Source organism: Ischnura elegans, chromosome 7 (genome assembly GCF_921293095.1).
Source record: "Ischnura elegans chromosome 7, ioIscEleg1.1, whole genome shotgun sequence".
Taxonomy (NCBI): domain Eukaryota; kingdom Metazoa; phylum Arthropoda; class Insecta; order Odonata; family Coenagrionidae; genus Ischnura; species Ischnura elegans.
The window spans coordinates 25,019,518-25,091,606 of NC_060252.1; the positions used below are offsets into that span (position 1 = coordinate 25,019,518).

General features: G+C 36.8%; 3 protein-coding genes and 1 long non-coding RNA gene across 4 annotated transcripts; 3 read left to right on the forward strand and 1 right to left on the reverse strand.

The window, feature by feature from the left end:
• Window positions 1–18,192: 18,192 nt before the first annotated feature.
• On the forward strand, window positions 18,193–28,953 carry LOC124162682. The gene is made up of 3 exons (XM_046539281.1): window positions 18,193–18,336; window positions 25,805–25,945; window positions 28,607–28,953. Exons 1-3 carry the CDS (start codon window positions 18,247–18,249, stop codon window positions 28,679–28,681), a joined length of 306 nt encoding a protein of 101 aa, XP_046395237.1. The 5' UTR covers window positions 18,193–18,246; the 3' UTR covers window positions 28,682–28,953.
• A 603-nt stretch (window positions 28,954–29,556) lies between these two features.
• LOC124162681 lies at window positions 29,557–33,532 on the reverse strand. The gene is made up of 3 exons (XM_046539280.1): window positions 32,985–33,532; window positions 31,684–31,770; window positions 29,557–30,577 (listed from the first exon to the last, which is right to left on the reverse strand). The coding sequence occupies exons 1-3, from the start codon at window positions 33,129–33,131 to the stop codon at window positions 30,479–30,481; spliced, it is 333 nt and encodes a 110-aa protein (XP_046395236.1). The 5' UTR covers window positions 33,132–33,532; the 3' UTR covers window positions 29,557–30,478.
• Window positions 33,533–39,060: 5,528 nt separating this feature from the next.
• Window positions 39,061–48,229, forward strand: LOC124162296. Its single transcript, XR_006865532.1, has 3 exons — window positions 39,061–39,157; window positions 45,724–45,875; window positions 47,916–48,229. It is a non-coding gene; the product is annotated as an uncharacterized LOC124162296 (long non-coding RNA).
• A 2,870-nt stretch (window positions 48,230–51,099) lies between these two features.
• On the forward strand, window positions 51,100–58,776 carry LOC124162515. Its single transcript, XM_046539081.1, has 4 exons — window positions 51,100–51,630; window positions 55,042–55,267; window positions 56,957–57,121; window positions 57,821–58,776. The coding sequence occupies exons 2-4, from the start codon at window positions 55,103–55,105 to the stop codon at window positions 57,911–57,913; spliced, it is 423 nt and encodes a 140-aa protein (XP_046395037.1). The 5' UTR covers window positions 51,100–51,630; window positions 55,042–55,102; the 3' UTR covers window positions 57,914–58,776.
• Window positions 58,777–72,089: the final 13,313 nt, after the last annotated feature.

Consider the following 72,089-nt stretch of genomic DNA (forward strand, 5'->3'; position numbering starts at 1 on the left):
TTTGGATTCCAAGAATCAAAAGGTGCCAAACATGCACTGGAGAAACTTTCAGAAACTGTTAGAAATTCAATAGAAAAGAGGATGAGTGTAATTTTATTATTTATTGATTTTAAAAAAGCGTTCGATACAGTAGATCATGATATACTCTTGCATAAACTGAATACTTTAGGTATAAGAGGTACAACGTTGGAATGGTTTGTTAGTTATCTAAAGGATAGGAGAATAAGGATAAAAATAGGACATGACTATATAAGTGAACCTCCTCAAACAGTTACAGGTGTACCTCAAGGATCTATTCTGGGACCATTATTATTTTTAATTTATATTAATGATATATTTAAAATTATTAAACACTGTACTTTACTACTGTATGCCGATGATGCCTTATTAATATCAACTCAAACTAATTTTAAAGATGCAGAGTTGAATTTAAAAAAAGATTTTGAGCATTTTTTATGCTAGTCCCATGATAACAAGTTAATTGTAAACGAAAAAAAATCAAAAGTCATGCATGTGGTGACAAAAACTTCACAGAAAAAAACATTAAAAATTTGTAAACACTCAAATGACTGTTTACAGGTAGGTACAAAAAATTGTAAATGCCCATATCTAGAACAAGTAACAAAATATAAATATTTAGGTATAATAATTGATGATGCTTTTAAATTTAAGACACGTCATTGCATTAAATACAAGATTAAGAAGAATATTATATCAAATGTATTACATTAAGGATATAGTTCCATTTTCTCCTCTGAAATTAATATATTATGGATTAGTTGAGAACTTAATGAGATACGGGCTCACTATATGGGGAAATGTAAATAGTATGTACCATAAACTGCTAATCAAGAAACAAAATAAATTCATGAAAGTTTTATATTATAGAATAGACAAATCATATACAAATATTGAACATGTTTATAAATATTTAGGCATTTTAAGGTTAGAAAAATTATATAGATATATAATTATACAGGACAATTATTTCTGTAATAAATATAAAAAAATGCGTTCCTTTCAAAATAGTGAAAAATTGCGTTCAATAAGAAAATTTTGTGTTCCTTTAAAATATACAGGTTATGGTAATAATACGTTTCAAGTGATTGTACCAAAAGAATTCAACAAAATACCAAACAGTTTAACTACATTAACTACTAGACATGAAGTCAAGACAAAAATAAAAAAATGGTTGTTGGAAGAACGACAGGTAAAATATTTGTGTGATGTATTGCATTAAATGTTTAAAAAAGTTCTAAATTACATATCATAATTGAATATATGTACCAGTATGCTTACATAGGTATACAATTGAAAAAAAAAGTCATGTGTGTATTTTATGTATGTAATAAGGAATAAGTGTATGTTTGATGATCAATGGTTAAAAATTATTGTTAATATGTTGTTGAAATATCTGTTAATTGGTTGTTGGAAAATGAAAAAGAAGGTAAATGAAATCGAGTGACCGTTTTTCTAATGTATGTTATTATCCTTGAAAGCAATATATAAATATAAAAAATGTATATAAATGTATTAGATACTGGTATACTAATGTATATGAATATCAATTGAAGGCTAGTTCGCATGTGTATGTATGCTTGCATTAGTTGGGAAAATGTATCTGTATTATACAAATGCTGTCATATATTTTTGTGATGTATTGGAACCCGCTGACAAGTCTTTGAGACTTAGCGGGGCCTAGATTGTTATATGTTAAAAGACATGATGGTATATGTATATATTGTTATTAATAAACTATATTGTTATTGTTATTAAAAAAAAAAAACAAAAAAAAAACCGGAAAGCCTAGACAATTGGTGGAATTTAAATCCTCGATTTAGCGGACACCCTAACGTTTCAAATAACATTCTGGATTGGGGACATTAATTTTCCTATTCCTGAACGCGTTCTCCAAAAATGACGGTTGAGGACTTTGCCTCTTTAAGCATGCGACTAAATTCAAACGCATGAAACGACGCACGTACTACTACGAGCAGACTGGCGTCTCCGAGGCCGCATAGCGAGCATTTTCACATCAGCAGTCTCCATACGGCTGACTAAAAGGTAAAGGAGCAGCTAAATTAACAATTTAGATTCACTCGCCGAAGAGAACATCTCTTGGGAGATGATGAATGTCTGCCGACACTCAGCATCTCGGAGGCTAAACAGCGACTCGGGTAAAATTCTCGCTCGCAAGGCCATCGGAGAACGCGGCCGTCAATTCACCCTCAGTACCTGTATTTCGCATGCAGTGGAATATTAGCGCAGATATTGAAATAACCACTTGCGATTTTCCACGGATATAAAATTTATATAATATTATACAATATTATTTATGTAGTAACATCGAAACCTAGGCCGGAATAAATTTTATAACCGTGGAAAATTGCAAGTGTTTATTTTGATAAGGAAAAAATCCACTCCATCACGCTCGAATCTTCGGATTTTATTATTAACGCAGACTGCGACTGACAAGCTTTCCTCACGAAAAAATAGAAAATAAAACGAGCGACAAAAATTACCGGCTAAGAATGAGTTTGGATCAAATTTGGCAAATGATCACAAAGAAATGGTCAACATTAAATAAAGCGAGGATAAACGGTAATATGAAAGTGAATGTATAGAAAAGTAGAGAGCAGAAAAAGGAATACAGAAGTTAAGAGAAAAGGGGTTGAAATCACTAACCTATTGATTGATGAGAATATTAGTAAATTAAATGTAGGGAGAACACTGAACTCTACAATTGATGATATTAAATTTCTGCTCGAGGCTTTCGCAGCACTGGATTGCAGTTCTCTCCTTGGTTTTCGTGTTATTTATATCGTAGTTATTTTCAAGATGACGTTTCGGGGCTTATGCTGGCCACATCTTCAGATCAGGTCTGAGTGATACCACTACTATACTGATGATGTTAAGCCGAGCGCATTGATGAATTTGATAGATGGTGATTGGTGCTCATACTACCAAACTATTTTAAATTTGAAAAAAAAAATTGGGATAGCATTAATAAATACATAAAAAATTAACAGCGGCCTGTATCGTCAGACAAGAGCAAGGTTAAGCTGGATGTTCTGAGGCAAGAACTCACTGACGCGTTTAATGAAAAAGTTGGCTGAAAAGAATTGCCAAGGACATATAATTCGTCAAGTATGAATCACAAATTTCGGAAGCTTCAATGACATCAAACGTTGTAAAAAGCAAATGGTACAGTTAAAGGCAAGTAGTAGCCACTGCTTCTCTACGTGCCGTGCCTAACAGATAGCATGTTTCGTTGGAGAAAACGCTGAACCTTATTTCAAAGGATTTGATCCACAGACTTAATTGCCTCTGAGACCCAAAAATGTCAATCGAATGGGTACATAGTATGGTTAAATGTGGATATTAAACGGCTATAATGAGAATTCCGTGACTTTGATAGCCGGCAGTGTAAACTCCAAGGATCCTACGAGGTCAAAATAAGTCATTCAGTAAGATGAGATACAACTTGTGCATTCCAGGCACGCAACTCAATTAAGTTCCATGTGCTATTAAGACATCACGAAAGACTACGATTAACCCCTCCATCACGTAAAATGAATGAATATTACGGCACAAAAGCATTTATTCGTAATGAGCGTCATTTAGACAATCATTTAACAAGTACTTCATCAAGCCTCCAATTTTGGATGTGGACTCCAGTGAGAATTGATTGTTCCATTCACTATAAGCTACCTCCGCGCAACTGATACTGAATAATCAGTAATCTTGTAATAGAATGACCAATGTGCATCAAAAAGGCAGCATGCTTAAACAATCTATGAGCCGCAGGTGACGACGTTAAAAAGCAATTTAAATCGCCTTCGCGTGTCTATACTCCGCGTATAAGAGGTGTGCATCGGATAGCATTGCCTGAAATGCTTATCAATGGATCACTATGTGCTATTTCCGAAGAGGAAATCTGAAAAGTTAAAAAAAAGATTAACTTTCACACGCAGATTAACTAAGAAGCAACTTATACTTTATACATTTTCATTCATGACGCCACTCTAATATACTCTGTAGCGTAATTAATATCACAGCGAATGACTAAATATTTCAAATGCGTTTGACAATGTAATTACTCTGCAACATTATCAATTTATAAGGATTGCTTTTATCAAATTCAGTTATTTCAAAATATATTAGCCATCTGTTAACTCGCACCTGTTCAAAACCAAACTTGAATTTCATAGCAGTCTAGGATTTCGGATAGACACCTAATAGAAATTAGGCGAAAACAAAATCCCATAATCTAGGTGCACGAATGGCGTAGATTATGGACACACTGTTCATGAGAAGTTAGTTTAACGGGTGATTTATCTAAAAGCCCTTATTTTTACGCCTCTGCTGAATTAGCATAGATCACAATAGTTAAATTTTAAATTTAATCAAAGCAAACGCTGAATTATTACTTGATCGCGGAAGCCACAACAGTGAAATGGATTCCGTATCACCCTGGTTAGCCCATGCACAGCGACTCATTTCAAGGTCAAGGTCAGCTTCCCGCTAGGTCACTTTCTATTGAACGACATGGTGCTTGAAAGAGAGAACCGGCAAGGAGAATGACCTTACGCAAACGACCGCGGGGGAAGAATAGTATTAAATATAAAAATGAAGTTGAATGACTTCACGTTAAAATCAAGCTAGAAAGGGCATCAAAATATGCACTTGAGGGGAATAAACTTAATATATCAGCTGAAGTCATGTCGACGTAATTCTTCAGCGGTTTGGATGCAAGGCTTTACCTCTCCATAGGGAATTCGGCTCTATTTTTAATTACCTTACCTCACCTATATGGCCAATCGATTCCCGAAAGGTTTTGAGCCTCCCGAGCAGCATCTCGCCGTCCATCTCGGTCCTGCATCAGATCCGGTGTTTGTGCCTTTGCATATATTTCTTCACTTGATCTCCCTACGGCGCCCCAGTGGTCGTCTGCCAAGTGGATGATTTTCTGCCACAATCCTCACTGTGAAGTCCAGCTCCCGACTGTTCACGTAGCCAGCCTATCTTAATATTATGCTTTTAATCTGGGCAATGTCGTCGGGATCTAGGGGAGGTCTCTTAATACTCCCCTGGTCCGTATCCTCCAGGTGCCTAGGTCACACACGTGGCCAAGAATAGTACAAAGAATTTTATTTTGAAGACTATTTGCTAGACTAGAAGTTTATTTTCTGATTTTTTTCTTAAGGATTAGATTTGAGACATTTTTTTTAGAGGACTCTCCGACTCTCTCTCACTTTTGTGTTTTTAAAGAGGATTATATTCTTAAACAGTTTTGGTAAGGCCAAATTACAGCTATTTCCCAGATATTTACAGCTCTTTCAGAATTTTACATGACGGCAATGAAATGGAAATTAAATTATAAGTGATAAATAAATAACCCCATGATTGACAAATAGATGCATTATTATTAAAGCAGAAATAATAAGTATTATTAACACATGTTACGAAAGGGAAACGAGTAAATTAACTCGCTTCTAACGAAAATATTTTCATATGTCACATCAACACTTATAAAGACCATATGCTGTTCGGAAAAAAGGTCATGATCGAAGTCAAAGCCAGAACAAACATCCTGATGCCACAAGTATCGAATTTTTTCCGCCTACGTACGCGTATAGTCCGTCCCTGGTCACATGATCGCAAAACCTTTCAATGATTTACAGCCAAACTGAGGGAATACTGAGTACGTTCGCCACCGGAGTGGGTCGAGGAAATGACCTTTTAAATTCTAAATTTAGGCGGCTCGATCGGATTGTTTTCACTATCGCCGCAGAACTCATTTCTCTCGATGAATTCCGATCAAACGTATGCGCGTACACGGCCCTAGCCTTCCGCATCCAGGGATACCCCGGAAACAGGCTCTCGCCCTGAATGGCCAGACGATGGGTGAGTTGATGGAATGGCTCGCGATATCGGAAGTAGCTCACGCCCATCGACACGCGTACACGCGAGTTGCATCGCGCAGCAGATCTCATTCATTCTCGTTTTTTTTCCGCGCACGGCGACGTCCACGTCTGGAAGTGTATTCGATGCCAATCGTGGACCTCGAGGTCGAAGACGACAAGAAGTGGAAGTGAAGGGTGCTCGGAGCTAATGAGTAAGAGACGTATAACAAAAGACTTAGATCAAGCGACGCAAAAACTGAAGAGAAATTCCCATGGCTCGAGGACATCATACGCGTCACTTATAACACGAGAACCTTCCCCCCCCTCTTCCCAACTCACCCCCTCCACTAGCACTTCTCAAAGGCGTCTATAAGGACAGTAAATATATAGGTATATAAAGAGGGAGAGGTGGAGGACAGAACAGTTTTAGTCGTCAAGCTCTTGCCTTCGATCGTCAGTACGACAGTGAGGATGAATCTCAGGTTGTGCCTGTTGCTTTTCGTGTTGGGCGTGATCCTGGTTTGCGCCCAAGGAGCCCCTACAAGCGACGTGGCGGTAAGTAAACAAATTCTGTCGCGTGTGTGACACTTATCAGCTGAAATAACAGGATATACGTGTATCATTCGAGGAGAATTCGTGGAATATTTACATGGACACAGGGACGCCGACTTACAAAAAATATTGGGGGGGCCCAAACCGGGGATCTTTCCCCGGGAAATTTTATAAGTAGTGAGTTTTAAGTTTTTTTTATCATTTTAGAAGAGTCATATGATCAACATTAGAACCCTGATAACTCGAATCTCGATATCTGGACACTCAAGGGAAAATCGACTAGCCTGACACATTTTTTCCTCAAACCCATTACGACTTTTTGAGGGGGCTCGGGCCCCCTCAGGCCCCATGGAGTCGGCGCCACTGCATGGGCATCATCAAGGGAGGCTAGTCGAAGGCGGACTTCGTGGAAAATGTAGACTTCAACTGCAGATAAAAGTGCTGTTTTTCTTAATGACAAATAGGTATTGTAGTTGGCGAAAGAAAAACTTCGGGATTTTATTACATGCACACTGGTTTTTACGTTAATAACGCATCATCATCAGTGCATATAATTAATAATGAATCATAATAAATCATCAACTCAGAATATTCTCTGAATTAGCCAAATTTCATGCATATTAGACGCTCCAGTATTTTCTTCTTAATTCAGTGGGATTTGAATCCAGGACTCTAAGATCAGCAGACAAGTGCTCTAACCACAAGGCTACCACACTTCCCGATGATGTGTTCTTAACAAAAAAGCCGGTTGGTGCAATGTACACTAGTGAAAAAATGTACGTTATTGTAGAAAAATACTAATTTTTTAGAAAATGGTGTCGACCATTAGGAATTTTTCATTCCTGTGATATAGAAGACCAAAGGTGAGATATCACTAAAATTAAAAAAAAGTAAAAAATTACCCTATGAACGCGTTAGAACTCAAAACGTAATCAATAACAAAAGTATAAAAGTTTTGCCTTAGAACACAGCGTATTATGCACAAAAATCGAGTTAAATTGGACGGAAATTTTAAAATAACGAAAATTTTTCATTAAGTATAAAAACACGGCTGGTTTCGTCGAGTAGTTGACATCACCCGGGGGAAAAGCGACATTTGACGATAAGTGCCACATTATTTCGAAGTGTCGAATTGATTTCTCTGAATTTTTCACAATTATTCAAATATTAGAAGTAAAATTTTACATAATGTGGTTGAAACAGTTGTATTCAAGCTGCGAGTACCTCATTAAAATAGCGACTAAGAAAATAGATTTCCGTGTCTTTCAAATTCAAAACAAGATTATCTGAACACAAAAGTCATATGCTGGCTGACATATACCAGTGGATTATGAGTGAGCTATGTCAGATGTGACGCTTTTCCGGCGATTCAATATTTTCAATACCAACGTAAGGTATTGGGATTTAGGTTTAGTGCATATAGAAAATTATCACCATGGGATGAAAGGAATCTCTTTTGAAAAAAAATTGACTTACACCCTTTCTAAGTTACATATTTCCATCAAAAAATATACCTGCCCGATGATATTTATCTCATGACTTGTCATTAGCTGCGGCTGAATGTAAAAGAGCGATTAACTACCTTAAAAGACATAATAATTACGAAGACATTCGAATCTACACATAAAATATTAAATAAATATTTAGAACTAAAATGGAACAAGTCATATAATAGCAAGAGTGTAGAAAGAATGACGTAATTGCGCTCATACGCACAGTCAATTCTAAGTTAAATGAGCGGAAAATTAAAAGCAGTTTTCTAATATATTAATCCACTGTGGGGTATTTCCATGAGATAAAAACCGGCTCTGTCACATACGACATTCGATAATTTATGCATAGAACGTCATTGCTCAGCCTTGAGATGAAAAAAAACCATGCGAGAAGAATATACTGATCAAGGAAACTTCTCATTTAAATGTTTGGTAATTACTCTACACAATAACGTAGGTGGAAAAGTTATTGGCTGACTTTGGTTCATCCTGAATTTTCTCAAGGGACTTTTGAAGACCTTATCAAGGGGAAGTATTTAGCGGCAAAGTATATTTCTCCTTTGATTTTGAATGACTGCAATTTTAGAAAGAAGAGGGCTCTACAATAAATGAGGAAACATGCAAATTAGTGCGATTGAGAAGTTTTGAATTAATATGCAGTTTATTCTTAGGAAGTAATAACGAAAACTTGCGCTAGATGATATGTATTACAAATTACTTCCTCTTATGCTAAATAACGTTTTCCAATTGATTATAGATATGGATTCAAAATATAATGCCCTAGAAAAACGAAAAATAAATTCAAATTGTTGTTTAAGTCCTTTACCGTTAAAAAGTAGCCATTCACAATATTCAATGCATTACTTGCTTCCGTATATCTATCTCCTTCAATTTTACTATGAAGTTTTAAAAATATTGCTGCGTGAATGCTGACTTGCTTTGCACACAAGTATTGCTCTTTCAATGGCTGTATTAATGGTACCCATGCTTTAATCGTGACTATTTTCGTGCTGTAGTAAGATTAGCATCCTTATGCGGAGTCATGCGACTATGTGTTTCTCATATCATAGAAAAAATGTTCTTAATTGAGCTATATACCTGTTAGACTTTGTGCCCATTGATAAAGTGCCATTTAACTTGGTTAAACAACTGTATCCCGCAAAGCGAATCAACGGATATTTACGAATACTCTTAAAATAAAATAAAATACATATTTGACAAAACATAAATGTTCGCAAGTTCATCACGTTTAAGTCCAATGGTACACATTTTATGCTGATATTCGACACGAAACGTCTTTTAAGGCACTCTAACCCTAAATATCGGCATAATTTCTCTCAGATTTATCATAAACATGCTTAAATATCGTAATCAAAAGCATATCTAAAGCTCAAGCTCACTAGATGCATATCAATGAAAAGTCCTTCGCAACGCCCAGCAGTGCGCAACTGGCCGACTCATTGGAAATGAGAATTGAGGAAAGGTTCCCACGTATCCTTGAGATGCATCTCACGATATTTCCGGGTAATGCAGAAAACTGCGGAATCACATTATCACGCAAACGGAAGGATGTGTGCGTTGCTCAAGAATCTAGGCTTTCGTCCAAAGGAGGGCACATAAGCCAATTTGTTTATTGCTCATGTTTGATCCTTTCACATAATCTATGAGACGGAACAAGCAATGCCTAAAAAATGTGCCTCATGCTATGCTGCTGTCGATCATTCAAAGGCTGAAGAGAGAAATTTAAATCCACGATATAGCCCAGTTCACACAATCTGGTGTAATTTTCGGCAGGAGCCAAATTAAAGGAACTATTACCTTCATTAACGTTCTTATTAATGAGACTTAGAATAATTTTATTTCTCATATCTATCATAGGAAAACTCAATTTACTCCCTATTTTTTTCGGCGATCAAAAATTCTATCATTTTCATGTATTTAAGAATATTAAGTGGTCAAAATCTCTAGAACCATTATAAACCTTAATGTTTCTTTACCTTGGGTTGCACGGTCAAAGTATAACGCTGTGCATAACCATTAAATCCCTGAGACATTAAAAATAACTAACAATACGAGATTCTCGTCGAATTATTATGCAGGCAGAAATCCCTTACGTTAGCTACGCAGAAATCCCTTGTTAGCTGAGCCTCCGCTAAGATGGCTTCCAGTAGTGCAGGTAGCTGTGACGAAGACGATATTGCATCATTTTTGTAGGAAATCATTACATAATATTTAATTATACTGGCAATTCTTGAAAAAATAGTTGGCTCTAAATGTTTGGCAATAGTGTAGGTTGACAGACCAGGGGCATAAAATGTGGTCAGAAACATTCATTTGCTGAGGTTAAAAATTCAATAATTTCTACATTTTTTCATCAAGGATATCATCTGAAGTATTTTCGTGAGGAATTATGGATCAGAAACTACATAATTACATCACACGTTAGCAGACCTTATGGTTATAACTTACTTATTGTTATAATTATTGTTTTTTTTTCTGCCAAAGACTTTGATGCATTAATATTTTGGTTCGCAGTAGTAAATAACATATATCCCTTTTCGGGAGGTGTCCGGAAATGGTACATCCAATGCTGTGGTATAGGAGCAGTAGTATAAGTAAAATTTCCCTCTCTCACCGTAAATGGACAAAGCTTGAAAAAAGAAAAAATACGTGGGGAATGAAAATAATTCTGCTAACTTCAACTGGCTAATTAAACATGCATATCTATAAGATAGTACCGTGGAGTGTAATCACATATAAACACATACAATATCAAGGGAATTCACTACTAAAGTTATCTATTCAAGATCAAACCGCAATGTTTCTTTTTTGACTTAATTCTCTCTAACTCTCTCTCTAATTAAAAAACGAATAGCAACCAGTTTTCTAGAATATAAACATGACCACAAAATGCACAGCTTTCCATAATTTAACCACTAAAATGTATTTTTTTTCATAGGTTAGGGTCAAAGCAAGAGGTGACACCAGGCAGACTGTGGACGATGCCTTGAGCGTAAGTATATATCTCTGAACTAAACGTTAATTGCACAATAGAAAAACCAAATGGTTAATAAATTACTGGTTAAGAAATGTGAGCATTTCCGAATACCGAAATGGTATTTTTCCCGCAAACATCTACGATTTAAAATCCAACGAACAATTTGAGTCGCGGGAGTTGACGTGCGCTTCTAGATATGGGTTAATTGAAAGAAGTAGTCCATTTTCATGCAAGAATTAAATAATCGTTGAACAACTTTCCACTCAAAGAACTGCATGACAAGTGACTACATACGCAGTCACACGCACGGGGTGCAAATATTCTTGTAACAAGAGTGAAAGGTGCCATAAAAATCTTTAAGGCCTAGTTACACAGTGCATTAACACGTAAAAGTTAATGTACGTTTGCATGAATGATTTTAGTGAACCGGAACGGAAAATGTACGAATGTGTTAACCAAATTAGAACATGTTTTATTTTCTGTTCATTCATTCGCACAAGTTGGGTGGTTACACGGTGCATTTTGGCGTTCATTCTCGCGTTCATACATTTATAGATTAACCCGTACGTGTTAATGTACCGTGTATCCAGGCCTTTAGGATCGGCCGGGATTCTAACCCGGCTTTGCTTGGTGTTGTAACTGGTAGCTTACCTAACCGACATATTGAAGATTGGTGTTTGAATCCCGGCTAAGCCAAATGATTTTTCACGGCGAATTCCACCCTTGGTATAGATTTTCCACCCGCTAATTACTAGAAACTATCCCGTTATTCAATTCACTCTGAGGGTGAAATGAATAACGGGGGAAAAATTGCCAATGTTAGAGGAAAAGAAGCAAGAGAACAGACTCAGATCAGGCATGAAGACCGTATGGAAGGGCCCTGCCAGGGTTACCACTTCACAATAAATGAATAAATAAAATAGTTCTTTACACTTCTATGCATAGAAAAACTCATCATTGAGTTACAAAAAACTGCATTAATTAACGTACTGTAAACTTTAAGAATAATGACTGAGTAAAATTAGTGTCATATATTCAATAGATTTCGGAGATGCTGTTTCATCCAAAGATTTAAATATAATCAAAGCCCAATTATATGATGACTTTCAGTTACTTTCCCGTTCTAAAGAAAAAAATAATAATTTCCAACCGTCATGGAAACAGTACGGCAGATTCATTTTATGCCTCAATCAAATGTCAAATATGAATACAGTCATGGGCATATTACCGCAGCTAACGATTTATTTAAAATTTATAAGAAGAGAAATGTCTCGAAAAACTGAGTAATTAAAATACAACGTGAAGAGCTAAGACTGTCATAAGTTTGTCCACTTGTCTTGAAAAATAGATAAAAAAATTACTTCGTGTTTATAGACTTCACGGGAACTAAATAAAACAGTATTGAGGGACGAGAGATCTAACATGCGTAAGGAATTCTGGTCGATATCATTATGCATATACTAATGTCAATTTCTTTTCCAGATTCCAATAGCAGCGCTTGAAGCAGTGCAGAATATGCTGAATAATCTTTTCTCCTCCAGAACAGTCGTGGAAGTGAGGAAGCACTGAAAGGAAATGAAATCATGACTCAGAACAACTTAATCCAAAGATATTTCTGCGGTGGTTAAAGCTGCGGAGACAAAATTAAGCTCTATTATGTTTTGTTTAATTCGCCCACTTATTTGTTATTTCTGTGATGTAAATGGTTTCATTAAAAAAATTATACCTTGAATAAGACTTTATTTGAAACTTCATTGATCGCAATTTCTAGTCGCCACCTTATAATTGGGACATTTTCAGCAGAAAGTTGAGAAAATGTCGCTTTTGGAACAATTCATTGCGCCTCTTTGAACTAAAAAGCATCCATTTTTGAAATAAAAATGTCAACCCATTCTATTTTTTTAATCTCCCATGAAATCTGTCCCCCCGCTTATGATTATGATGACTCACATTCTAAATTCAATCTACCCCAATCTTTTCAAGACTGAAAACATAACTGCAAACTATCACACATCTACATCTACATAATAGCCGGCAAGCCGCTTAAAAGGCATGTGGCAGGGGGTGTTAAGACACCAGCCGTTCTTACATAAAAAAGAAGTGGTTTAAGGAAGCATTTATTAAAGTTGTTTTTGGTTCGGAGGAAAAACAAATTCCCATATCTATCTGTTCGGCATAGCATCTCTCATAATTTATCACTTCTGTCGGACCTGGAAATATAGTGCGGCTCTAATATTATGCTTTCTGTGTCGCTCTTAAAGATATCCATTCTTCCTTTCTATTTAGTTCAGCGGATTCAGTCTTTCTGCACCGGATCCCAGTGGCGAGGGGGGGGGGGGGTTTGGGGGTTAAAACCCCCCTCAGAACTAAGACAAATTTTTAAGTTTTATCCATTTTACTTAATTGGTTTCATATTACTAATGGAATAGCGTATGGATTAATTAAATATCCCTCTGAAAGCCGTAAAACTCACCATTTTGAACCGTTTGTCTTAAAATTCCGCAATTTATCAATCTCGCACATACCGATTATCCTGGTGGGTATTCCATGTCCCCACACACCCAGGTATTAGTTGCACCTAAACCCCCCCAGCCTTAATTCCTAGCTGCGCCCCTGCCGGATCCCATACGCTCGCTGCATATTCAAGGTGCGGTCGGACGAGTGTGAAATAGCACCTTTCTTACACTTTCTCATCCGAAAATCTTTACACAATGCACTTGACGAATCCTAATTTCTTCAGGGCTATGCCGCAAATATTTCTTAAAAGTGTTCCCCACGATAGGTTCGAGATTATCGTAACTCCCAGGTACTTCACTCCGTCTGTTGCCTTTATGTTAATACCATCCAGAGCATAAACATGGTTATAGTTGGACGAACTCTGCAGAAAATGTACCGACATACATTTGCTCAGATTAAGTTCGAGTCCCCACTCTTGGCTCCATTAATGAGGAATAAGACATTTGTGGAACCACGCATTGGAAAAGAACTCGCAACTTATGCCATCAAACTTGACTTATTACTTGTGGAAGTGGAATCCTCAATTATCAGCCCAAATTTGTCCCATTATTAACGATCTCATCATTGAATTTTTTTCATTTTCTTACTAATGCCGTAAGGAATATTTTCCAATAACTAATTTTTCCGGAGAACGCTTTTTCAAAACACTCTCTTCTAATTATCGGATAAATTTCGGATAACTTTCGGATTTCGGATAATTTTTTTCGCCTTACCTTCGGATACATTTCATCAGCTGCTTTATGACCAGCACTCTCTTTATGGTCATTATTTTTTTACTTAAAGAAGTATGCTTTTTCTCTTTTGTATCATAATAACAGTACATCTCACCATTTAACCATTCTTTTGAAAATTTAATGCCTGTTTTTTTCTTATTTGACAAGATTCCAACTCCTTTACAAGTACTCCAACCTAACATTCCATTTTTAATGAACAGCCAGTCATATATTATTTTACAAAGTTAATTTTTTTTGCAAGTAATTCCAACAATCTGTTAAAAAATTTCTGCACTCAATTTGTTATTTTTCTTTAGGGCATTTTATATGAGGGTCAATAATGTGCTAGACGACGGTTGTGAGGTCGATGAAGAGGGTCATATGAGGTTGTCTAGGCAATTAACTGCTTATTTAAGTAATTTACTTTCACTCGAGGGTAAAAAATAATCGGTCTATTCTTTGTTCATTTTATAAAAAAATCACTTTCGCAAATTGTATTCACCATTTTCTCATATACTGAAATACAACTAAACTAAACAACATAATAGAGAGAAATAAAAGCAGACCGCAAGTTTGAGTGAGGTGTGCGCATACAGCAGTACTGTACAGTACAGACTTACAACTACCACTGGGCGTAATTAACTGAGATGGTAGACAGTATGGACATACGAACGAGTCTATCAATCACTAACGGAGAAGAAGAAGCATGTCTAGACATATAGAGATAGGCTTAGTGGCTTCCTCAAACGCAGTTTACAAACGAAAGCCACTTTGAGTTTGCAGCGAGCCACATTTATATGCTTTATTAATAATATTGAAATAATGGTATGCACTTTCCACGGTTATAATCGTGGAAGTATTTATTTCATTACGGAAAAATTCCCTTCCATCACGCTTGAATCTTCGGATTTTATACTTAATTAATGAATTGCGAAATAATCTAGCATAATAATATAGTTCCAGTTTCGCACATGATGTTCTTAATCATGTTTTTCTAATTCCAGGATTCCGTTTGTTTATTTTATCGGAGAGGGAGGGGCCGGAATGCCAATCCGTTTCGTTATGAATGAAAATAGTAGAACTTATGTCGACAGGCTCGATGAAACAAACCGAAAAACAATGGAATTTAGCCGGGTGCAGTGGCAATAATGAGAAATTCTTTAATATCGAATAAATAGGTGGGCGTATCACAAAATAAAACCTAGAACCAATGAAAGTGGCACCCTGGTACAACTATTTTGTATTCTGGGGGTAAATTTCCTTGAAAAACTGACTGACAATCTAGGGAGAATTTAAATTGAAGGGTTGTATACGATACGGATAAAATTGCAATAGTGCAAAAATATCTATTTCATTTCACAGAAATAATATTTATGTATGGCGCCGTTACCATACGATGGGTCGAAAGCGTGTGAGAGGTGCTGGCAGATAACGCGGAAAAGATAGCGAAGGGATGAGTTTAAATTCAAGAATTTGAGATTGACGCTCCAGGAACGAGTCCACGCATTATTTCTTTCTTTTTTGGTGAATTAAATGATGATTTATGGGTTAATAATGATGAAGGGGGACTGGATGAAAGAAAACGCTGAAAAAGATTAATGGGAGAGGAGTGATAGGTGTGACAGAATGGGATGAACAACGAAATTCACCGTTTGGTACGATAAAAAAGGCTAATATTAATTTGAACCTGAAAAAAAACCGAAAAGGATGGTAAGACTCAAAGGATAAATGTGGCATACGGAAAGAGAAATGCAAGAATAATGTACTTTGGGGATATTATAAAATGAAGTATTATTTCGAGGTCATATTTTAGAACGCGTGTGGGCTCCTACAGGTATCCGTTCCCAGATAAACTTATTCAGTCAGAGTATAAATTCGTGCAACAATGGGAAAAATCAATTTGGCAGGGTTTAAACCGTCAAAAAGAAAAAACAACATATTAAAAATACGATTCCGGATCCTCGTATCGGAGGATCACTGGTAAATATTAGGGACCGATAAATTTAATTAAATTGGAATGCACGAAAAATAAGAGCTATTAACGAACAAAAGCAAAAAAATCAGATAAATAAATGATTGAATCAGATCAATCACCGCGTCAAATAAGGATAATTCTGTATCATAATATATGGTTTCTGCAAATATAAAGGATGAACAAAAATTCATGGATTAGCATCAGTCAATTAGGCAATAAATTCTTGTCAGAAAATTTCAATGGAAATTGAATCTCCATATTAGCTTAAAAAAATATTATCAATAACATTTAAAGGATTTATTGCAAAGAAGAGATGAAAAATTAAAGTATTTTTGTGGAGAAATATTGAACTAGATTTCCATTTTCATTATTAAAATGTTGGAAAGATAACATGGAATTTGAGATCCATCGGTAAGTAAGATTTTCTAAGGAAGCTGTAAATTTTCCCGTTTTTCTTCTTATACAATTGAAAGTATATCTGGGAGGAAATATTCACGCTTTTGAATACCTTACAAATGCACTAAAATTTTACGATGAAGAATGGCCATTTAATTTCGCTGAATCTAAAAACGGTGGAATATTGCCTAGAATTGATGCCTCGGCACGGTGGATGAGACTTCATTGAGGTACAGAAAAAGTCTTAACTTCATGGAGATTCCTTGTCTACCAATGAGGCATGATAATGAGGAAAATACTTTTACTCAAGCAGAGGTGTACGAAACTATTGGTCAAGCACCAGCTATTCCCCTTCTTCCACGACTTTTATTCCAGTAAGACCAAGCAAAACATTAAAGTACAATGGAATGCGGATAGTTGGCTGGTCACAATCCAAAGATAAGTAGAATAAGATTTAAAGCAAGATATATGATTAAACTTTATTTAATTAGTAATATAAATTAATTTAGCAATATTATATTCGTACAGCATAGTAATAACGGCATTTGTGCTAACAAAAGACGAAATGGCCACGACATCGAACTATCACACAAATAAACGAATTTCAGCTAAGGAGTTAAAAATGTCTTTCTGTTTGTTATTGGAGGTTGGGGTGCTCCAAAGACATTTCATTCAAGAAGGATTGAGTTAGAGTTGGCCCAATAGGTTTCAATGCGTGAATTAGAATCATGTGAAGCTTATTCTTGGATTCATAGGCTCAGACTCATGAACAGAGTACAGTGAGCAGTCTTCTAACTGGATCACCAGTCAAAAGGGAGATTAAAAAAATAAAAATTGAAAATAAATAAAAAATAGCCATAATATATATAATTGTAATTTTCAATGTGAAAAAATTCTCTTTTGTGTTCAATCTTGTTTCAATGAGTCTTTAAAAGCAATTTTTGCTGTGGGTTTATTTTAAGAACAAAATATAAAAAAAAATGTAATGCTCTGACCATATTACTGCTTATTTAATATTATCTACCATGACTAGTCGGAAAATAATTCCGCACGGGTTGGTTACCCCATTACACTATGATTGAATATTGTAAATAAAAACTCACTATCAATTGCCCACATATATTTTAGAATGAGTTATTTTCGCAAAATACAAAAAAATTGGTTGCACCAAATTGCCATGAAATAAATTTCGTTTGTGGAAATTTTCTAGCAATTTTAATTTGCAATGCATAATAATTCCACCATATTATTAAATCGAATTCCACCATATTATTAGATTGAATAAAATTTAAATAATTTTCTAACGCCTCATTACATCACAACAGCCTAGTTTCTTGCTCTGTCCCGTGCAAGGAAGTAATTTAAGAAATCCTTGGACATAGCCTTTCACCGAGACGACGAAAGCACCCGTTCCTCCAAAAGAGACGATGGGAAGGAAAGATTAGCAAAAGACTTCCTCCTCATTCGCCTCAGCTAGCACGGTGGGCAACTGAGTCGGCAGCATTTGACACTCAAGGTCACCCACGGGCTTCTCAAGTTCGCCCGAGAACAGGTTTCTAGCTTTTTTGTACACCGGTGATTTTTGAACAATAACTCGATCGCATCCCCAGTCCACTTGGGCGAGTCCAAGGGGATATATATAAAGGACAGATCAGGGCTGCATCCATTGACGGACCTTTGGCCAGCTGAAGAAGACATGTTCCTCAAGTTTGCATTGCTTTTGGTGGTGGTAGTGGGCGCTGCGTGGTTTGCCGAATCGGCACCAGTGGAGGACTTAAATGCAGTGGTAAGTGAGATACGGCAGTGATCTGTATTAACCCCTTCCACATCAATTTATTTTCTGAATATCGCGCTCTTACCCTCTATGTATTTTTTCTGTGGTTCTTTTTAAATAGAATGGTAGGTAAGGAAATTTCTTAGTTTGTATTCAGCGTAGAACAGTGAAAAAAGTGATTTTATTTCATATTGTTCATGAACTCTTTCCGTAAGAACATCGAAATCACAGCGGTCGCTACTCGTATAAAATCGTTATATTCCTCCGAATTATTTAGTTTCATCAAATCTCATCGGGTAAACGAAAATTCATGAATTAGCATCAGTTAATTAGGCAATAAATACAGGGTAGAAAATTTCTATGAAAATTAGAAATCTCCAAATTAGCTAGAAATTATTAAATATACAATGTAAACGACTTATCGATAAAAAAGAGAAGAAAAAGTATTTTCATGGAGAAATATTATATTACAATTTCTTATTAGCATCTGAATGAACACTCCGAATCACTCCGTCTTACGTCGATCCGATGGAAAAATTAGCAGTTGATTCCAAAATCATAATTCATGAAATATGAATCCTTTTTGTACATTATGGATGTTTTTACCAATGTTAAACTGTCAAAATATTTACATTTTCTCCTAAATAATGCTAAAATTATGAAGATCTAATGACGAGCTACACTCAACATTTCAGCGTAAGGGGCAAATGCACACACGAATATTACAATATGGGATTCACCAGTTGGTCTCTAGATTTGTTGTCACTCATCGTGCATTAAAATGGGTCTACAAAAGTCGCCACTAGTGTCACTGACGGGCAGAGCGATCCAAAATTCAATTAAAAATAAGCAAAAATTAAAGCTTTTAACCGAAATTTCGTTGAGGCACAAGTGGATGGTAAGAACGTAAAAGAAGACCTCGAACAAAAAATAAGGAACAGTTAAAGAAGTATGTGAAAGAGAAGAAATATATAGGTATAAACATTAGGGATGTGCGACTAGCACTTTTTGATCTCGAGTCGATTATCGAGTCGAGTTTTAAATTACTCGCGAGTATCGAGTCGAATCGAGTATGGTGATTTCTGGACCAGGCGATAAACAATGCATTATCCAGCATATTCTCATTTTTCCAAACCCTTTGTGAAATTTCACATCTGAATCCTTAGCCTGATGTAAAAAGGGAAACTCGACAATGAGGAAGGTTGATGGTAATTGTGTCAAAATTGGGAATAACCGCATTGTCCGACCTTAAAGTTACCTTAAAGATACATATTTTACTTTATTTCAGAAATCTTAACAGTTTTATCTATTCTCACAGCGTTTGAATTAAAAAGTAAGGTAGGGTACAAAAGTATCACTTAAATTAGAACGACGCATCGGCTTTAAAAATGATATGTTCATTACATGAATTTCATGCAAGCACTTCCTGTCGGAAAATGTTGGAACTTACCCGCCTCGATAACCAAAACTACTCGATTCGACATTCGTAATGCAACCCGAAACACTCGAGTCGAGTACCAACTACTCGACTCGGCTCGAATTTTCGAGTACTCACACATCCCAAATAAAAATATTAGCTGATAGGATCATTGAGTGGAGAGCTGCGTCAAACCAATCTTAGGATTGGTGACCAGTAATGATGATGAACCGAAATTTATGTTCATGATGGTTTTATCTATCAATTTATAAGTTTTCAAACATATTACTCGCGATTTCAAATATTACAATGTAAATTTTGACAATAAGTGAATCCCTCGCCACCCATCGGCGCGCAGCGGACATTTCTGAAAACCGATTACAATCCGCCCACAGTGGCATAATAAATGAAGCTTCTGCGAGAAGAACTGGGGTCTCCTCAACGCAGACCCCATGAATGTTCACATCTAATTCGTAATCAAGTGTTTCAAGTTCGGTCTTGATGATGGAAAATCCGCCAGACAATTTGCGAATAAGCCGTGTTTCATTACACACTTCACACGCTAATCTGTGATCGATAAGGCAACAAAGGGGTGACGTGGCGTGTGATCCCGTTCAAAGCGCTAGATCGTAGTGTCCAGGGTCGCTGGACACCAAAAAAAAAAACTTGCCAGGTGATTTTATCTGGAAAAAATTCTAACTGTTAAGAACCCGCAGGTGGTCCAGGATAAGGAAGTGGCCCGCAGACCTTGAATTTGTCGCATTCATACAATTATGTGTTATCCGAAGTGAACTTTTCCCAGAACTATTGAAACCTATTCCTTTGAGTTACTATTGTTGGGCACGGTGCGATGTATATAAAATGGAAGCGTGATAGAAAAGTGGGTAGAAAGTTAGGCCACCCACATAGTTACTAGGTGCATAGGCACATAGGGTTCACATCCCTGGCAATTCCTTCCTTTATTCCCAACATAAAGTTGTCAAGGTGCGAAGTGGCCATGGTAGAGGAGATTAATTAAAAAGGGGCCCTTAAGTGATGACTAAATTGTCTGTATATATCCCTCCTGTAGGAAACATTTTCTGTAGATCCTTTATGTTTGACTTATGGCGAGTCAAGACGTCGCATTCGTATTCTCCCTCTCCAGTCTTCTATTTTCTTAATAAGCCTTGGATCGAGCCGTTATATTGCAAACGCATTGACTCACAACATCGTGATCTGTGATAGAATTCAGATGGATGAGAAAAAATTGAAGATTAAACCCTGCCCTGAAATTATTTAGAGGAAAAAGAGTGATTTCCGAGCAATAAAAATTATGTAAACAAGACTCTGAATGAAATATTTGCAGATGCACCAAATAAGGGTTTCTCCTAATGGGAATTGACCCATTCTAATCATTTCCATTAACCCGCCGAAAATATTCCATACCAGTGAAATCTATCGCAGTGCTTGAAACTTACATGCACGCTTAATTCAAAGTCCCTCCGCCATTCGATGATAAAAATTTTGGATCCTCAAAGTTACTTTGCTCGTGGCGGCAATGTAAGTCTCTCCAACCTTTCTGTATATTTTCTTTTATTATATTTAATTATTGATTCGCATCAGCCTCATCAAGAATAATTGAGGAAAATTATACAAGCTTCAGGCGTCATCGATTCGTGTACTATTTATAATCCCTCAGAGATTTAAAAAGTAATGAGCGTTGCAGCTGAAAATGCTTCTATTCTTACACCGATCTAGAACTGCATCTCCCATTGATATGACTTAAGTCCTCAGATACAGCAATACACCGTCATGCCTCCGTTCACTTCATCCGGTAGCCATGGCTTAACACGCAGAGTGAAAGGAAAGGCTGATCAAAAATATTAAAAGGGCGTACGTTCTTGGGCATAAATGTTTTTTCTCTGCGTAAATTCAATACCATTTGGAGGTCGATTTACTCCCAGAAGGTCAATTTTTTTGGCAGTTTTTTTTTCTCAAGGGAATTTTCCGTATGCATGTCGAACTACTACGGAGGTGACTAGGAGATAAATTGTGATTTTACCCCATTGTAATTTTTCTGGAACGAATTTTCATACATTTATTGACATCTAATAAAAATGAAAGATATGCTACTTTAACTTTTTTATCTTTTTCAAATACTAAATATTAACATTTACAATGTACATTTCTGAAAAAATAACGCAGCTCTCCATTTAAATCTCCCAACAGCTAAACATTTACGCATTTATTTTGATTTGCATCCTTTATAAAAGAAATAATCAAATGTAATTAAAATTAAAGAATTCAGGGGAAAAATTGTGTAAAATGGTTGAATAAACGATTTAATTTTTTGTTTAATACAACTTAATAATCATAGTCATTTTAATGGTCAAAAGTTTTGAAAAACCTGAAGACACGAGGTGGCTGATGATGAAAAGGGTGCATTGTTGGGAATTTATTGTGTACCTTGAGCAAGAGTGACGTTGATTTCACCAGTTTTCTCGGTGTCTTCACCTTTTCTTCCATTGACATCACATATTTTTATGGCACCCAACTTCCTTAAGGTAAAAACACATAGATTTCCGAGAACGTATTCCGTACATGTTATAGCGTTGACAACTCGGAGAATAAAACATAGTTTCGCAACTACGTAGGATAATTTTCATTCCTAATTTTACACGTGATAGTGACGTGACGAAGGGTGGTAATTCACGATGACGGCGACGAATACTCCATGCACATATGAATGAAAATTTCAGCCCAAATGGATGGAATTCGAAATAAATTGTGTTTCACAATGAGCAATAAGTGTCCTATTTCTAAATTAATCGAAGTTTGTATTTTATTTCCTAGGATTGATTACACACTGCGGTCAGAGGATGGTATTGTTTTCCACAGTATGTCCTGTTTCAAAAAGACCATTCTAAGGGGATTTACCAAAGAGGCCAAAGATAACTTACCCATATTGGTAACATCGAATAAAACATCGTCATTTATTCTTTCCCACTCACACGGGGACTTCAAAAGGAAGAGTAATTATGAATATTGATTAAGAACCAGATATCTCACAATTAGCACAATAATATGGAAAGAATAAATAGAGATCAGCACTGCAAAACCTTTTTCGATTTGCACTGGTTGCACTGGTCTGCACAGGTTACTTTCTACTTGAATATAAAAAAGCCTAGAAATTAGATCCTTGATGACTCTTAGTATTAACGTCAAACATCCAATGGAACTTTAGTTTATCTTTCCTTCTGAAGAGACATACACCAATAATTTACCCATTAATTCAGGGCCTCTTTCTCATCAGGACATTCATTTATGTGATTCAGTTTGTAATTTTTCTGAGAATAATATACCTGATTTCCTTCAACGCTACAGACGATGAGCCAACAGGAACACACATACAGAAAAATTTAAAAATATAAGTGCAGGATTTAGTTCTTTCCCGATGAATTGATGAGAAGAATTCATCAAAAAATGTAGGTTGCTGAAAAATATTTTATTGACCAGAGAAGAAATATCGGTAAATGATACAGGTAAAACTGGAAAATCATTTCCAAACGGACTTCACCACAGTGTTGAAATCCACACGAATCGCATCCAAGGATATGTGCTTATCCTTAGGAATAAATAAAGTTATCTTCTTCTATATTAAGGTATCTCGTTAGCATCTGAATGAACACTCCGTCTTACGTCGACCCCATGGAACAATTAACAGTTGATCCCAAGTCGTGGTGTGTTGTATCTGGGGTAATTGACCATCTTTACAATTTTTCAAATCTTTACCTTACTAACTATCCTCCTCAGCTGTCTTCATTGACGAAATACTATATATTTCTTGGCTGCCAAATAAAATTTAACACCCTCTAAATATTACGCATTCGCCATCAAAGATTTCATAGTCTGATCGGATGCCTACGATATCGTTTACATCTACTTAAATTGGAAACCAAGTCACGCAGGAAACTATAATATCATCCATCAATGGTTTATCTCTAATGGTAATCTGCCTATCAGGCAGATTTCTCTTTTGTTCGATATACGTTTGCTTTGAATGACCAACCCTTATTCCCGCAATTAAGCTGAAGAATTCTTCACATTTTCGGATGGAATCAGGTTCATTTCGACACCAAAATTAGGTTCAGTCCACGCGGAGACGAAAGGGTGAAGCGTAAGTTCATTAATCCGAGTCACGAGTTTCAGCCTCCTTTGATTTCGCCACCCGAAGTGTTAGTGATTATATAAAGCATTACGCATCGAATAAGGCACTATGCCTTAAAATTGAGGATTATTCATCATAACTTGAATTAGAATTTAAAACTGATAGATCGAATTTTTTATTAGATTCCGAGGTAAAATACATGTACAAAAAGGCCCCCAGCAAAATACAGCCCAATGCCATTTATTGCCGCTTTTTAAAAATTCTTTAGTGGGGTAAAAAACATTCTTATGGTTAAAAAGTATTGAAATTTTTCTTCCTTATAAATTTATGTATACAACTCAGATTTAAATGTTGCACATTATGATCAGGTAAAGTCAACGAAACACTTATGTAAAGGCATATCTAAGTGATTTACCGGAGCTTTTTGCACCTGATGATGACGAACGACGTTGACACCATGGTCGTATAAACAAGTTCATGTAAAAAAAACAGTCATTGGTATTCCATCACAATGACAAGCTAATTCCTCGAAGTCACACCTTGGACAACGAAATTCGTTGAAAAATTCTCTCTCTTTCATAAATACGCTGAGCTGCATACATAATTTCAACACTGCACATTTGAAATAAACTTCTAAAGAAGAGTGCAAGCAGAAAACCAATTCTTAGTGATCGACTAAAAAGGATGTACACTAGAATGAACATTATATTTGACTTTGGACTAATACATTGAATTAAGTTATTTTCCATGTAGAATCTGAGTTTTTCCCGGCGTATGCTCTGCAGGAATATTTCTCGGGTTTCCCACCGGGTGTCGTATCGGGTTGTAGTTCCCAACGTTTCCATGACTAAGTCCGTCATCGTCCTAACCCCTGATGACGATGACGGACTTAGTCATGGAAACGTTGGGAACTACAACCCGATACGACACCCGGTGGGAAACCCGAGAAATATTCCTGCCAAGTTATTTTCCAGTTCAAATTAAAAAAAAATACCTCACATCCAAGTCAAGTAAATATAATAATGTAGTGAAATTGTTTAGGAATAATTAACAATATAAAGTTTTCTCTAAAGCGGAATAGCTTCTCAATTTTAATTTACCAACCTCAGATCCGTGATAACTCAACTATTATAACACAATAAAACGCCCAAAATTTTTATTAGATCTAAAACTACAATATTTTACGACGATAGATCATTAGTACGTCAATGTGGCTATTTTTAAAGATCGAATTGGGGTGTAGACTCAATGTGACTTTCTCACGAGGAGAAACCCAAGTTAAAAAAATAATTACAACTACACTCTTATAAATTTCCATGCAAACTTGGCAGTGGTATGAAAGATTCAAGTGTTACCTTGGCAATAAATTCGTTAGCACTGGTCTCACTTCTAATTAAATTAAAACTTAGCCTTAGGATAAGTAAACCTTAAAGGAATGCCTCGCTAGGCAACCTAACTAATAACCTAACCTAAAACACCTGCCAACCTAACAAATAACCCAAGAAATGGTTGCGTGTGCTTGTCAAATAATGAGTTCATAGTAATCGAGAACCTGATGGTCCCAAATACGTTTATAAATATAGACGATGTTATTATTATCATATATGTGCCGTCCACCACCATGAGTTCGTGTTCTATCTCTCCGTTCTACGTCTATCCTTCTATATCCACTTATGTTTGCATACTCGCTTATGGCGACCTGAGTGAATGAGTAGTTGACACCTATTAATACTACTGTAAATGAATGAAAGTTTTAACACATCCAGCCGGAGACATTACTACGTTAAACGTACATTACAAGGACAAATCTCATAAACAAGTGCTATAACTATCTGTTTTGTGTAAAATATTGACTCAAATGTTAAGTAAACAATTTATCGGAAAGAAAACTACTTTTCTCATCTGATCCTTCACAGATACCCCACGATGCCTCCTTTCACTCAGCGGATCCTGTGAATCGTTACCCGCCAATTCCTGATCATCACGCACCGGGATATCACCCGCCAGCCGCCCACGGAGATGACGCCGTCAGCAGTATAGTGAGATCCGCGTTGGCCGTAAGTATCCTATTAAACTGAGTGATCACTAGCATCCACGAATACCTTCCCATCAGAAATCAAAGGCATAGACATACATCAAGGGCAAAGAGTTGATTCAGGCCGAATCTGGTGGAATTCTTACGTAATGTAAATTAAAACTTACTAAGACTTTTATTCACAGCAACGGTTCCAATGAATTGTGTATTATTTCTAGTTGACTTTTTCTTGAAAAATTGCGATTAAATTCCCTGTGGGTGAGACACGTACTGGAGAGAGTGAAGAGAAAGAGACGAGTGGGAGAATGAAGGGGAGGATTGTACTGGGGTGTTTTTCCGTATTCCAAACACTTGTTAGAGAAGTAAATATTTAAAGACGCAATATAACACTTGATAGTCAAATCGAGAAAAAGTACTGCCTGGATTGCCATGCTAGCATTACAGATAAAGACTATTGATTCAGGCTTAATCTGTCATGAATTCTAACAAATGGTAAATTTAAAGTGACTGCCAATGTTCCACAAACCCTTTTATTCAAACAACCGGATTCAATAGATTCTGTATTATCATCAAGTGACTTATTTACGAAATATAAAACCTAACGCTAAGATACTCAATTTTTCATGAGATGCACAGATATTAACAATAAATTGTAAATTAGCCATCAATAATTCCTAAGTGATTCAATTATTCTTTCAAATTATAAATATAATAAAATCCATCTAGACTCGAGTTCACTTTTATAAATATGCATATATAAAAAATATGGTCTACGTATGACGAGCTATAAATGCTCTCTAGCAACATGTTATTTAAAAACAAAGTTAAAACGCCTACAGAGATAGCTTAATGTGTGCATAGTGTTTAGATACTCCAATGGTTTTTCACGATATGTGCAGCTTTTATCAATGAAATGTAAATTAACCAATAATAACGCAGCTTGATAATTTAAAAAATGCATAAATGTAATAAAATTCATGGAGACTCGGGCGCACGCTTATAAATATGTGTACATAAAATATGAGATCTACGTGTGATGAATACAGCTTAAAAATTATATTCCAGCGTATAATTTTTGCATAAATAGGTTTTAAATACTTTCAGTTCTGAAAATGACTTACAAATATTGGAAGACGGTTTCAAAATGTTGCTTACGTACTTCGGTATGATTTTTACAGGCCAAGGTGTGGTATATGAGAAATTGCGCTGCCACAGTACATGGAGCTGAAGTAAAAGTAGCTTAGGCTATGAAGCCGTGGAGGGAGAATAAAATCAGAACATAAATTAATGCAGTAAAAGTGTAATTTACAGTCTCAAATAATCAACTTTATGGCCATTTTATTTATTAAAAAATGGTTTCGAAATGCATCGCTTCACATTGGATTCGCCGAGACCGTAAGAACAACAGATTAAGTCATAATAGTACAATGGATAGCATCATCATCATTTGCTATTTGAAGGAACTTACCCATTTCTTCTTTAATTAAACCGCAATAATCTCAGATAGTCCTCTGTGGCGAAATCAGCAATATTTCCGCCTAATGTCGATAACTTGGCTCTCAATCACTTGCTATTGCACCGTATCTATCGCCTAAATCACAACTTACTGCATCACAATTCTTAGCCGAATAATTCGCTTAGTCTTTCATGCCAAAGCGATATGTCATCCACCAATATATTGCACTTAAACCTCTGACATCTCATCAAAGGTCATCTCACGAATCTATCCGATATCCCTCAAAATATTATCTCCGTCGTCACGGTAATGTTCCACATTCTTTGCCAAGATATCAGGTTGGAATTAAGCATACTGCCATGTACGTAACAAATACCATTCCACGGCGTGAGGAATTTGTTCTATTCTTTTAAAAACCTCATTGTATACTTCTTTCCTCATCATTACGCCTCCCGAATAAAATCACCGTTTCAACACAATGGGGTTGAGAATTTTGTCTCGCTCATCCATTATGTGTATACTCATTCACCAATTAATCCAAGTTCCTACCAGATAGTTTTTTTTTTAAATTTTGGGTCGTACAACTTTTTACAAGTCTTGATATGCAGTTTTACTTCGCAGCTGGGCTCAGATGTACACTATCTTGGCTACCAACCCCGCAAAGTATAAATTTATTCATATTGAAGAGCAAATAAATTAATATGTGTTAACGAATACATTAAGTTTTCCATCAAGTAAACTACTCAAAATTGAAGTAGTTTTGGAAACTTTGACAAAAGAGCACTAATTTTTGAGAACTGATTGAAAAATATCGACAATATAAATCATCAAAATCTTGATCTCGAAGGCTGGTTTGGTAATCACATGAATTAAGGAGTTTTGGGTTGGTGTGGTGGCTAGAGTGCTAGCTTCTCACCCTGAGGGCTCGGGTTCAAATCCCGGCGGTGGTAGATAATTTTCATAGACTGCCCGATCCCTGCTTGAATGAAGTGTGGAGGACATTTCAAACGCAACACTCTGTCCGTCGGATGAGACGTTAAGCCGTGGTCCCCTTGGCGCCTTTCGTTAAGAGCAGGCTAATACCGTCGCCGAGTTTCTTTCTACCCATCCTTACCACCCTTCCCTCATGGCGTAAATGGCCTTATCTGTCGGTCGCCTCCTCCTAATACCATACCATATGAATTATGTTGCTGAAAATCTAATTTACTGGATATTTTTTCGTTACAGATTCCAATTGGCATCTTGCAGTCACTCCAGCAGTCCCTCCACAAACTGGTGAACCCTAATGCTCATGGTCACTAGACATACTATGGAGGATTAGCGAAGGAATCAATGAATTCACCCACAAAGCAGCATATTTATGAGTATTTTAGGGTATAGCATCATTTCACCAACATCAATAGAGAACTCCGCACATGCATCTTGATCATATATTACAAAAACTTACTTTTTAAAGCCTATTGCAAGATAATGGTCAACTTAGAGCGTATAATTTGTAATATTAATATTATGTAAATTAAAGTGTAACTTTTATACAAATTAAAGTTCGTTTCCAGCCATTTCTCGTACTGTAAGCCATATATTTTTTTTAAAGCCATATTTTCGAATATTGATACTGCCTCAAGTAATTTGACGAGCAAAATCCTCATGTAACCACATGACGACGGGTAATTTGTAAAATTTTAGCCAATAGCTCGTGATTATGCAGTATTTTTATACGCAAAATTAAAAGATTTTTAGAGCGACATAGAGGATTTAATTTTGATCTAGCATCGCATACACTTATACGACACAAGCAAATTGACAGGTGAAACTTTATCTTATTCTTAATATAATTTGTTTAAAGTACAGGTGACGCCAAAGCAAAGAAGAAACTATTTTCACAAAGTAGACCTATACGAATGTTTCCTCTCTATAATCCTTGTTTTCGCTAACCTGTCTCACTGACACACTGCCGACCCTAGGGTAAAACACTGATGAGGATAATCCTAGTTGACGATGGAAAATACAATCGGATTCTGGTTATTGCGTTATCATATAATTCACCTTTCGATGACTTTCTATAAGTAGCAATAGATTCGCAGCGATAACCCATCGGCGTAACGATCCACGGCAATGATAATGGAAAACCACGCCAAAACATTAGAGCACTATTGTTAAGAAAAAATACAACGGGGAAAAAGATAGGCGTTTATTAATGACAAAGATAGAAGATGAAAACAGATTTTACACTAGTAACTCTGTTCGTACCTACAACAGGACACTTATTGAATTCAGACAGATTTTAACAATGTAATTTTTTATCACAGGATTATTGGCCACATATTTTCTCTCTACATACAGTATACAAAATGAATGATACTATGTACGATATATGTTATTGACCAGATGAATTAAAACATAAAGAAATCAAGCGTTTGCTTCCATACATAAAATGGCAAAATTAGTCCTGAATTTGAAAACATTATACTCTTGAGTCCAAACCCAGGTTTCGCTATGCCGTATAAACATCTTAAAGTCTAGCCTAGAGTAGGTACTTCTTAATCGAAGCATAGGATAGAAACAAACCTTTTCACAATGGGATTTGCGAAGTGTTTTTCTCTACACTGAAATTATTTCATATCACGTCAGGCCTTATCTCTTCCATGAAATGGACACTCTGGCCATTGCCCAAGAAGGTTATCGATGTCATGTCACTTAGGTCAAAAATGACCCACAGAGGCAATCTTATCACAAATACCAACCCCTGGGGGGTCCAATCGAAAATATACATACATTATTACCAAGGAGTGGTCCAGTGATAGTTCTGACGTATAAACGTCCTTCCGTTGCCGACTCGGGCTATCAGCATCTCGCCAGAGGTCGCTTCGCTGCAACTAAGAGGGTGGGAATCTGCGAAATTATATTTAGAATAGGAGGGCATTTGGTGATGTCACATCGTATCTTCCGATGTTCTCAGCCGAACATTATTTCAGCGTGTCGTGAGTCCAGTGATGAGGAGTTGATGAAAATGTAGTATTGTCACGGTTCATACGTAAATGCATTTGATAATTTTTTTACGATGAAATAATTTAAATGTTGAATTTCTTCACCACATTCCTAATATGAAGGAGGTGGGCCATTTGCCGTGTACGGAGGCATTGTTTTCGTTATATTGGTGAGGTATATTTGCAACGACTGCAAAATGGCTATGGGTATCTGAAAAGGAGATGAGATACGTAAGTGGCAAGTCAAAATATGCACAAAAACACTATTTATAAATTATATCCTACTTTAAAATAAGTTAAATAACTTAAAAAAAATCAAATACACAATTAAATCATCGAAAAATGGGAGATAAAATTACACATCATTCTTAAGGTATAATATTTAGGAAGATCCACTAGCGAGTATCACTAATGCTGAAATACGATTTAATACCGTAAAAAACCTTGATAAGAAGAGGAAATAACGTAATAGGCCTTATCTTGAGGCATGATGGCCTGATGAAGACAATTTCGGAGAAATAAGTAGACGCCAATAACGGAGAAGGAAGACCTCGAACAAAATATAAGGAACTGGTAAAGAAATATGTGATAGGGAAGTAATACGTAAAATATTAAAATATTAGTGGATAGGAAAATTGAGTAGGGGACAGTGCCAATCCCATCTGCACCAATTTAAGGACCGTGAAAGAAAAAACATATTCTGAATATTATAATTCCAAAATCCTTCGGATCAATCAGTTTTTCGTTCAAACATGCCTAAAAACCTCTCTCACATAATAGGCTGTTTATCCTGTGAAACAGGTGACACACTTTTAGATAACGTGGTTAGATCGAAGGGGTTAGCCAATAGAATCATTTACTTCTCTTGTAGCTCCATTACTGATGAAAGCCATGGAAGAAGTGAGTACCACGTGCAATTAGTATAAAAAGAAATGAAAGATAAAAATGCAATCACCAACAGAAGCTAATGACACAATTCCCATTCAAGAATGACCCTTTATTGGCCTTTGTATTGTTCAGTATTAACGTCCTCACACATCGAATGATCTCATAAACCTAGTCGAACAAACGGCAAAAAAGTTATGCGGAATTATTACGTCATATTCTAACGAGCTGAGTCACAAAATATGAAGCGTGATCGAACAGATGCAATCACTATTGAGGAAATATCTAAATAGGATCTATTAAAGCTATTGCGAGAATCTTCAATTAATATCATATTGACATTTAAATGTTTTCACTGCATCAGTGATTACTTTTAGCTTAGCATATAGTACCACATCCCCAAATTATATACCTATAGGGCCATTTACTTACGGACAGAGACTGGTTAATGATATAGTCAACCGGAACTTGCTTTGAATGTGCTGGATCAGAGATTTCCTCATTCCGATTCACATTAGCCTGCAAGAAATCAAAATATTAACTCATACAGTACCATCACAATGAGAAGAATTATGAATGAGAAGAGCTATAATCTTTAATTATGAATTTTATTCACACCAATTTTAATGAAGCAATTTATGAATACCAATCACTATTTTGATGCTAAAGGATCTTCTTAAGCTTAGAAATTTATTGCATATAGTGGCAACAACAGACATTGGTCACCTACGTGATAATTATTTATAAAAATAACTTTGAATCACGTCCGAAAAAATAATCAGTGCCAGTAATTCTATCTGCTTCAATTACAACTCGAATACCGTAACCTCACAGAGTATCCATCTTTGACACTTAGGGAAATTACTTGCAGTAGAGATCTGTTAAGTCTAAAAGAAGGTTCTATTAAGATGACAAAGCATTTTCCCTATGTACCGCGTTGAATGCAACACGAAAAATGTTGAGGGGAAAATCGTTTGCAATGTGGGAGGAATAAGTGTAAAATATGCACAATTGGCAAATTTACTCATTCAAACTAAATAGCAATTACATTCAATTTTTGTGGTAGCTACGAACATTTATTTATGTGACTTAATGTGTCAGCTTTTGGAAAAAGGGTCCCGTTTTCATATACCGGGTAAAGTCTTTGGGTAACCTTGATTGCATTCCTAAAAGTGCGAGATGGCTCAGGAATGAAAGATATTTACGCACTTTTCTTGGTCTGGGTTGAGCACTACCCCAACTAATTCAAACCAACCCTCGGCTTGATTAGCTAAGAGAGCGTAATTTTGCTATGCATCAGGTATTAATGAGGTGAGGAGAGTATTGCATGCGAAAATCGCCATCCTGAGAGCCAAACGAAAGGGACCAAGAGATGAACATGACATTTGGTCTAAAAGATAAAGAAATACCTCAATACCTTTTAGTCTAAATGGTAAGAGAAACGCTCTTTACCTTTGTATCGAAGTTGCCGTGGAGGAAACAATAATGAAAGTTGTTATTGATTTTTACGGGTGAAAAAAAGAACACAGAATTTCGAAAATTTGTGCGTAAAATCTTAAGAAGAAAATAAAGAAAGAAATAATAAATTTTAAGTAGTGGTCTGAAAAAAAATTCAATCGCTGATATTCGACAAACATGAGGCGTTTGAATGGTCAAATGAGGAAGCAGTGACCTCGATATTTAATTTATTAATGAATATTTATGAAAATAAAAAAAATAAAAGTTCGACTCACCACTCTTGGATGGTCCCGAATCGTCTGCAAGGGAGCCGTTTGCACCAGATAAGCCACGGCCGCTGCGGTCACCAGGAGCAACGGGAACTTTGGATGCATGATGTCCTCTTCTTTCTGGAGGATGATCACGAGTGCGAATCTTCGCATTTGATCGTCCGCATTATATATGTATGAAGGAGCAAATTTTTCTCCTAATGGGTAGCGCCGTTTAAAATCTTCCTCAGGGGCAGCCTTTGAAACCAGTTCCCATCAGAGCAGCTGGTCGCTTGGCTGAGGTGGTCCGTGAACCTGATCTTGAGAAATTCCGTGCGCAGCGCGGGAGAATTCAGACGACAACAACAACGTTGACCCCCAATCAGGCATAAATAAAACGGCGAAAATATTCCTCTAGGATTAATTTATTATCGTACTCTCGAAAATGTGATGAAGAAGCCGAAACCGGTAATGTGCCTAAATATTCTTGTGGCACACAAGATGTTTTTAAATTGCAACACTTACTTTACCAGATGCAACTTTACTGGTCAAAGGCATGGTTAATAGTATATTTTTATACACTTTATATTTGTATTTTTTGATTAGAGCAAAGCCAATACATTTTCATACTCTCAAATCATTTAATCAAGTCACTTATATTTGAACAAATGAAATACCTACAATAAATGCAGTCATTTGCTGGAAAATTAAAGAAAAATATTTTTTAAATAGAAGTTTCCTGAGTAATTATGAAGTGTTGAAAGAATCACTGAAATCGCATTTGAACGGCCAGTATCATGACATCAACGAGAAATAAAAAATAACTGCAATTAAAAAAATTAATTTCTTCCAATAACCAACGACAAAATTAACAAACTCCATTAACCTTAGCTGGAAGTAACTAGTTTCTCAATCTATAACAAGCTCAAAAAATGGGAAGTTTCATAAAAAATCCGCCATGGACAGTCCCTCGGGGAAATGTAAGTCGTAAGTTAAACGGTTGAGAAATATTTTATGAGAGACATGAGATTCGTTAAAAGAAACCCTCCTCACATTAAATTGTTTACCTCCAGTCTCATCAAAACAAAAATACTCGTAAATGGAAAAAAACAAACCAGTCAGATTCATGAATGACAGTTCAAGTTCTCTTGCTGACATTAACTTGGAATAGATACAACGCTATAATTTGATTAATTAGTAAAAAATTAATTTAATTGCCTAAACACTAAATAAAAAATTACACAAGCATCAGTAACGTAGTTATCGGTTTCCTTGGAGTGCACGTGTTGCAACGCTACTGACTTTTCCACAGGAGAAATGATTTAATAATCAGAGGACGAGCGCATGAAATGGTTTAAGTGGTCTTTTCAAATGTTAAGCTCATTTTTTACCACGTATATTATAATACCATCAACAAAAGCTTCAACCAATAGCCTTATATAAAGACAAACCAAGATAAGTCAAGAAAAATTCCTGAATGAGAACATTCGCAGGGACACGAGAAGGCCTCATTTCCAAAAAAGCTATGATTGAGGGAGTACCGTATGAAAAAGATTTTCATCACGATGTTGCTCTCCCAGTGACAATGATACCGGCACGAATTTCGGCAGCAGTATGGGAAAAAATAATCTCAAAATGACGTGATGCTGCCTCTTCCGGGATAGCAGATGTCTTGGGGTATATCTGTAGTCTTATGACTCCTGGAGGTGGATATTACACAGCACACACAAACCTAGTCACGTTTTGTCTTACAATTAGTAGCAGTCCCTCTTCAACTTCACAGCATACCAGCGTAGATTCGTCAGGATTACAAAATGCAAGGTTTCAATTAATTTATTGCGAAAATGTACATTTGAAATAAGAAAATATTTCATAATGACCGAATTGAACTTTCACATAATATTATTTACGCGGGTATATTTCAGCAAGATTATATATACATATATAAAAATGCACGAAAAGTGCTTGTGATATGCTTTACCAAACTGATTCCTTCCTTTTACCGCTAAAATACGAAAAAAGCATCTCTTCAAGGGTCAAAAACCATAATTAAAAAGACGCCGATGAATGTTAGGAAGGCTTTTGATTATTTTGCAAAGACCTAGAAAGGAATAGGAACGATGGGAAACTAAAATCTAGTATTTTACTCCGAGATGCTAGGAACTTACAAAAAAGGGGCGTATATTCGTTAGGTTTTCAGAGGCTGTGATTATTGCTGGGAAGCGTGGTACCCTTGTAGGTAGAGCACTAAGCTGCTGATCGAGGGGTTCCTGGGTTCAAATCCCGGTTGAAGCCTCAGGATACCCCAAATCAAAATTCTCGAAGTGCGAAGCAGCCGAGGGGAAGGAACTGGCATCCCTACCCTTAATGTATGAAGTTTACACGCCATTGACCTAGTTCGGCATGACCTCAACCCTCTGCCGACCAAAACAACCTTCTGGTTGAATCAATGAGTGAGTGACTTATTACATGGTCCTCCATCAAGGCCCAAGGCCCAGTAGTTATATTAATTTCACATACCGACAATATCAGCAGAATTTAAATTCAGAATGTGGAACACTTACATCTTTACTTAATAAGATCATTTTCTTCTATTTATAAAATTGAATATACCTAAACTATAGTAATGGCCAAAAATTAGGTTTTATAACATGCAGTTCATACAGGGTAATATTTAGTGTTTCAGTGGCGAATACTATTTGAGACATACTATCGGGTCTTCAAGCAGGATAGGTATATTATTAAGGACTACTGATGTTTCAGAGTTCGACTCGGCGAAAGCAAAATATTTACTCTGCACGCTGATGCAAAGCCTGGACACAAATCTTCCATTTTAAAAATGCAATGTCATGGAATTTCCTCCTCGTGCGTGATAGCAGGAAAAACAGTGACGGTCCCACATCCTGGAGGCCTCTTTGCATTCAAGTGTTCCGTCGTTCCTCAGCATTACATGTATCTCATGCAAAGAAAAAGTTCAGTGCCGGATACAAAAATCTTATTAACCAAGAGTTCTCATCCACCCGGCCCAATCTGTAAAATGAGATACGTGGGTGTCTGCAAGGGCGGATATAGGATTTATTTTGGGAGAGGTAGGGGCACAAGGGTCTAACAGGCTAAAGGTCTTCTCATATTTGGGATCAAAAACAATTTAAAACAATAACTGTTTGAAACACACTTTTGATAATTTAATATACTTATGAATATTAATATGTTACAAACATAATGACAACTGTTTTATTTGATGTTTCCTTTAGACAGCCAATCTTTTTTATTATTAACTCGTGAGCAATAACGGATATTTCAGAACGGGTTATTTTCATATTTGCATGGCATGCCGAAAGAAAAGCTTTTCAAGTACTACCGTCTACATTTAACTCTATTACTGTTTACACAAAATAAAACGAATGATAATGTGACCGTATTCACAATCTTGTCTATGTTTTAAGCATCTAAGGGGTGAGGGGCCCGCGACCCCGTGGGTCCGCTTATGTGTGTTTTAATATTATTAAGAACAATATGGACGAATGATATTTCAAGAGGCGACAGCAGTAGACCTATCGCGAGCCACGCTTCCATTTAGGGTGTTATTCAAATCAACTGCGAAAAAGAAAATTCGCTCTGAATGCTCCGGAGCTCGAACTTATTGACAGCCGAAGTACTTAGGCACTGTGACCTTGAGAGCATCCTGCCAATTAGTTTTCAAATGGCGGCGACGCGATTGCTATGATGGCAAATGCTGACGCGTAGAGCTCGAGAGATTTGAATCAAATAATTCAGCAAGTCGTTCGCAGCTTAATTAGGCAGTAGGGTTGACGCAATAACTGCCGCCCGTTTCCTGCGGTTGCCAAAGTTACCTTTGGCTGTCTTTTGCATGCTGATGAATGATATTCGTATGGAAAATCTATCTTGCCAATCGTAAGAGCGAAAATGTTCGCATGCACCTAAAATGCTGTTATTCTACTTATTATGTTTTCTGAGTTCGCTCATTCCTTCCTCTAATTAAATATTTGTAATATCATTGCAATATCAAACATTATTTAATCACAACAGACGATCAAACATTATTTAATCACTGTTCCTGTCAGATGATTACATACTCCACCAGCACCGAGGTGGTCTGAAGGAAATAGGAACGACAAATACCGTAATTTGTACATCCAATAACTCAGCGCTTCAATCCACAGGTTGGCTACAATAAGTTAGGCCTCTGTGTCACCCCAGACCAAGCCAAAGGCGTGATAATTTCTCAACTGGGGGACCAATTCTATTCCCTCGACCACCTCGCACTTCGAAATTTTTTTAGTGGAGGTGTGCTGTCAACTAGGCTACCAAGCACCACCAAATGAAATAAATAATAATATGATATTTCATTCAGAGAGAGTTTTATAATTACATCTACCGAAAACTTTTTACAGCAAATATTTGCATTTCCCTGAACTACGCAAACAATCTTTGATAAATAGAACAAACTTGAGCATTATCGGAGCATGAAAATAATTGCAATACAAAGAGTTTAATCTCACTTGAATTTATAGTTCAATTCATAATTTCACCTGTGGATGGGAAAATTGATGATGCCTCCTTTGATGAAAAAGTTGAATGATGATGAAAAAGATGAATTGATGAAAAAGTCCTCTCATATTCTGTCATTTACTAATAAATCGATATAAAAATTACGATGGTTACCTCACACGGAAAAGTGGTCAGATCTCAGGCTCGGTGCGTATTTGTTAAATGGAATCAGGAAGTGACGTCACCTACTCTTCTCAATACTATGCCACCAAATACCTCAAATACCAAGCAGTAAATAAAAAAAGTGGAACATTATTTATTTTAATCAGGCGAACCAAATCAAAATGGATTAAAAATTACGGTGGATGAATCTAATCAGCCACTGCTTAAAGAGCAATGAAATGGGTATGGCCATTGATTTACTCAACTTCTCTATGATTTCTGCCGATATTCATCATCGATACTAATGCCCCATCTCCTTCAAAGTATTCTTCTACGTTGCAATGAAAGTAAAATTATTTTTATTACTATTTATATAATTTATCAGAGAATACCTCAACAGAGGAAAGTCAAACGTTCGTCTCTCGTGCGAAACATGCACAGAGAAAAAATCATCCGCTTTTTTCTCTGTGGGTCTTTCGCACGATTGTGCATTGCGGGTGACACCCGTAAAAGTTATCACCGCGGCTAGTCCCGGTATACTTTAAATTAGTTCGTTTCTCATTTAATTGTATAAATGTAGCTCTTAAACACTTTAGCCCATTAGGTTATTATTGCAGCCGGATCGGAAAACTGTGCTTTGCGACGAAATAATTACAAAAGTTACCGATGAAATGTTATTAATGACAGTCACAGTATTTTATCAACAGTTCTTTAACCTCATGACCGATGGAAACTCCCAGAATAAATGCACGTTAAATGCCAGTGAACAGTGGAAATTCAGATGTCTTCTTCACGCTGAAGTCGGGTTTTCCCAACCAGTGAAAGGTTTTGAAATATTTCGAGCCAATAACTAACAAAATACTGTTAGTACGCAGGCTGATGATGATAATTAAGAGCATAACGTTTTCGCACAAATAAGTACGTGAAAAATTGTACTGTATTTTGGTTATTTTAGTTTAATAACCACAGCATGGGTGGTATATTTCCAGAGATTTAAACTTCCATATGTTCAAGTATTTTCCCCATTGGGATTCGTCCCATTAAAAAAATATAACGTGTGGAAAAGTACAGGCAGAGGTCAGTCAATCATGGTGAATTTTCAAAACAGTCTGCCTTTTCTTTTTGCTTTATTGAATGAATTTCTATAGCGGACCACTCGAAAAATTATGGAATAAGCAAGTTTAAAAATCACGCAAGATATTTAATAACTCATTTTCGAGTGACAGAGAGAATTTTTTGCCTAACCATGGGGACAGGTGACGAAAGGGGGTCAACGAAGTCAAGGAAATCATAGAATGGCCGGCAGGTAAGTTAAAACACGGGCGATAGCGAGGGATTTACCTGATGAGTAGCTTGAGGGAGAATTGTTTCCAAAGAGAGAGAGCAGAGTTTTCGTAGACGCATTAGTGACGCGTTTGGCATAGGGAAGGAAAATAAATAGGCGGGGCAGAATGTTTTCGACTTATTTGCTCCCGGATATTCAACCGAAGCAGTCCAAAACAGTGCCCACTAGACTCAGCAACAGAGTAAGTACCTACCAGCCAAACGATAATCATTCTCTGGTTCCTGTCAGTCCAGATCAGTGCTCGTCAATCCGCAGATGATGTCGAAGAAGATTTTTATTTCCTTGCCAACAAACTCCTTGATTACTTGCCAGGTGCTCCGAAACTGAGTGCGGTGATTTTAGATCTTTTTGTGGACTATACAGTTCTTTCAGCGTAAATAGAAGTCGTAGAACGGAATCTAGAGTAGTGCTCGTTAATGTGCAGACGGTTTTAATGAAGATTTTACTTCCTATCAATGAAATCCATTCGGTGTGCTTATAATTATCATCGACAGCCAGCAATCCAAAGATTTGTACGACACCGACCTCCACTCAGTTCTCCTACGACCTTACTTTCTAATGCCAACGTTATTATTTTGTTTTACGACTCATTCTTCCTCACCTGTTCCATATTACTCACCCGAAGCCTTCCTCTGCCATTCTTGTCCTCTATCTATCCTTCGGCGACTGTTTTTATGAGATTAGTTATGCCGATCATGATCTAGCAGTTGATGGTTTCTGGCGATACATTATGGAATTTACTCATTTTGAATGAAAAATTAAGCTTTGTTTTTCCACAGAATATTTTTATCTGTACACTACCATGATTTCGACGCCCCGCATAATCTTCAGGCGAGGGGTACGTTGGTCCATCATCTTATATGTGAGGTATTTAAGATGATAGACCAATGTACTCCTCGCCTAACGAAACCATGGTAGTGTACAAATAAAAATATTCTGTGGAAAAACAAAGCTTAATTTTTCATTCAAAATGATGTAGAAGATTATGTTTTCTTCTTCTCTTCTCAATATTTTGGCGAGACTTTTCTCTTGCTCTTATTTAGACTCCCAAATTACTTACTCTATCATCATTTTGTTCTTCGCCATTCTTCCGTAATATATAATTTCGAACGATTCCAGCAAAAACTTCTCTACAGCAGTTATCGTCCATGCTTCACCATCATGAAGAATCAAGATCCAAATTTAAGTCTTCATAAATGTATTTGTTCCTATGTGTTCGTGCATTGAATAAGAATATTTTCTGGATTATACAGTGGAGTGTTGAAACAAATCGTAGGAAGACGGTTTTCCCAAAGAATCTTCAGTTCCGAGATGGCCCGAGAACTCACAAATGATACTTGAATATTTTTTCCCCGCGGGTACAGTAAGAAGTGATGACCTAGTGGTAAGACGGCTGATCTTTAAACCAAAAGACCCTGGGTTCCAATCCGGAAGAGCCTTCTGAACACCCTCATCTGAAAATATTTGCAGTGCAATCTTCGGTTTTTCAGAGCTTGATGGGAGAACGGCAGTGGCCTAGCGGAACTGTGAAAGAGACATTTAGGACTGTTATGGCCTCGTTTCATAGCTAAGTTAGGCTACAGAAGAACTGCTCTCACCAATTAAATCAACTTAGGAGTTAAAACGGAGTGCGAGAGATTACCTAAACTGATTAACAGCCTCATGTGTTCCATGCATTTCGTTATAAAAGTTTTCCCGGAATTAATTCGGTATTGTTTACAGATATCGATGGCGTCCCTTATTATGACACCGATAAGGATCTTTTAAGGAACAGTTTTTAATCATCTTCCCTTACGAACAGTTAGTTACTTATATTCCATTAACGACTATTGCAACAGAGGATTCTACATTCGGCCTCTAATGTGTTGTCACTTATCGAGCATTTAAATCGATTTACAAAAGTCGCCACACGCGTCGCTTACCGGCAGAGCGATCCAAATTTTGCGCAGAAATAATTTATGATTACGACTGTTTATTGAAATTCATACTGGCGATGTTCTCTTACAAATTCATGAGAGATGTTTTCAGAAAATAATGGAAAATTTTTAAAAAATATTCATAGGTACGCCTACATTTACGTAGTCTACTTCAAAATAGTCACTTAGATATTATGCTTTTGTGTCAACGCTTCTTCCAATCCTAGAAACACTTCAAAAACTCGATATTTGGGATAGCCTTAAGCTCTATAAGCGATTTATTTTAGTGCCATCTACGATTGTAAAACGACGGCCTATTAGGGTTCTCTTAATTGTTGGAAATAAGAAAAAGTCACCCGGAGCCATATTTGGCGAATATGGAGGCTGGGGCATCGTTTAAGTATTTTGCAGCCAAAAATTCCGAAAAAGTATTTATGTGTGGGCCGAAAATCGCCGAGCTCATAACAACACGTCTAACCTCAGCGGCTGCCACTGACAAAGTGAACATTGAATACAGCTGAAAATTTTATCATACCTCAGGGGCAGAAATACCAACATAATAAAAAATTGACAATCGGACTCGTCACACTTGCGAGAATTTAAAAATTTAGTTACCGTTATTTTCTGAACACACCTCGTAAGTTTTCAATTCCGTTCCTCCCGAGTTCCTAAACTCCATTGCAGATATTGATGGCTAAATTCTAACAACACGTATCTCAAAAACAGCAACTTTTCAGGAGAGCAGAAAAACGATTAATTTTTTGTACTTGTACACAGAAATTAAACATCAAAAGTTCATAAAACTGAAAAAGAAGCATTCACTTGCAAGCAAAGAGTTGTTTTTTGCTAGCATTTTATTTCTTGATGTTACTGACGACAAAGTGAGAGAAATTAGCTACTTTTACCTCATTAGACCACATTTGGAATACGCTGCCAGTGTTTGGGACCCTCATGAAAAAGGCTTAATAACAGCGTTAGAACGCGTGCAAAGAAGAGCTGCCAGGTATGTGAAAGGTCGTTACGATAGTTTTGTTAGTGTAACTGACCTCTTAGATAAACTCGGATGGGAATCTCTGTCGGACCGTAGATTGAAAAATAGACTAAACCTTTTAGATAAATTCAAGAGCAGTGTCTTTTTTGACGAAGTTAGCCATATCTTACGGACGCCAACATACTACGGAAGATCAGATGATAAAAATAAAATAAGAGAAATACATTGTAGAACAGACCGATTCCGAATGTCATTTTTTCCACGATCAATTAGAGATTATAACGGCAGCAATAGAACTCGTAAATAGATTGCATGACTTGTAGTGTAGCCTACTAACCTATGTTAAAATTAATGCATGTTTCTTAATTCAATTATTATTTCTAACAGCATATAGTAGCATAGTTTGTTAGTGTACGGGACGTTTTTTGGACGGTGTAGTGTGCATGTGGGAGTCCAAATGCATGCTGCATGCTGGTGATTGATCACCTCCTGCCAAACACCCTAGAGGTGGCTCGCAGGGTATTATGTAGATGTACTACACTTTAAGATACCTCTTGCAAACCGACCGAATTTGAGATCCGTGTTGTTAGAACTTAGCCATCGATATGGAGAATGAAGGTATCGCTCAGCATTTATCATCGCCCATCGCACATTTGTAAAAGCCGATTAAAATGCGACCATAGCGTCAACAAAAATCGAACTTCTACGAGACCCATCGGGGGCCTTCTCTATGTAGTCCCCTTGATTTCATATAGAGTATTTATTTCTGTGCACCGCGGGAAAATTTAAATTAAGTCCGATAAGCTCATGAAATGCCAGAGCCCGGGAACAACTCAACACCTTCCAAAATATTTTCCCTTACGATTTTCTCATATAGCGAGAAATTTCCACACTCCGTACTCTTCGTATCGGTGAAAATCAATAAACGCGTCGCAGCATGACAACGCGTAACCACGGAATTTTCCTCCAACATTTTCAAACAATATTTTCCCCACGTCTTTCTTGGAATGGGTTTTGCTGTCGCTGAAATAACTGCGTAAGCAAACGAAATTATTGGCATTGAAAGATTTCGAATGTTTTTTTATCAGGAGGAATCATATTACGAGTTAAAAAAGTAAATTGGTCGTATGAGACATTTCTGAAAATCCTAGGCAAAATATCCAGTCCATACGTCCAGGGAACCTTAAAGTACTCACGAATCTAAATATTACTCATCATCACTATAAATATTGATCACTAATTTAAATTATTCGAAAATCAACATTCACGTCAGTAGATTAACAATAACCAATTCACTACTGTATATAAATAATGTTAATTACAAGATTGACAATTACACATTACCTACAGAACAGTGATGGTATTAATAGCAATAGCTTATGGTCGATTAAAGACGAATTAAATTATCAACGTTAATAATCAGTCGGTAGAATGTATCATCTATGGATTGAAATATGTTCAACATAGGAGATGGATACACCCATGGGCCGCCATTGCCACCATGAGTAAAATTTTTGCTGCGGAATTCGCTGGTAACGCATGACTAGCTGACTCTGCATGAGGGGAAACCCGAATTGGCCATTTGAAGGCCACTTCTGGAAAATTTGCCCGTGACTCCCTAACCAAGGTCATCCAGACTGCTGCGTATCGCTGCGCCAAAAATGTCGAGCCATAATTGCACATCATTGCAGGGCACTCTTTCGGCGGAGATTCATCCATGGACAATATGAGATAAACCATAGGTTAGATGGCTAGTCATTATGAGAGCCATTGGCCCACCACTCAAAACCTTTCTAACCACTCCAAAGACCCGGCGCGGCGAGGGACCGGATGGAGTCCAATTAAAGCAACTTTTTCTATTCCCAAAAACATTGGAATGAGAGGAAATATATTTAAGCATAGAAGAGCATATTAACGCAGTACATTATCTTCAAAAAGAATTTATAAAGAACCTAAACATACGCTCCGACTCATTACGAGGTTTTGAGCATCAGAATATAAATGGAAGTTGTCTGAGGGAAGTCAGCAGACAATAATATTAGCCAAATAAAAAAAATTATTGAAGAAATAGAGTATTTCAATAATTTTTAGGATCTCATGACTAAATAATAATGAACTCAACTTACCATACTATTTATTCATTAGTTAAAATGGGTATTTTTCTGGCATCCGTATGCATATCAAGGCGCCATCACTCCACATCAGTGCCACATATCTGTAAGAGATGCGAAACAGTTGTTAAATAGAGAATTGCTGTACAATAAGTTTGAGGATGCATCCAATACTCGACTGTATTTTCACGGAAGCATATTTCTTTTTTTTAAGTACTAGGGGTATCGAGTCGGTGTGGTGGCTAGAGTGTTGGCTACCCAACCTGTGGGTTTGGGTTCAAATCCCGGTGGTGGCAAGGAATTTCCTACCTACCCTTCCCTACGCTTTCCTACCTACCCCTCCCTTATGGCGAAAATGACCTCAGCTGTCGGTCGCCTCCTGCAAAAACCTTACCATAAAGGACTACACTTGAATTTTTGTCTAGCAACACATTAATAAGGTTAACACGCTTTTTAATAGTGAAGAATCAACCTCATAAAATCTATCATGTTGTTTAAGGAATTATTAATAACTTTAACCATTATTCTGTAAGGGGGATAACGTAAGATAGCGGAAACAAACCAGGTGAAAATGGTCGGGCACCGAAAATGGTTTAAGTCACTTGAAAGCAAATTTATTCTGAACCCTAAATTTTTCGGCAAATTAACTATCAAATTCACTTTTACTCTAAATTTTTGATGCATACCTAATCATTTTAACGGCACTGAGTACAGCCTTAAACTGCGAAATTTTCGTGAAATTGCTGAGGGCTCCCCGTGAAGCAGATTTTTCCTCGCAAAGCAAGATAAAAAGAAAATATTACGAGCTGTAGCATCTGAAATGATAATCAGCTGATTATCACCCAAGAACATCTACCGACTCGATCGATGTATTTTTCTTCCTCATAGGAAAATCCACTAGGATTGGTAGAAAATTAATTGCATATGTATGCTTGGTTTCGCTAATGGTAGGGCCTCCTTCGCTTCTATAGCGTTGGGGTGTTTTTCCCTCGTCCCCTCCCTTCCGCACCTTTCCTCCCCCAGAGGCGTCGTCGGGCTCCTATTGCGGCGGCGCCCCTTTCCTTTTCCCTTCCTCTCCTCCCCTTCCCCGGGTGATCGGGCGTATAAGCCACGGGCTTGGTTGCCGGCCCCGGTTCGTTGTATCCTTCGAAGGGTTCACCTAGAACCCTCATAGTCTCTAGTCTCTATCACCCAAGAACATGTATAACTAGAATTATTAAGGGAAGGACTTCAGTTAATTAAGTAGAAAAAATCGTAAGAAAGAAAGAATGATGGATACCTCGTGTATTGCATACAGCATGATCTATGACTTCGCTATTCTTTCTTAAAATTTCGCTAGACAGTGGCGGATACCTACCCCCTTGCGGGTCCGTCCGCATTACCGAACATTGCAGAACCACATTTGTAATTATTTTTTAAAAAGATGGCATTGTCTTGTATAAGTGCGTAATCAGTTTAAATTAAACTTTCTTAAACTTTGCATGTGACTTGATTATTTTTTTATCACGATAAAAGTAAAGTAAGCTGAAGATATCATTTGCGCCGCCCCCTTGAGTTTTTTTCTGTATCCACCACTGAAGCAAGATAGATAATGCAAGGCACCTTCGGCAAGTGTATTAAAATAAATTAGGTAAACTTGTGGCGGAAAAATTAAGCTTTCTCAGTGTATTATATGTCAATATGTGATTTCGATTTTATCCTCGTTAATTGAAGAATTATTATACTACAGGTGCATCACAGAAAACCATGGCAGCGAAGAAACTGATGATTTTGATTCTCATCTCCATATTTTTTATGACAATGGCTCATCCACAAGGCCAGGCGGTGCCGCAACAAGTCGTGGTAGTCCAGCAGCCAACTGTCGCTGACGTAGCCCTTGGGGTAAGCCACGTTTTTAATTAATTCTGTCTAACAATTTACAACAAGAAATTATTAAAATTTAAATGAAGATATGATTTGTACCACCTCAAGTAAATGGGGGTTTTCATGTATCAAGTGTTCAGGTCTCACTTATTGGAACCAGACAGTGGCAGATTCAGGATAGGGACAACGAGGGGGCTAAGATTACGATTACATCTAGTGTAAATTGAATACCCTAAGGGGGGGGGGGGCTCCTAGCGTCTCTCTGAGTCTACCACTGGATGGTAACATACCAAAAGCGTGTAAAATAGGCCCTAAGTTTAGAGTTTATTTGTATTTCAATTCATTAAAGATGGTAAATATGGAGGAAAATATAACTGAACACTTAATTGTGCGAAGTGTTAACCCCCAAATACTGCAATTTTACCTGGTGTGTGTTTCGACTAAATTGGTGGGGGGAAATAAAATAAATAAAATTTAAAAATAAAAGCCCCCTTTGCCCCTCCGTATATCCGCCTTTGGAACCAGATATCTATAGTGTGAAGTTACTCACTTTGTAAAATTCCACAAAACTTCATTATTCCGACTCTGGGTTTCAACCACTAGATAGTCGTACTACCATGATTATGGCTATCTAGCAGTTGAAACCCAGAGTCGGAATAATGGAGCTTTGTGGAACATTACAAAGTGAGTTATTTCGCACTATAAATGAATGTTTTGAAACTGGCGATGCTTTAGCATTAGCACTGAATGAAAAGCCATAAAAATGACGAAGCAAAAATAAATGAATTTTCATTTTATCGAATTATGTTTCTTAAATAAAAATGCTCGGGTAGGGGTATCCGTAAGATGTAATAATACAAATTGCCAAATGACATCAGAGTTATTTGAAACAACAACCCTTAGCCCACGGACAACGCACATACCTTATCATTTATTCTCCTTCACGTTTATGAGAGATAATAATATGTTAATATTTAATAATTTAATAATATATTTAATGTATTACTTTAATCTAACCTTAATTTAACTTAATTAATGACTTTAACTTTAATTTAACTTTTGGATATTTCATGAATAATTTATTTGCTTTTAATATTTAATGGATAACTTTGCTAATTTCAATGAATAACGGTAATAATTTTAATGGATAATTGTACTAATAACAGTAATTTTGTGCTATTTTTGTGCTAGTATTTTGTACATGTATTAATTTTGAATGGCACTAACGATATCGATGTCATTATTTCTCAATTTTTTTTTCACTATGAAAACGTTCCAAGGGAAATAATTTCCGAGAACTTAAATAAATTTAAGATTGCATCTATAAATAAACGAGAAAATATTTTTGTATTAACCACTCTTTTTCATGCAAGTATTTGTATCCATTCAAAATGAGACTCTTGCTATTATTTCCTTTTAATTTTAATTATATCCAAAAAACTTCATTAAATATACTCTCTTCTATACGTATAAAAACACAATCAGACAACATCGTGAGAAACCTTAACTGTGTTTTACAGAGTTATTTAATCTGTACGAAAGGGCTCCATGATTTGTTTTTCCGACGTATTTTCGAGGCCAAAAATAGACTTTTCTCTCGAGGAATATATTTTCAGCAAATTATGAATCTTGGTTTCCCCAGTGATGCCCAATAACAATTTCTATTCTTTTCTTACTTTTCTCATTACCACCAAAAATGTTGGCCTTAGGCCTTGCTCGCCATTTAGCCGCTGATATTCAGAACGGTGTTTTCGATAGACGCCACAACTTAGCAGGATATTTTTCATGTTTTCCTCGTCAATTATGTCGGTGCATACCCAAATAGGTATAAATTGATTCACTCTATCCATTCGAAATGGTTAAAAAAAATTGATGCATTATCATCATAGATTCCTTCAGTTGCACTAAAACAGTTTAACTTGGTACTCATTATGAACAATAGAACTGTTCTACTAACAATAAGCATAAAAATAACTGTAAACACAAAATATTGTTAATAAACGTAGTAACCGGATAAAATTTTATATTTTTTACTTATGCATTTTCTTTCGATTACAGATTCCACGGGCTACCTTAGCAGCTGTGAATAATCTATTAGCATCTTTAGGATAAGGAGATTGAAGTGTATCATGTGAAAATTTGTTTCAAAGATACATTTTGCCATCGATATAGTCTTAATATCAGAGAAAAAGTAATTGTGAACATCATATAACTGACATCTACAGCGCACTAGAACTAAATATTAATTCATAGTAACATGATATGCAGAATATGTGAACAATATTTATCAGGGTATTATAAATATTTCTATGTAATTTTAGCGCTTTCTATTAAAAATATAGAAGGTAAAGAAAAATAAAATTTTGCAAACCTAATCTTCTCTTTCTTTCCGAGCGTCAAGACTTGAGGAAAAATCGAAGGTAAAATAGAAATAATTAGGGGCAACTCAAAGATTTTAAAATTTTCATTAGAAAACTGCTCCAGAAAATCATTGAGTTAAGATAAGATAAATACTTAGGCTTTCCTTCATGCCATGAGACACAAGATCAACCATCAGTTTCAGGGCCATTTTTATTGTTACAATACAGCTGAATTTTGCCTGCTGACTTTTTGCAAGCAGTTCAATCCGTTTTTCTAAGTCAGAGACTCTAAAGAAACTGTTTCAAGCATTACACATGTGAAATAACGGTGCATCTCATCTTGCGCCCGATTTATCACTAGACTACTATAAAAATGCTAATACTCAGCTCCCCCATTGAAAGGTTGCCCCAAATAACTATTATTATGGACTCAATGGTATGTGTGCCATTACATTTGTACTTATTCAAGGTTTAAAAATCTACCTTATTGTTATTGACCAATGTTTTTGATGCTTCAGATAGTTTTAGATAGATAGATACATAAAAGAAGCTGCGAAATTTTCACTTTTCATTTAATCGCGAAGAATCGTCATGTAAAAATCTAAAAGCGTGAAATACGAACTCCAGAAGTAATATTTCGATTTAGGCAATTTAAAAAAATAGGAAACCACTCTATTATTTTTAATGATCTCACCCAGGTTTCGACGCTATTTACTACGCTATTCTAAAAGGTGTATGCACTATGTGATTCTCTCTTCCTTGGAGAATAACAAAGCGCATCGTACTGAAACCTGGGTCAGTTCATGAAAAATTTTTGAGAAATACATTATTAGTACATCTGTGTTTATGTTTCCAGTATCAAATTGCCTGGATTTCCCTATTTGTGGCCCTAAATAGAGATGAGTCGATTCCAAATCCGATTCTCTATTTCACCGATTCTCGGATACGAAGATGGAATCAAGTATCGATCGCCTAAGTCCATTCCGATTCCATCGATTGTGGGAAAATAAATAATTTGAAAACAGACTGTGAGCGTGGGTCAAGCATGGGCCGCCACACACCTGAGCCATTGTGCACTGAGCATTATTAAGTTAACAATTAATGCCTGAAGCAGTTAAAGTGTTAATTATTTTATTATATCTGGATTTATTTAAGTATTATAGTTATAATAAAAATAATTATTATGACTATAATACAAAATTGCTATTTTTATTATATTATACCCTTTTGGGCCACCAAATTGCCTTTATTATTTCATTCCATTGAATTTTTAAATTTTCATGACAGCAATGTTACTAGCAAATCAATGTCCCACCTGTTAGTATGAATAAGATATGAATGTGTTTACTTTTCATTGTGTCATGTAGATTCCATAAAGTCACGCCTGTAAAAACTAAGTACAACTTAATCCTAGTCCTAATGGAACTAATAGCTTCACAAAACTGGTGCACTGAGTAAAAGAATGTACCGAAATATTCAGGCAATGTCCTCAGTTCAGTAATGAGTCACGGAAGGAATGCACGTTTCTCCACCACGCGATGGTTATCGTTTACGTCAGGGCATGCGCACTATGTCTTCCCCACACAAAAATTTCTCGATCATGCCATTGGGTGGCGTGACTGTTGCGTGGTGGATAGGTCAACGGAGACTGCCCTTCGAGAGAGATAAAACATGGTCAACTTTAGGTCAAAGGCGCACGGAGCGACGATGAAAATCCTTGAGGATGTCGACCCCATCGTAGCAAACGTACGTTTCTTTTCTACTCTCCTCGATCGTCTTCAATGAAAGCTTAAAAGAATGCAAGAACCGTGGCGTGAGTACTCCTGCACGCGACATAGGCACGGGAAAATCCCTCGAAAGAGATTATGAGGCACGATAAGGGGAGAAAAACATCACACGCATGAGTATTTGTTGGGAAGGGACATTGTCGGTTGAGATATAAGTTAGCTTCCACTCCGGTTACAATAAGTAAGAATTAACAGAAAAATGTAGCACAACTAATCAACATGGTTTATCATAGTAACGTTATGACATACCTATGCATAGAAAGCTTAGAAATCGAGGGACGCACTGGAATGCAGTTTAACAATATTGCATTTTTTTAATTATCTCAAAAAGTGCTTCATTAAAATAGTTTAATAAGTAAAATACTGCATAAGCATTTTAGGAAATATCCTAAACCATTCAAACAGATAGTATTTTGTAATTTTTCGTTGTGCATTACTTGTTTAAAACTTGAACCTTTCATGGATCTTGGATTACATCTCTATCAACTCTTTCCTGTATCTCAATTATAAAAATTTACATCTAAGCTTATACCTACTAAAAAAATTTCAAATTAGAGATTTCGAATTCTTTCTCAGAGACCTGAGCCTTGACAGAATTTATAGCTCACTTGAATATTTTCACAAAGTTCCACGTGAGACGGATGCGCAAGGCCGAGGAGTAGCAGAGATGCAGCAAGCCACTCGGAAAGAGTTTATGACGCCACTTACTTATCACCAAAATGATTAAGTGTGTCGCGTATGCGTCGCGAACAGATCGAGGAAGTTAAGTAAATGGAGGAGGCCCCAGTGCATCCCGTAGAAGTTTGACTATTGTTGTCACTTTGAGCGCATTCTAATCGGTTTTTAAAATTGTCCGCAGCGCAAAGGGCGCATATTCGTGCAGATAGGTCTATTTATTTTCAATATATGCAACTTCGCATTTTCAAAGCAAAAGATAAAAGTATTATAGCTCATACCATCGTGAATATAAATTTAGGCTAAAAGTTAAAAATTACAGTTTTTTGTCCTACGTAATTCGGATCGCACCTGATCATACGCCAGAGGCGGCTATTTTAAAACCATTTGATTGGCTATTTGAAAACCAAGCAACATTGGCGAACGAGCCCATTAAAAAAAACAGAATTGTACTATTTAAAATAATGCTTAGGAGTAAGGAAAACCGTAATCGTAACACTTGGCTGTGACTCATGAAAACGAAACAGGGCGTTGCCGGGTCAGAGAAACGATAAGAGGGTGCATTCTTTTTTTTTTTGAGTGATCTAAGGAAAAAAAAAACGCACGCGACAAGACAGAAGCCGTATATTTGTGTGGACAAGGGCTTCAGGAAGGGGAGAGGATGGTAAAAAGAGGGCGGGGAAGAGACGGCGACATCTACACCCTCTCCGATTCGTCTCCGGTGGCACTTGGAGGACGATCGCTTTACATCAAGTTTCCACCACTCGTCCATAGTCGCTTCACAACTCTCTAAGGCTGGGGAGCGGCTAGTGCTTCTTCTTGGGAGGTTCCGTAGCGGCGAACTTTCTGTAGGAGTGTGTTCTGAGAAAAGAACACGAGAGCCGTCCTCCAGGAGAAGAAAGGTGGTCGACGCCAGATCCAGGACTAGAGGAAGATCGGAAACAAGGAGAGGTAAGCGAAGGAGAAAAAGCTCGATTTCCGCAAAGGGATACGTTCTTGCAGGATAACCGTTAAGGCAAAGAGAAAATCTTCATTTTTCTAAATAATCAATTTGATGATAAAAAATCGTTGATTTTCCCGATTTTATCAAGTGGTTCTAATGTTATCATAGCTCAGTTTCATAACCTCAAAACCAAAATGTTTTGAGACGCAACTCCAAGCGGCAAAATAACAAGAATTCAGAACATATAACGATAAGTCTATGGGAGAACAGAGTGGAGCAAAAGTAATTACACTAACATTATAAACATTCTTAGATACCTTCTCAAATGAAATCACCATACATTTAGATTGATTCTACGTCATAATTTGATACTTGTGACTTATAAGTTTTTACAAATAACGTGGAATCTAAATCATCATTTCATCAACGAGTTAAATAGAGCACGAATTATTTTTCCCGATTTCAAGGGTGAGCAAATTTTCTTTTCCAAACTCAGGGAATAGTTATGCAAAGTACACTAAGCTACAATGTGGTTGAAGTTAAAAATATACGAGATTGGCGATAATTTTCCCCAAAAAAAGTGGGTACTTAGACGAAATCTAATCTAATGGAAGCGATTATTGATTTCTGCATACCCGGAATGATTTGACAAAAAAATTTTCTTGGCGACAAGAAAGTGTATCACGTTTCGAGTGAATGGACAACGGGGAAATGATAAACCATAAGTATTTCTCCGACGCTATTACATGCTATGTAGCCAAAGAGAGGAGGGAATACAAAATGTAATCACCATTCCTGCAGGACTTCAGTGCTTGACTCAATGTCTTCATAAAATCGGCGAACTTCCTGCCGCCCTTCCTTTAATCCATAAGACCAATCCGTTTAACAACAACATTTCCCCGGCAATATTTTCCCAACAATATTTTCCCAGCAATATTTATTACAATCAATCCAAATTCCTTGTCTAATAGTATTTTATGGTGTATAAAGAAGGCGACCGACAGCTAAGCTCGTTAGCACCGGCGAGAAGAGTGGAGTAGGAAGTGATACAAAAAGATATCGTAGTTTCCACTAAATTTTAATGCCACATTGTCTACTACACACGTTAGGATCGGTTTGCAACCATCATCAGGCACTCCGGTTACCACGCTGTACTACACGTGTTTCAATTGCAGGCAATCGAAACACGTTTATTAAATATTGTGAAATTATAATTAAGTGGACAGTACGACGATACGATATCTTTGCGTATGATTTCATATGCTGTTCCACGATATCTTTCCGGAAAAAGTTGACTTCAGGGGAGGAAGGGTAGAGAGAAACCGGACCTCGTCATTAAAATTCAGTGGGCAGTACGATATCTTTGCGTATCACTTCCTATCCCACTCTTCTGCTCAGCCTCCACTTAACGAAAGGCGCCAAGGGGACAATGGATGAACGTCCCACCCGACGAACAGAGTGTTGAGCTCGAAATTCCCTCCACAATGCACCCAAGCAGGACCTACGGGGTAGGAAGTCAACACTAACGCTTCTATGTCAACCCGCTTTGCTTTCGCGTCGGGCACTTTCTCACTCCTTTGATCTTCATTCCACCTTTTCAACCCAAATAGTCAAAATGCGAGAAAAATATCGTGATGTCATGTGAAAAGACTTACTAGTCCTTGCCTTAGTCATTCTTCTGCTTGCACTAACGAAATTTCCTCCCTGCCTATTTTATAATGATTGATGTACCTTCCAATAGCATTTCCCACTCTGTTGACAGGGACCAAAAGCCTTGCAGACTCGACGGCCTGATACACGCCCATATTTTTCGGCGATTTCCGTGACTGCTTTTGTACACAAATTGCATATGCCATTTGAAGACAGCTTAAATAATAGCAAGGTCTTTTCGTAATTATATTGCTATTATATTTTTCGAAGTACACATTCTCTTCCATAAAATACTTATTAAAATTTACTAATTGAACATTTACTATTATCTTAAATTTGAAGAACTTATCTCACAATTAGTAAAAAGAATTCGCTTGACTTGAATGACGCTTTAATAACGTAATGTATTTCAAACCTGTTGCTATTTCGCACTCGTCCGACCACACCTTGAATATGCAGCGACATATGGGATTCGGCGCATAAAGTCTTAAAACCGTGAACATATTAAATACTAAGGAAAGCTGCGCGATTTGTCAACAACTGTACAGGCGTATAGAAACCGTTACACAGATGTTAAACCAATTAGTTTGGGAGCCGCTAGAGACGCGGAAGCTGCGTACTGGGGTTAGATTGCTTGAGCAATTGAGAATGGATATCTTTAAGAAAGAAACGTAGAGCATCATATCAGAATCCCGCTATATTTCCGGGTCCGACAGAAACGATACAAAAAGAGAGATATTTTGCTGAACGGATAGGTACGGGAATTCGTTTTTCCCCACCATGATAAAGGAATTTAAAAGGGTTAATTTCGTTCGATCGTTTTCTTTTTATGTGTGACCGGTTAGTGCCTTAACACCCCTTGTCACGTCCTTATAGAGGCGGCGGCCAGTATGTTTGTGTAGATGGTTTTACAGGAGGCAGGGTATTGTGATTTTTTTAGAAATTGCTGTCACTGTATGCTTGTTTCATTATTATCGGCCAAAAGATACGTATATTAATTTGTATGTACTCTTTGGCAAATCATTTTAACGTTTTCCGAATTTATAACACCAAGGCAGGTGACACAAGTAAATTAATTTATAAATAGATTTTTCTTTATATTACTCGATGAGGTACTTACCACAATTATATCCTAGATAGGGTAAGACACAGTATAAGAGACAATGAAAGACATACTCCTGTTACTAACTCCGAGGAAGGTGGTAGCGCCACCAAAAATTTAGTCATAAGAGTGTTTTTTATTGCGTCTTTCATTGTCTTTTATACTGCGTCTTGCCCAACTTGGGTTACATTTGTGATTAATTAATGCATACGCATATTAATTAATGTATTCTCTTCCACAAATCATTTTAATGTTTTCCGAATTTATTCCACCAAGAGAAGAGCAAGATGACACAAACCTAAATTAATACATAACTTCATTCATTCACACGGCGCCTTGAGCGCAAACATACCTACATATAAATTCAGAGGTAAGGAAAGAAAGGGATAGGAACATATAACGGAAAAAGGACGAGGACAACGGTGCTGTGGTAGGTGGTACCAGGAAGTTCTGGGTTCGAGTCCCAGTCAGGCCGCATTTTTACCCTCTGATTTCTGGTTTTTTTCCATCTATCACAGCACCACTGTCCTCGTCCTTTTTCCATTATATGTTCCTATCCCTTTCTTTCCTTACCTCTGAATTTATATGTAAATTAATACATACGTATAGTACTTAATATGTACTCCTTAACGAATCACTGTAACATTTTCCGATTTTATTTCGCCAGAGTGAGGTGACAGGAGAAGCCACCTCCATCTTTGACCGAGCAACACCACCCAAGGAGAGACATGGACGCGTCGTCGCATTCGCGGTCTAGGAGGCCATCGGCGGTGGCGGAGGCAGCCGCCCTCCTCGCCGTGCTCGCGTGCCTCGTCCCCGCCGCTGCCGCTGCGTCACGACGGGCGCCCCTGAGGACAGCGCCCTCGGCGGGGAGCGCCGCATTGCAAGATGAGGTTGGTGAACCACCAGAGGACGCCCTCCCTCAGCGAAAGCATGAAAGAGAAAAGCCCCGCGTGACCTCCACGAGGCCTCAGCGAATATCACGATGCGTAGTGAGCGTCACAAGCTATTCCTTCTCCACTGTAGAAAACAGGAGGAATTCCTGCCCAAGCGTCGTAATCGTATACGTGGTGGAAGGAAAATTTTTCTAGTAACATGGCAATCACAGAGTTTTGGAGATCGGTTTTCTTAAAAATAAAAAGTTAGGAAAAATTACAAAGTTTACTTTCTACAACTTAACTTTTAACCGTCGACTAATTTCGGCCCTGTTATCATTTTTAAGACCAGTCTTAGATTCAAGACTAGACTAGTCTTGAAAATGATATAGTGCATCGAAAGAAAAGTTTGTTATTTTTCCTAAAGTCTAATGGAATTCTTCAAGATTAAGGTCTCAAAAATTCAGTCCCTAAAAATCAATACAGAAAAATGATTTCGGATTCGTTAACCTAATTTTGACAACTTCCCAGTATAGGACATATTTGATACAGAAAGTAATTTATTGGCCCACCCTAATATTCATACATTCTATTGCAATACTAAGATTGGTATACTGTTGCCCTCCATTTCTCTAAACCTCAAGCTACTTCTTTTTCCTCCATGAGGCCAATATTCCCCGTATCGTTCTTGATGTGTGCTCGGTACAGTCCCTATTAATTCTCTGGAGACTTTTCGTTCAATCTTTCCTTTGAATATGTTTCCAAATAATTGCTGCACCTCGTTACGTGCCCTATCCACTCCGTTCTTCTTCGGCGTACAGTGATCCATAGTGTCATTTCTCCTCTTATTTTCTAGATAATTCCTCGTTTCTCATATTATCCTCCCATTTCATCTTCAGCATTTTCCTCCAGCACCAGTGAAGATTAATCCTTAAATTGACACTCAATAAATAACGGTGCATGTTAGTTACTTTTCTTTTCTATTGTGACAAAGAAATTTGAAGATCGTGTCTTTTATGTGAAATATACCCTGCGAATTTAATGAGAAACGATGACTTTTTAATGCATTTCCGCCTTAAATATGAAAAGTAAAATCAAAGGATAATGCACCAAGGTGGCACAGAGCCTCGGCCGTTGTTGATACTCGCTCGCGAGTGTACATACTCTAGCTGCCAGCGTTGGACATATTTGCTTCGATTTTATAAGACTTTCATTCAATTATAAAAAAGTACATCAATTCACTGATGAAGGATACAGAAATATGACTTCGCTCTGATGTATTTCTGAGAAATTTTTAAATGTAAAATGAGAAAAAACAAGGGTATATCCATTTCCCAATTTAAAAAATTCTTGGTGACAATGAATATCGAATACCGAATCAGCCATGAAAATAAAATTAGCCTCGACTATGCTGAATTCTTTCATTTATTCCTGTTAAAATATCGTTATGACGTAACGATCGCACTCAAGTTAAATTTACAAATAATTATTTATAAATTTAGCTTGAGTGCGATCGCCTATATATAATTATAATTAATATTTTTTTTACTTTTTATAAAAATTTTACCATTAAAGTATCCTACCAAAATGTAATGAAGCAGAGACACCTAAGCCTTGAACTGAATTAATTTGTCCATGTAATAATTCAATAAATAACTCATCCCTTACTTAGTCCATTTAACTTATGTAGACTTTTATTCATTGCAGAGAATGGGAAACAAAGAATATAGTCCATCAATAATATATCCAAGGATGGTTTTAGAAGTCAACGAATCAGAAAACGAGCGAGATGGTTACGCCGGTGGACAAGACGGGGAAACGGCTGATGATCAGAATGGAATGTTTGGTCGACTACTGGCAACAGCCTTATCGGTAAGACATAGTTTAAATTTCTCCCGCATCAAAATTCTGATTATAAGCCTGGCACTATAATTTTGACGCTTTTAATCATACATTAACCAACTTTTATTGATATATTGTTATAATAGTATTCAAATATTTCATTTTCCTAGATTACTGTTTTCACTTCCTCATGCCTTTGTCTTGCTGAATATCTTCACTTTTGATTTAAAAATTTAATACGAAGTATAAGATACAACGTATTTAGACCAAATATAAAAGCTACATAAAATACGAAGAATCAAGTCATTGTGCCAAAGGGTTTATTAATTGGTGTATGCGTGTGATTTATAAAATTCCACTCATAAATATCAAATACCTACCTTATAAGATAAAAATATAAATTGATATTTTCTTGGATAGCCATTTATTAATCCTATTTTAAAAAAACCATTGAGAATAAATTGTGTGACCCAGAGTGCATTGACTGGTATATGCATGTAACTTATAAATTTTGACTTTCAAATATGTGCGGAGTACTTGCCTGGATACATAAAGCAATTTCATGCATTCAATTAATGTATTCTTTGATGAGAATGGGTAGCCACTCATTACTCCTATTTTCGCAAAAAACAGAGAAAAATGTGTTTAAAGACTTCCTTTAACATTAGCAAATGTTCTCATAATTTCATGTCACTCTATTAAAATAAATATCCTTTCATTTAATATCAGATTCCGAAGTCCATATGCAAGAACATGCTGAATGGTGTGGTTTCGGCCATATTTGGGGGAGCTAAAACTGCCGGTGATGACGACGCAAGATGAAATAAGGATGGCGAAAGTAACAGCGAAAATAATGAAATCACCGACATAAGTTCAAGGAACATCATGAATAATATACCATAGATAATTCTATACTCTTTGATAAAATCCCTGAGGAAGAGATTAAAATCGGCTCCATTCCATTGTCAGTGGTATACAATTTATGCAACAACAGGCTATATTGTGACTTATTGGCTAAAAAAATACTTGTGAATGTAACATGCTCTTTGCGTAGCCTACCGAAATATTTCTATTGTAATTCACCCTCACACGATGTTCATATACCTCCATACGCCATAGGCTAAAAAATGTAAGAATGATGAAGAGCTCTTAGAATTCCCATTAAAGTATTATTTCAGTCTATGCTCATTCTTTGGCAAGAATACATAAAATTGATAAAATCATTTGGCCAAATACCTGCATTCTCTGCGTAGTTCGCGAAGCAGCTTGTGAAATCACAGTTACATATCGAGAAGTCAGCAGGAAAAAGATGCACATTGTGCGCTGTCCTGTACATATTACACATCTTCATGCCTAGTCATATTATCCAGCCATATTAGTGACCCATTTGATCGTCCTTTGAATTAACTGCAACAAAATTTCACTCATGTTAAAAATTCCGCACTACTCATTAACATAAAAATAAGGATACCACCTATCTAGGAAAAAATTCACAACTTTTATAGCCAATTAACCTTAAACAGCCGTTTATTTTTAATCGAGGAATACCAAGAATTATCAAGGAACTAAAGTATTGCAGTCATATTCAATCATTAATTATCATCGCAAACCTCACAATTCACCCATCAATTACCATGATTAAATTGTAAATAGTCAAACAATCAATAAATTATTATCACAACTTATTTTTAGAATTATTATTACATAAACTATTTCCACCACCCTCCAATGTAGTAAAATAAACCTCCAATTGGTATGACAACGCTACATGTAGCCGCTTGGAGATGATCCATTGGCAGTTCCTGATCTAATAAAGGTAACATAACGACAACCACAAATAATTGTTAGAATTAATTGAAAATGAATTTTGCACTCGTTAAATCCTGTTAGGATTACAGGAGTGAATTTGAATATTAAAAGAATATGCAGCAGAGAGGTTTATGGTACCGCGTGTGTCCATCTTTGTAAATAGCCGTTTCGCCAGCTTTGCTGCTGGCTTCTTCAGATAACTGGAGGGTGGAGTGGTGGTATTGACCATCTTTCATACACAATTACCCCAGAACCTTACTCAGACAAGCCTTACCCATATCGGACGCCTCTTCCTAGGAGAATGAGAAAAAACACCCACGCAAGACAAGTAGACAACGGATACCAACGGAACATCATCCTAAAAGAAGAAAATTTACGAGGACCTGAAAATGACCGAAACCTCCACACTTGAAAATGTTAAAAAGCCTACGCTACGGCTTGTTAAAATCTACAAGTGTGGAGGTTTCGGCCTTCTTCCGATTGTTGTCGAAACAAGCGGAAAGATCGCTCGAGTTTTCTCAAAACAGGATATGGCTTGACGTGATTTAACTGTGATACAGAGACTGCCAGCCTTCCATGCAAAGTAAAGAAGAGTTTCCGCAGGAACCCAATGCGGGGTATACCAAAGTAACTGCAGCTGTAGCAGTGCATGCATCGGGAAAACACGCAGAGCCCTAAGGATACGGCTCCAAGAACGCCGAAAGAGCCACAGGAAATCAACAACTGCGACTCTCAGCTATAGCGGATTTATTATACCTGGGGTGGTCCCACTCACAATGTTGACTATGAAAACGAAAAAGCAATTTCCAAGGAGAAGATATAGTACCAAAGCATCATCAGGGAAGCGACAGAGATTATGAAATTCAAGAACACCTTTAACAGAGAAGATGGAGACCGGCTCTCTAAGTCATAAAAAAGAGTGCTCTAAGTCTTCACTGGAATTAGAAAAATACGCAAAAAAAAGTCACTCGGAATATGTACGTATAGTCTGGAAAACTACAGCATATTTTGCACCATGTCTCACCTTGAAAAAAGTGATATAAATGGCATTTCATACCCACAATTTATTATTTAAAATGTACAGATGGAAAGGCATTGTTGCAAAAGAAAAACTGATTGCAGTAGCGAATGGTCGCTGCCAATAAATTTCTTTTTCGTCAGCTCAAAATAATAAAAAAGCAGTTTCAAGAAAAGTCTTTTCCTAAAATAGCCACTCCAAATCACACATTTACTGTTCTGTGTTTTGCACACAACAGAAGCATTCAACCAACGGTATACTTATGTGAGAGCCAAATTCTTTTCACTAATATTTCTAACGATTCCCTGAATTAAACTGTTGCAACTCCCAGAAAATTTGCCTAGGGGTTGCATTTCTTTTTTTGACGCAATGAGTCATCGAAATTAATGCATGCTTTAGACATCTCTTCTCTATATATTATTTCTCACCATATTTGCATGTAAAATTAAAAAAAAAAAAAACACCGTAAAAGACTACGTTGCCAGCGAGAAATATAATTTTAAGTTATAGAAAACGCACGAAATTTTTCGGGAACATAAATGTAGGACTATTTCCTAAGCTGAGACACGTATTATTTTATTGTATGTGCATGTGTAGCTACTTTTCCTTTTAGCATTGTGAAACAATACTCTATTGTGCCCGATTAATAGACCACCTCCGACAACTGTTTGAGTGATTTATAAAAGTGTTCATTTCCGGGATGCGAAACAATTTCATCCATTTCTTAGCGCTTGAAATTCCTCAGACCACGTCAAAACGCTCTCGTGACGCAAGTCGAAAATAATTACGATTTTAAGAGCAAATACTACGCAGTTCACACTTGAGAAAAGCATGGAGAGAAAAACAGAGAAAAATTGAGAGATGAACACAGAAACTTTTCGTAGGTATTGCAGCAACGTATTGCGGAATATGCAAGAGAATTACCCTTAGCAAATGCGACTCCAAAGTATAATACGTACTCGTTTTCGCTTTAGTTCTTGGCTTTCAGGACTTCTGACTATAAAAAGGTGTGGACCAATTGCTACCACAATTACTTTGGTGCCATTAACAAACATTTACGTGATGTTCACATACCTAATTGCCATAGATTTTTTGACCCCTAAATGCCTCCATACTGTAGAGGCATGAAGGTAATTGACAACCCTTTTATAGATTGGAAATTAAAAAATGTAGAGCTTCCACAATTTTTCCTTTGTGTTTCACACGATTTTATTCACTTCAAGACCTCTTAGGTAGTTAACCGAGTCGAGTCGTCCATTTTTATGCTAGGTATTTTCGAAATGAGCATTGAAAAGCCGGCCAACAATAGTATCACGGGTACAACCTCAGAAGTCCCCGACACCCTGATTTGGATGCAACTGTTGTCTCATTTTTACAATGCTATGGCAAGCACCCAATTTTTATTATACAAGCTAGCTTGCATCTCCGGGGAGATTATAATAGAAGCCTCACCACGGGAAGAGTTACAGAAAGCATGGAGCTGCCATTGAGTCTGGATTAAACTACACTTTCGGTGATAATCAAGCGCCAATATGTCCCTTTTTCAGCATCTTAAACGTCTCATCACCCAAGGTCACATAAAACTCATAATAATATTGAATAGGTACATGTTACATAGTCAGAAATTTTCCAAATTCCTAGGACTGAATTATATAATATTATAATAAACGCAATGCGGCTTTACATAAAACCGCCACCTGCTTGAACATGTCAGAATAAAATCTAAGCAAAAATGGGGAAAATTTAAAAGCAATACTCTTATTAATACGATTAATAAATAAATATCAATAGTACCCTTCTATAAGTACAAATTTTGTTGAGGAAATTCATAAGCACCAAGGCTAGGCTCTCTCAACCCACACTGGGTTCTAGCCAGTGCCCCATTTATTTGTAGTTTGACACACCACGCTCACTTAAAATCGGTATTTGATCAATATAGTTTGAATGAATAGCTTTTTTCAACTTTTTTGCGAGGACAAGTCGTTTACGTATTAAAAGAGCTTCAGCTGTTTTTTCACTGATGGCATGTTAGTCATTTTTTTTCCTCACATTTCAATGAAATTACTCGGAAATAAGTGCAAGTAAGAGTAATCATGCGTATTATTTTATACCGGTTTAATGCATAACGTGTTTAAAGTTCATCGGAGCGTTGAAATTGGAACAGAATGGGAGTGCATAATACGATTGAGAAAGGATTCTGTCGTTGGCTCCGCTTATGTCGCTAGACGATGCACTTCAAGATATGTCGTCATTGCTCGAAAAATGGAAGAGTGTTATAACAGATGGATATATCACTGCTATGTTCATCAAACAGTGATTGTTTTGCCTTTTACGTAACGTTACTGGAAGTATAAAGGTAGAATTAATATTAATAAATTCAATATATTCCCCAATTCCTAATAATATATCGTATTAAGAAACGATTGCCTACAATTGAAAATCATTTATTTTATTTTAACTTTAATGTCGAACATCTGATTAGGGAGGGCATTCTTTTAAAAACCTTTGGACGAAGATAGGACAACTTAATGAGACACGATGTTCTGATTCTGTGATTATGGTAAAAAGCTGATTCTTTGAATACCTATTTATATTTTTAAGAGCTCTCCAAGTTGTAAAATTTCATTATGACGAGGTTGTTAAATGTACGGATTTATCAATTAAAATTGCCTTTCTTGCCTTGGAACTTAATGTGGGAAAAAATCCTCCTGATCGTCAAAATGTCTCCATGCTTGCTAACACCATCGATAAAAACACGGTTGTTTAAGAGTAAATCTTATGTTATCGATTATAGTGTTTATTATGGTCAAATTTGATAACTTTCCTTGTGTGAGAGTGTGGCACTATCGAATTAGAGTGCATAAGTTGCATATTCTAAGACTTTGTGTACGTGGTGTGTACTTATTTTAAGGGTAATAATAAAATTAATAATAAAAGGGTATTCAACACATACTTAACTACTTAATGCAAGCTTTTAAAAGATGACATTCGCTATTTTGTTGATGCAAGAAGGGAGCCTTTCTTTGCCAACATCTTACATCATGATGTTATACGCTCAATTGTTTCAGGTGATAAATGGCATTGGGCATTTTTTGAAATTAGTCGTCTTTATTAATGTCGACAAATTTACTATTGTTTCCTAAGAACTTCCTATCGGTTCATTTCATGGGCAACTTATAATAAGCTCACGAAACCTCATCCGGAAATTCATTCATATATTCTCTATTACTTAAGGTTATGCGGAGTAACATATAGCACAACTATAAATGTTATTAATAGCAGGGCATATATTTGAAGAAAAAAAAATCACTTTGAAACCAGCACAGACGCAAATCGTAACTTTTTTCATCAAAAGATAATAAGTGATTGAAATGCAACATTTTAAAATGTTCAGTAAAATTCTGTTGGAATGTATCTAACTCCATGAGATAAGTAGATTTCAAATTAAAATTTAACGCTCACCCCCAACTTTGCGTAAAATTCGGCGTTTCACCCCATTCATCGAAATGAAAGACGCCCTTCAATAGTAGAAAGCATATCAAATATATTAAAGCGTCTAGATCAAGCTCAAAAACGAATATTTACTCAGGTGCTAGCATAGGGGGAAAGTGTGCACCACTTGGAGTAAACAATAAAATTGAATCATGCCAAACAGCGCTCGCTTCAAAGTCAACGAACTTTGATAAACGTGACCTCCAATGCAGAACCAACATGAGGCCAAAGAATGAGCCGTTGATGTAACTGTGAATCTGGGTTTACTGCTCATGATGAATAGCCGCAATAGTGTAAATACGGCAATTGATCTTTAGCCCTGACGTTACGTAATTCGACTGAGAAGGGGAGGGGGAGGAGCATTGCGGAGGCAGCATGCCCTCGATACAATGCAATTCATGTGCAACGGCAATAATGAGTGTTTGGTGCGAAAGACTCATGTCAATTATCCTACAATGTAGCTTGGTAAGAGAATCAAATATTAACACATGGGTAACCAAGTGATATTCATTGTTTTATTGCCTCACCAAATACTAAATTATTCTTCCCATGAAATGATTTACGCTCATAATGTTCATGTGTAAGGTGACCACTGCTTTTTCATTAAATGGACCCATCACTCTCTCTCTCAAAAGATCGTATTTTGTCTTTTTTTTAATGAAGTGTAACTCTTTCAAAACTTAAGTTACCATCTTTAACTAGGTAGTAAAAATTTTAGATCCGGGAAGTGAGGTAAGTACGTATATTTTTGTATTTGAGGTACAGGCGATTTTTGATGAGGAATCATTTAACTGTCCTGAAAATTTCAAGATAAGAAAGTAATTTTTACCGAGTAAAACGTCACGGAACAGATCAGAGGAGCGAAAGTGATGCGTCCAAAGATGGATGATAATTTCACGAAAAGAAATACAGCAGAGCATGACGCCGAAAGAAATAATCACTAAAAACTCTATTCAACTGTCACCCTATGTAGGATAAAAAATGACGCCACGTCAACATCACAAGACCAAAACCAGGGCTGCAGGAAGGTGTTGTTCTGTTATGGCTGGAAGGGCCGCACTCACAGAAAGATGTTCATAATAGTAACTATCGTTACCAAAATATTGTGCGCATTCTTTATTGAGGCAATAGAATTATTATGGGTCCTCTCACTCACTCAAGGCTCGGCTATGATAGGTGAGGGAGGAGCTCACCCTGGATTAAGCCGAAGAACTGGGAAATTCCCACATTCCATGGAGGAAGGCAGTTCCTTTCACTGGTCGCTACGCACTTCGATGTACACTAGTGTATCTTTCACACCACTCGATATGTCTTGGGACAAGGAACGAGTAATAAGTCGTCTTTAACGGTAAAATGAGGCTGAAGACCATTCGAGACGGTCTTTAAAAAGTGATTGTTCGAGAAACATATCTTGAATCGAGTTGAACAGCCTTCCACGCTGTTGTACAAGGCTTGAATGGACTAGAATACCGTTAATCAACATGATCGACATAGGAAGAACGTAAAGCGTGACCGATGCATTCATAATTATAATTTTACTAACAAATAACTGCAGTGATTTCTTGCTGTACCGATTTCTCTTCTGCTTCATGAGGTAGTCTGGGGAGCTCACTTCAAACAAACATCTTTGCTTCTCCTACCTCCCCGCTGCATCCTCACCACACCGCGAAAGCCTACACAAAGATCTTTGCTTCTCGTAAAATTTAATGAGGGCCTCAACGGTATTTCTCTTCCAAGCGGTCATGATGTCATTAATTATCCCATCTCCAAAGGAACGCTTAGAAGGTTAGGAAACCTTCTATGATTGGCCAAAACGCTTCAACACCATTCGAGATTAAATTGAAATTAGAACCGTTCAATACAAGACAAATTTGATAGCAATAGAAACGAAAAGATTCAAAAGCATTCAAGAGATGATGTTCACAGTCATGACGATTACTATGAAGTCATATCCGCTCGAGGAAGCTTGTGAATTGAGTCTTGAACGGAATTTGACAGTGTGAGAACCCCTTAAAATTATGACTTACTATTTTTTTTGTAACTATTTTTTATAACACAGGCGGATATAGCCCTTAAAAAATATGCAAATTTTTTAATACAGTCGCATTATCATCGCGTTCCTTTTGTATTACGAGGTATCCTTGTGCCCCCCAGAATAAAATCCTGTATACGGCCTTGCTTGTGCCCTCCCCAAAAAGAAATACTGGATCCGCCCCTGTTTTATAATATGGAGAATTAGTCTGAAAATGGATCGAAATACGAGCGAGTAACAAAAAAATATGTCTCCTTCATATGGTGGTAAATGTATGTAAAAAAAATAATATTCAAAATGACAAATAATGGAAACAAATAATGGGGTATTTTATGCTTATTTATTGCTTTTTATAAAGTATCATCCTTCGGAAAATAATAACACCAGCTAATATGCTACTCACTGATGAAATATATTAGCCCAATGTCACTGGTCCATTAAGTAAGACACATTCCGTGAAATGACCGACTAAACTAATTTCGAGAATTTCAAAAATGGACAACTTAAGAAGTATTAAAGGCTTCATAATGGCCATAAAGGCCATTATGAAGCCTTTAACCCGGTGGGAAACCCGAGAGAAGTTTACTCACATCATTCGCCGGGAAAGCATCATATCTTTCTTAAGAAGTATTAATGTTTAAATTAGACCTGGCATCCAAATCAAGAATTTTTAGTATTATTCTGGAGGCAACTCTTATGATATATATTTTTCATTATGTCATGCATGTCACTTCGGCATTCCATTTCATACTTCAACTACGCCTCGGGTTCCAGAAAATGTTTTGTTTAATTAATGATTTCTTTACAATTTTTTTGTAGCGTACGGTTGGACTCTGAGCAATATAAAAAAATTCTCACTACTTATCTTTAGCACACTTCTCATCGCGTAAGGCAGGAAAAAGTGAAAGTAACTAAGGAAAATAGAGCATTGAGAATATGAGTTCGAATTTGAAAGCCATCCTCAAGGAAAGCAAGTACGTTGTGTTTTATATTACGGTTAAAAAAATACACTTAAAGAAATCATAAAAAAATAAAAATACACAAAAAGAGAGGGAGTATTTCCAGAGGCATTCACAGTGTCATAAGACCATAACAAGAATGCGTCTGAAAGAGGAGAGAAAATTAAAAAAACTGACTATGATCGAGCGCGGTACACTACACACACTAATTTAGCCATCTTTTTAGAAAAAAAACATTGTTTCACCATCATAACTGTACATTATGCAATTTAAAATATTTACAAATAATTCACAAATACCGAACCCAAAAATCGTTATCATGCAGCACAATTAGCTCTAAATGTCGTAAATACCAAGATTTCAGATTTGCAAGTAAAGGTTCCATCATTCAAAGAACAACAGTTGTTTTTTTTTTTCAATTTAAAATATTTTTTCTGAAACTGGAATTAAATAGTTCGAATATGGAATTCAAAATTGCTAATTGCAAATGCGCAAAAATATGTAATTTGCGAATTAACCAACATTGATCTCATTTTTCTGGTCTCAAAATAAACCGTTAATCGATCAATTGCACAAATTATACTTCCACCCTTACCTTTTCCGTCGGATTTCGAACACAAAAATACTAGTCTGACGACTGACCAGCCGAAAACTTATGCGTCCCTATGATGTTTAAGCTAGCGAGTACACTTGGATTAGGGATGAATGTCTGCTTTAAACATAAATTGGCCCTAAACATTTTAGCCACATTAAAATGATGAACCGGATATGAGACTGAATCGTTCAAACAGTAAGCCATGGATAGAGTTTAAAATCAATGATAAACTGAAAATTGCAAATTTGAGGCGGGAGAAATGTGAAATGGACTGTAAATATGAATAAAATGGGTACCATCAAGGAGGCATTATTTCTTTACGCAACTCCTGTCGACACAATCAAAACCTACAATCCTCAGACGAAAGTGAAAGGGAGTCTGAAGCTCCCTCCACCTCCATTAAGGATGACCAAGAAACACTTTATCCGTTAGAAAACATGGAAGGAATAAATGCTGTGTAAAATCCTCTCTCCAACAAAACTCGCTAACCTACGCAAAAATGAATACGGTATAGAAAATATTGAATTTAGGATGATATGTCATTTAGAAATCTAAAATATCACCGAATATCTGTAATTCCGACTATGACCGCTTTTACCTTTTCTTTCTTTTCAATTTTATTCTTTGTGAAAAAGAAAAGAAAAATCATGAAATGAGTTAAAAAAGGAAACTAGAAGAATTAAAAAATGTGCTTTTACTTTGTCAATTAATCCCAAACATAGAAAAGTCAAATGATGTCATAAAAGACAGCTCCATGATAATGGATATAATCCCTAGTTCTTCCAATAAGCCATCCGAAAAAGAGAACTTATGCCAGACAAACCAAAGTGCTACATTCATGGACTAAAAGTGGAGCATTATTGTAGCTATTAGGCTTGGCATATCATGTTAAAATAAGGCCCACGCAATCAAGGTATGTATTTCAAGTGTAAAGAGTAATTGAAAACTATTTTTCTAATTCAAATCATACTGGGAAATCAGGATAATAAAATATCATGTTCAACTAGCAATGGACATTATCATGGTGTAGCTTACATATAAAACCATCACATTTGAGAAAACACTTAGGAGAAATTTTCAAATTTAAGAAACAGGGTCATATAAACAAGGATTAAATATGTGTAATATTTCTAACCCTGCCGCGTGAACGGCGGTGAAATATACAAGAATTGCCGTGATAAAAAATTCCCCTGGACCGGGAATCGGACCACGGACCTTTGGCTTTCCAAGCCAATGCGCAAACCACTACGCTATCCAGGAATTTTTTCTCATGGCAATTCTTGTAAGGATTAAATATATTTATCATTGATATTCCAGCATGATAGCTTAAATTTTAAACAAGTAATTCATTGTGAAAAAAACACTTGTTGAGCGGGAGTTATTCATCCTCTTATCTTCAATAATTGAGAAGTATTTAAATGAGAAAAGCGCTTTCAGTATTAGGGTAAATGAATCAGATGAGCCGACGCAATCGTTTAATGTGTACAGTTACTGGAACCTAACCTCAAGCGGATTCCTAGAGGATATTCTCGCCCGCTGCAGCACTGAGCGTCGACGGCTGCGACGGAAAAAGGAGTTGCCGGGTTGGCGAAAAAAGGAGATACGTCCATCTTTCAGCATTCGCTCAATTTTCCACTAGGTTCACACCAAAAATGTCCGGTGGATTTTTTCCACTTTTATTTTTCTAGCGATAGAGGAAGAGGCACGTAGCGTTTCGTCATCCCTTTTTCTGAACCTGGTCGGCGACCTGATACCTTTCTCCGGCGCGGGTCCCTCCCTTAAGACCGTCCTAACAGACTCCGTCCACTCTCTTGTGTAACGGCTCCAGAGTGAGGTCATGGTTGCCGTTCTGCCGCCAACCCAGGTCTCCACAACCTACTCTCCAACTTCTACCGAGAGAGTACTAGATTCGGAGTGCCCTTTGCGCCACGGCTGCAATTCGATTGAGCAATCGCCCCATGCGCTATAGGTGGAGAAGAAATGAAGTCGGCCAGAACGCTTTAATTCCCAGCATCAATTACAGCAAAGACTGGAGATCGGGCCAGGTTCCAACTCGATAGCCTTGAAACCACTTGTTTACTCGTAGAAAAAGTGCGAAAGGGTAACATAGATGCAAGTTGGGGGGGAGACTTTAGATGCAAATCCCATACACTGATAATCGTCCACCTCATCAGCAGTCATCAACCTAAAGATGAAATGGTCGTAGATCTCCCAGTCTCCTCCCCAGTAACCTACTTCTTCCATCGATATTCTTAAACATCCTGCATAATTCAAATAAATGGTCCGAATAAAAAGTTAGCAGCGCCCATTTGACACGCTTTTCAAGTTATGACCTGCTAGTTCACATATTCCCCATAATCTGTATTATTTTGCTGGAAATGAATGGGATATCTTCCAAGGTGGGCCTTCAGGACTGGGGCCTCAGAGTAAATATTCACAAAATTCTCAAGGAGGATGCGCAGAAGCAAAACAAACACTGAGGCAAACAAAGACATTCTTATACTTCTATGATCTTTATGTATATATATTCTAAGATATAAACTGAATCAAAAGTCAAAAAAGCACCACTTCCACCCGTTTTTCAAGGTATGACATGTTAATTCACGTAATTTATCCCTTAATCTGTAGTATTTCACAGGAGACGAATTTCCTCTACGGTTGGCCTTCAGGAATAAAGTCTCAGAGTGAATATTCTCGAAATGCTCTGGGAGTCAGTGAATTAACAAAAAAACACGGAGGCCATCATAGAAACTCCGACTTACTTATTATTTTACGAAATGGAAAAGTTTAGCATATTTAATACTCACAAATACATATTATTCAGGCACATAATAGGCAGAAGAGTAAATTTACGGACTCATCCGCAAGTGCTCATCAAACTTTTACGAACTAAAAATCATTTGCCACCCCAGTCAAGAAAAAATTTTCTCCTGCGCAATTTTTGAAATTGTAAATGTATTTGTTTAAAATCCCAATACTTCTTCGGCGGCGGTGCCTCCTATTCTTTTTCCCTCCACTGTCCTTCCCCTCCCGTGTGCGTGCGGGTGAAAAGTGAAGAATTACAGACCGCCAGCCCTCGGGAGAGTAACCCCGCCAGCCCACTAAGGGTCCTCGTTTCATCTGTAAAAAATGCTGATTGAAACACATGCCGTAAAAAATGCTCCATTAGACCCAACCGCAAAGCAATGCAAAGGCATAAAAAAATTTTGATCATTGTTTTCGGCGTGCACCTATGTTTTATTATTATTATTGTATGGGCGGTTTTTTTAAAAGGTTTTAAAAAAATGCATCACCACCTTGTTTTATTCATCATTTTTTTCCTTTCTTTTTTTCCATTTTCATTTATTAATTTTTTCGTTGAACGATTCTTCCATCGCCCTTCCATTCTCCGAGGGGGTCGGCCGCGCACAGGGGACGTCCGCCGAAACCTATGTTTACCGATAAATTTACTGAAGACTAATTGCATCCCTTGTAGAGATATTATGGATAAATAATAGAGATATTTTACCGAACGTATATTACGAAACGAACACCCAAATACTTAAGTACATGCATCTTAATTTTTCAGTATTCAAGTACACGTTAGCGCTTGGTATCCTACTGTCCTATCACCTTCCACTACATTCCTAATGAGGCGACTTGCGAGTTTTATATAGTTATGCCTGTTCGGCGAGATCATCTCCCGTTGTTGGGTGACACTAGCTCCACGCAATGGAAAACAATTGTCTCTTACTAAGTAGTTCCTGAAGTCCATGAACTGGGCCAATGATTAGAAGGTAGCGGCAGCGGTTTTAATATACTTTGATGGCCATTTTATTTCCAAATACCCCGGTTCATTGCTTATTCAGCATCATTAGTTCCCTTATAGACTTTTTAGTTTATTACTTTCCTTTTTTTCACTTCCTTGATCCCAAAAATCACTTTCTACCAATGATTATTCCTAAATAATGACGGAATAATTTCCATCAATTATATACTATGAACATAAACCGAAATATTTCCTCTATATATTAACTTAGCGCATAATAAAAAAATAGGACGGCGATTATTTTCACTGGGCCAGCTTCATCATCACATGCAAGCGCGATGCCAATAGCTTACAATACACATAGTTCTGTTTCTAGCAGTTATAAGCTATATTACCGTAGAATCAAAGAATAAACCCGATAGAGATGAGTTGCAATTTCCGTAACTATTGAAAAAAAACATACCTACAATAACTATTACTTTATATGATTTTGAAAATTGCCTTTTACTTTTAATTACATATTTAATGAGCTAGAATTTCACCAAATTAACTCCGATATAAATCTCTATATTAATATAATTAAGTAAATTAACATTAAGCGCGATAAATAACCAAACAAATGAAAGTAATGCCTCCAGTCGCAATCCGCAAAGCAATTACTTCGTCATTTAACGATAATAATTGTAACATAAATCTTTAGAAAAATGCTCTTTGTGCTACTGCAAAAGAAACTGTTTCTTGTACGCCGCGGCAACCATGCTGACCGAAAGTGATGAGTGACTTGCAAAATATTGCGGTCATCAACGTGAATAAAAACACAAGATATTAGAGATGCCAAACACTAATCACATCAATGAGGGCATCGATGCCAGAGAAAGCATTGAGTATCTTGGTCACACCATGAAAAAGTTACAGAACTTGCTGATTGATATACAAGATCGTCCTTGAACTTAAAACAGCGTAATAATTCACTAGAGAAAGATGACGGAGCTAGTTTTGGACAATTTGATAATCACTTAACCTCGTTTGAAAAAGAATTACAACATATTCAGACGATGGTGTCTCAGATACGCAATGTATACGAGCTTTAACAACGGGGACAATAATGAAATATTATTCTTAATTATTCTTCGAGTTCATTTCCTATTTATGAAAATAATCTGCTTTTATCGAAAGCTTTATATCAATGGTGCTAAAATTGTATTCACCACTTATTGTAGGACTGAAATTTGGGGAATTTTTCAGAAGAATAAATGCGGGGGCCAAGCCAAAAGACATACATTTGGATGGACATGCATTGGATCAGACACTGTACTCGGCCCAAACAGGAGTTTTAAGGGCAAAT

Bases quoted from the DNA above. Each gene is read 5' to 3' on its own strand.
- LOC124162682 (XM_046539281.1), top strand. From the start codon at position 18,247: ATGTTCCTCAAGTTTGCATTGCTTTTGGTGGTGGTAGTGGGCGCTGCG. The intron at 18,337-25,804 runs GTAAGTGAGATA...GATCCTTCACAG, and splicing joins TGGAGGACTTAAATGCAGTG to ATACCCCACGATGCCTCCTT. The intron at 25,946-28,606 runs GTAAGTATCCTA...TTTTCGTTACAG, and splicing joins TAGTGAGATCCGCGTTGGCC to ATTCCAATTGGCATCTTGCA.
- LOC124162681 (XM_046539280.1), bottom strand. From the start codon at position 33,131: ATGCGAAGATTCGCACTCGTGATCATCCTCCAGAAAGAAGAGGACATC. The intron at 31,771-32,984 runs GTGAGTCGAACT...GATTTCTTGCAG, and splicing joins TTCGGGACCATCCAAGAGTG to GCTAATGTGAATCGGAATGA. The intron at 30,578-31,683 runs GTAAGTAAATGG...TCTCCTTTTCAG, and splicing joins TCATTAACCAGTCTCTGTCC to ATACCCATAGCCATTTTGCA.
- LOC124162515 (XM_046539081.1), top strand. From the start codon at position 55,103: ATGGACGCGTCGTCGCATTCGCGGTCTAGGAGGCCATCGGCGGTGGCG. The intron at 55,268-56,956 runs GTTGGTGAACCA...TATTCATTGCAG, and splicing joins GCGCCGCATTGCAAGATGAG to AGAATGGGAAACAAAGAATA. The intron at 57,122-57,820 runs GTAAGACATAGT...ATTTAATATCAG, and splicing joins TACTGGCAACAGCCTTATCG to ATTCCGAAGTCCATATGCAA.